General features: G+C 37.9%; 1 protein-coding gene across 2 annotated transcripts; it reads right to left on the bottom strand.

Annotated features, from left to right (window-relative positions):
• Positions 1 to 34,794: 34,794 nt before the first annotated feature.
• Positions 34,795 to 56,949, bottom strand: hectd2 (HECT domain containing 2). Of its 2 annotated transcripts, none has more exons than XM_084134988.1 (21): positions 56,504 to 56,949; positions 55,669 to 55,795; positions 54,733 to 54,871; positions 54,532 to 54,634; positions 53,496 to 53,585; positions 53,291 to 53,355; positions 53,134 to 53,179; positions 51,257 to 51,366; positions 50,708 to 50,856; positions 50,460 to 50,583; positions 47,241 to 47,337; positions 46,761 to 46,868; positions 46,341 to 46,473; positions 45,821 to 45,909; positions 43,091 to 43,249; positions 40,852 to 40,926; positions 40,605 to 40,692; positions 40,382 to 40,488; positions 36,785 to 36,900; positions 36,553 to 36,696; positions 34,795 to 36,469 (listed from the first exon to the last, which is right to left on the bottom strand). In XM_084134988.1, exons 1-21 carry the CDS (start codon positions 56,579 to 56,581, stop codon positions 36,349 to 36,351), a joined length of 2,268 nt encoding a protein of 755 aa, XP_083991114.1. In that variant the 5' UTR covers positions 56,582 to 56,949; the 3' UTR covers positions 34,795 to 36,348. The 2 variants fall into 2 exon arrangements, with proteins under 2 accessions (XP_083991114.1, XP_083991113.1); XM_084134987.1 differs by having other exon boundaries at positions 55,669 to 55,798; positions 56,504 to 56,943.
• Positions 56,950 to 72,089: the final 15,140 nt, after the last annotated feature.

Below are 72,089 nucleotides of genomic sequence, written 5' to 3'. Positions count from 1 at the left end.
AGTGAGCTCATAACCCTATGGGCTTACTATTCTACAACATGTTTGAACCAAATTACAAACGAGCAGCAAAGCATTATTTCACAATCATGGTATTGTGTTCAGTGTAGGTGATGCAGTAATTTAAATCGTGTGGTACAAGAAAAAGAACACTATGGGGAGGCATTCTGTGTAAAAGGGCCCTTTCAGTAAAGAGCTGGCACTGTGCTCTATTACAGGCTTCTTCCATTAGAAGCATCACAGCAAACCAGACTACAGCCATTAAACCAGAGTTGCTGAATCTCATGATCCAGAATCATTAAACTTCTGCCACAAGATGGAACAATAGTTACTTTATATTGTATACAAATAAGTGGTATAGAATATTAGCATTTTTATAGGGTATTGCGGTGTAGAGGTTAAAGCTCAGGGCTAAAAGCCAGAAGGTTGCTGGTTTGATTAACATAAGGATTGACCTATGAGTTGTTGCCATGTGCCCTTAAAACAATTACTTCACACAGGCTGATAAGGGGAGATCATCCTCATAATAAGTTTGCTGTAAGATTATCCTCGTAATAAGTCTGTTGTAAGTCGCTTTGGATAAAAGCAGCTGCTAACTAAATTAACTTTACTATAGGGATCACAATTGTGTAAAGTCACAAATTGTTTCTTCAACACAATAGAGTCCTAATTCAACATAATTCACTGCAGCCTTCATATTGTTTGCAATGACTTTTCAATGAAAAGTATTAATCAGATGATTGACAGTGCTTTAAGCTAATTATATGGGTTGATTACCGAAGTACAGACCTGATTAATGACAACAAGCCCTCCACATTACATCAACTAGTCCTGTCATTCTCATCCTATCATTCTGATATGTTGCTACCCTGATATATTCTCGTGGGTACCTGACAATTTTGCAAAAGACTACAGATCAGTCTGTTGATTTAACAGTAAAACACCACCATTAGCACCTATTTATCTAAGCCTCTTTATTAACACACATATTTGATCTATACTGTATGTAGAATAATGATTCAAATAATGAATGCTAAGGTATTAGCATGTGCTAATAATAGGTGCCTGGAGTTCAACCAACTAAATGTCAACCTCTCTCACAGTCTCTTATCTGTAACAGGTCTTAGAACTTAATGTAGAGATTTTTCGGAAGTAGGCTATGCCTGTTAAACCGACAGCATTGTGGCTCTCTGATTAAACATGACACACTGGCAAACAAGTGGCTGATTAAAATTCCAGCTTTCATTTTACTGCTTGTCTACCACAAGTAATTTCAAGTAAACAAGTATATTTCTTCACTGAGAGATTGCATAAAAATGATAATAAATTCAAGTCAATAGTAATACATAATGTGTGGCCGTTTGGCTACTTTGTCACCTTAATTTCTTTAGCGTTTTTTATAATACAGATTGTTTCAAAGCAGCTTTACAGTGATAATAGGAAATTAATGCAACAAAGATTGTTTTGGCTGTACAGCAGCTCTAGAATAAAGTCAATGTCCAGCTTAACGAAAAAGAAGTTTATTCAAGTGTTCTATTAGTATACTTCTTTTAAACTAAAAATAAAAAAAAGTATATTTTCAGTCTACATTTTATATACTTAATCTTAAAAATATACTTTATGTACTTCTCAGAAATATACTTAAAATTACACTTGACTTATACTGAGAGAAAAGTCTAAGTATATTTGGCCTGTACTTGTACTCAATATTTTGATCAAGATATATAAGATTATAAAATTATAATCAAGTATTCAAAGTATAGCTTGGCTTGTAGTTGTGTTAACCCTTATGATTACATAGTTTTTCATATACAGTCTTATGAAACGTACGTTGTTTGAAAATATTGATTAGAATATTGATATAAAACAGATATGTTTCTAATTATGCGTATCTGAATAGGCTAGTCCACTGGTAGGAATTTACTCCAATTCTACTTTTCCCCACCATTGACTGAATATTCCAGCTATCCATGTTTTCACTGTTATACAGTAACAGTATACAGTTATCATCTCCATGTAAACTTCAAAAATGTGAATCTAGTCAAGTCTAGTTGACACGGTCTCTGCTGACACTTCAGGGCTGCGTTGTGGTCATGTCTAGGCACAGGTCCTTCATCTGATCTGGATACGGCCTGGGTCCGGCTGACTATGGTAAACCTCTAGATAAACAGAGAGACTAATATTAGCGTAGATGCCATTCTTCTTATTCATTTACTTAAAGAGTAAATCAGGTGTTATGGGAAGTGTTCCCGGTTCCGGCTGACCTAATTTATGCAGTCTAACAATCATTTTACATGATTTGAATTATAGAAATTGATGATGTGTTATGTGTATGCCAGGTTAAAGAGATGTGTTTTAGACGCGAAGGACTATAGCTAAATCGCATTTAATGCTTTGTAAGTAATTAGTAAGATTTTAAAATGTATACAATGTTTAATAGGGAGCCAATGCAGTGTTGATCATCCATCAAGTGTTACACAGTATTCTAGGTTATTATGTGCAGTGGTTTTTGGTCCAATAATTAGAATCTCTGTTTTTTCAGAATTAAGTAGTAGAAAATTATTAGTCATCCAATATTTTATATCAGCTACTGTATGCATCACGTCAATTTTGTGAATTGGTAAGTTTCGTTGAGGCACGAAGAAATATAGAGCTGAGTATCATCAGCATAACAGTGAAAGCTAATGCAATGCTTCCTAATGATATCTCCCAAGGGGAGCATGTACAGAGTGAAAAGCAACATTACCCTAGTACTGAGCCTTGAGGTACCCCATACTGAACTTGATTGATATGACTAAAATACTTTATAAATATAATATGATAAATTAAATATAATTTAAAAATACTGCTGTTATTGTGTCACGAAATAGTTTTAAGAATTTTTCAGTCGAGAATGTAATTGATTAAAGCTCAAATATGTGGTTTATTTATAAAGATAGCGCCTATTTTAAAATTGTATCCAACATTTTCGGAGTTGTGAGATCCAGGTGATCACCGGGCGCTCAGTGCTCATATACCCCGCCTGGAACAGCCCTTCCGTCCTTCTGAACAGTCCTTCTGACGTTTGCCGCTGGCTCTGATGTCTCTAGTCTATAGTCTATAACTTGTAGCCTATATAGTCTAGTCTCGAGATATAATTCGTTCTTGTGTTTATCTAACAGGTGATCTTTGGTCTCTTTAATCTATAATTTGTTCCCTTGCAAATCTTTTGTCTGAGGGCAAAGTGAAGTTTCATAACTTTATATATTTAGGCTATTTAACTTTAACGTTGTAGCCTACTAGAGAGGTGACTTATGTTTTACTGAATCGTTTGCTTTATTTCTTATTGTATAGCTTCTTATACCTTTTAGGCTACTTATTTTTTTATAATGGCTATTATTGATCATTAAAACTGACATTTAACAAAAAGGGTTTTGTCATTTTATTTTATATATTTAAAATATTTATGTACATTCTCTTCACTCTGTGTAGGCTACATGTATAATAAAATGAAATTGCACAACCCTGTCTCTTTTTGTTAAATGTCAGTTTTAATGATCAATATTATAATGTTTCATATTTTTTTAAATGAAAACAAAAAAAGGCAGGGTTGTGTTTTATAGTTCGTGTGAAGATAATCATTGTAGCTACTCGTTGCCTGAACTGAACCACATTTGTTTGGCTATTAATATGTTTAAGATTTTTTAAATGAAAATGAAAAGAGGCAGTGGTGTTCTATAACATATTTTGTTTTATTGTTGCCTAAATATACATAACCAGCCAGAGCAAGCTGAGTGACACTATCAAGAACACTGCTGTTCCATTTGCAGAATTACCAGACTTGAGTCCTTCCGTCCTCGGGAGTTCGTTCTCCTGAGTCGAACTTGGCAAGTCCAAACTACCAAGAATGCAAGTCTTTGCCCACTGCGTACTTGGTATTGAGAAACGGCCTATGAGCATAGACAGTAAAAGAAATGGACACAGCGACCCCATTGGATTCAACAGAGAAAAGTGAAGTCAATTAGAAGCACTCACTTCCTGATGGCTGACCGTACTGCGCAGACTCAAACTGAGCTTGTGACGCCAAATGAATGGGAGTCAATGGAATGCTAACAGCAGGTGATGGTCTGCTAATCAATGGCGGCCCCCGGGGAAGCTTCAGTTTTTTCTGAAAGATTACCCCCTTGCCTATGCGTCTGATACTGCTCCATTGGGCTGTGATTATGGGGCGTGTTTCAACCGAACCAGGAAAGAATATGCCTCTGCACTCAATTGGATAGACCTACAACCAATCAGAGCAACGGAGTCAGTGACGTATGTTTTTCATTCATGTTTCCGATCGACAAATGCCTTGATCACGGTTCTCTGTTCCTCTTTTAAAATTAATGCGCTGTCGATATCTTCTATAACAGACGCGATGGCGGAATCAATCTACACATGATGTTTTATAAACAAAGTTCGGGAGGAGCACGTTCAAATAATCAATCCAATCAACTTGTCATCAAACAATTACCGTCTACCCCAGGGTTCCTCAAACTCGGTCCTGGAAGGCCACTGTCCTACACAGTTTAGCTCCAACCCTGATCAAACACACCTAGCTGTGAGTTTCTAGTGATCCTGAAGACATTGATTAGCTTGCTCAGGTGTGTTTGATCAGTGTTGGAGCTAAACTCTGCAGGACAGCGGCCCTCCAGGACCGAGTTTGAGGAACCCTGGTCTACCCTATGAGCATGAGAGGAAGCATATATTTATTCACTCTGTCAACTCACCTAACATTCCTTGACAGTTTTCAGCATCCTTCCACTCACTCTCAGCTTGTTCTTCCACACAGCCTGGAATACGGGGGGAGTAGCCTACTTTGGTTTCGGGCCGAATACCAAGCCCGGAGCCCTCTCCTCGGACAGCATGCCAAATATGCATTTATTCTATCTGACTTATTTGTAAGTGTGAACTTGTGAAATCTCAATTCTCCAGCGGCAGTCATCTTTGTTGTAAACGAATTCAACCCAAGCGCTCTTTGGTGACATGGATGATTACGTTACCGTTGATCATCTGTCCATCATCGTATAAAGCCCGCCCTGACAATTTGATTGGTCCGAACAGCTTTTGTTCAGGCATAATAGCTCCTCAACGGATCAAGTCCAGACCGAACTTCCCGACCTAAAAATTTTGTGGGCGGGGCTAAGTTCGGCTGGCATCCAGGCTAGCCTTTTATAGTATCTTTGACAGAAAAGGTAGATTCAAGATCAGCCTGTAATTGACTAATTCTGTAGGATCAAGTTGTATTTTTTAATAAGCGGTTTAATAATAGCCAGATTAAAAGTTTTCGGTACATATCCTAATGACAAAGATGAATTAAGAAGAGGATCTATGACCTCTGGAAGCATCTCTTTCAGTAGCTTAGTCGTAGTCAACACACATGTTGTTGATTTAGATGATTTAACAAGTTTAGACAATTCTTTCTCTCCTATAGTAATGAAATGAATGAATGGATGTTTTTTCCTCAGGGACAATACAATGCACGGTCTGATGCGATACTGTAGTAGACGGTTGCATGGTTATAATTTTCTCTCTATATAATATGATCAATCTTGCAAGTAAAGAAGATCATAAAGTCATTACTCCTGTGCTGTTTGGAAATGTCTGGGGTTGAAGCTTTATTTCTTGTTAATTTTAGCCACTTTATCAAATAAATACCTAGGGTTGTATTTTTCTTCTTCTAAGAGGGTCGAAAAATAAGCAGATCTAGCAGTTTTTAAAGGGGATGTCTAATGCTATTTCATGCATTCTGACTTATTTACACTGTTAAAGAGTTGGATTCTCGTGCTTAACATGACCAAAGTTAAAATAATAATAATAATAATGAGTTGGACATATGACGGAGTATTTCTGTGCCAAATACACAACAATGTCACCAAAGAAGTGTGTTTTTGGTTATGAGGGAAATATAACCTTGTTCAGTTTCCCAAAGAACCCAGCGTTAGGGGAACAGTGGATGCAGTTTAGTTCCCTTTCGAGGGAACTCGTGATGCGTCAATGACGCTTTGGGAACACCCCCAGCGTGATTGCATCTGAAGCATCTATATCAACTAGTCCAATGGAAAGAATGAACGTCACGGGCGGGTGACGTCATGACCAGGAAGAGATAAAAGCGCATCCGGTGCAACCGGCATTAGCTTCTGTTGCCTCAGCAAGCGATCTGTGTCTATACTATCTGTTATATTTACTGTTGTCTGTCACGTTACAAACACTATGGCGAAACAATTATACAAGCCGTGTGCTTCTCCCTTCCCGCGCTATTTAACGGGTAGGGATACACACAAGCTTTGTGTGATGTGTTTGGGAGTGGAGCATGCGGTATCAGCCTTCGAGGGGGCTGATTGCCAGCATTGTGAGAAGCTTCCGCTTCGCATGCTCCGCTCCCACCTGCCACTTTTTGAGGAAAGTGTATTCAATGAAACTGCAATTAATTTATTATCTCCGCTGTTTACAATGTTATCTCAGATTTCACTCTTAATAGTCTATTTATAAACACATTGTCAGGCTTTGTCACAGCAGTCTTATGGAGAAAGAGGACTCAGATGCAGAATGACCAAGATACTGAATTTTATTGACAAGACAAGGCACAATAGTGATGGTTAGGAGTGAGGATGATCCAAACAGTAGGACAGGGCAGTCAACAGGAGAAAGGGAAGACAGATGAGATCCGACCCGGGCAAAGGTAGGCAGGAGAACTGAGGAGATGGAGTAGCACCAGATAATGACAACACTGGAAATCAGGCAGTAGTTTGAGGAACCAGAGGCTGGAAACTTTGAGCTGCAACTGAAGCTGTATCAGTCTTACTGCCTGGTCTAGGGAGCAGCAGCCAGGGTGGATCAGGATGGAGGACATGAACAAACAACAAGACAAGACAACAACAGCAGCACAGCAACTAGAGAAAGGAAAAGAAATAAGCTAATTTAATAGTAGATATAGAATTTAACTGCAGATATAAAATAATAAAACAATGATTAACAAAAAGGAAAATACTAGGAAGAAATAACTGGAACTACAAACAGAGAAAAAAACAAAGCAAAATAGAAAGCAAAAATAAGGCTTGAGAAAACAAGAATAAAAGACTGGAACTAGACTACAGCAAACTCAGAAAAATAAAAATGTAAAATTATAGAACTGGCAGGGAACACTGTCTAAAAAAAGATCACACCAGATCACACTAACAAACCAGCAAAGACATAAGTGAAAGGAGCACAATATAAAGGGATCAGAGCACATGAGGATCAGGTGAGCACAATTAGTGAAACAAGGACCAGACAAGGACTAAACAAGGGGGTGTGGTAAAGGGAAACAAGGAGGCAGTACAAGAGGAGCAAATGGTCAACACAAACAAAGACAAAGCCATGTGCTCAGGCACAAGACAAACAAAGAAACATTGAACAGACAAGACTGTCAGGGCAGAACCCTGACACACATATTAACCACAATTCCACACATTCTTGTCATTGGTGAAATAGAGCAAAATTAGACAAATTTCCAAGTCCAATTTGCAATTAAAATGTTGTAAAAAAATAAAATAATAATAATTATATCACATTTGAAATAATTCTGACATTCGGGAAAACAGCATTCTTGCTCGTGTGGTATTGCCTAACTATTTTGTCCCATATCTTGAATTTTGGGGACATTTTTATTAATTTTGGTGACATTTTTACTCCAGTAATTTGCGACCCTGGTGTGTGTGTGGCATGATGGCAGAGGGAGGGGCTCTTTTTTGAGAGCAAGCTGAAGCCCCTTCTGTTGCAAGACCCGTTTCAAGTGAAACGGGTGGAACATAGAAAAGGCTGCTATAAACCTTATCCAGAGCAGCACCATGACAGGTATGAAAGCGAGGCTGTGAGGGATAGACTTACCATATTTTCAGTGGTATCCACTGTAAGAAGCTGTATAATTTTCCACAGCTCATGTTGTCTAGAGTTTTTTGTCTACTGAGATTTCTTGGAAAGATATTTTTGCAGTGTTTTGTAAGCAGAACAATCCAAAAACACAATAAATAACAGTACAACCCACTGAAGAGATGTACTCTAGCCCTCACAGCCTCGCTTTCATTCCCGTTAAAAATCAAAGATGGCGCATCTGTGAAGGTCTATTGTGTGGTTCATAACAGTTACTACTAAAATCCAGAGGAAATGATACATTTAACAAAAAAAAGGGCACATTAAGTACAGCAATTGGTTGAATCTTGAGCTTTTCCTAATCCGTAAACTTGAACATTCTTATCTTCAGTATGACACTGAACATATTATCAACACTGGGTAGAATATGACCTTTTGGAAGAACTCCAGAATTTTCCACTCCCCTTATGACTTCAAGGGTCAAGCTCAGGCTTAAAAGCCCAGTTGAGGACACTGAGCCCAATTTTACTCAGCACTTGAAATCCCATGCATACGTGTATCTCTGATTGGCTTGCTGGGTAAGTATTTGCACAGGGAGAGCTGGGAACCGTTCCTCTCTGTAGATCATATCTATTCTTAGTTCCTAAGCTCATACCTCTTCTGCTTCACATGCCAGCAACTGAACTAAATGTCAGGCATCTTTCATGATATACTACAAAAGTTAAACAGCTTTCAATGAATGCAGGTATAATGACCAAAACAACCAGAGGCTGGGAGGTGACATGCATGTCCTAGATTTGGTTGTGTTTATAAGCTTGTGTGGCAACTGCACTAAATGTCAAGTATCTTCTATGATATTCTTAAGTGTTAAAATAATTTCAATGAATCGAGGGCCCTGTGTTTAACCAACAGAATAACTGAGATGTGACACAAATAATAATAATAACAATAAAATAAAATAGAATTTTGATTTGGGTCTGAAAAAAATATTATTTTAAGTTATCTGATAAAAAGCTTTGCACAAGTTCAGATTAAAATGAACTCAATAGAAGAGAAAAAACGGTCCAGTTATCAACTGGTTTCGTTGTATACCTTGATTGCAGTTGCGTTAGATAAAAGTATCTGCCAAATGCATAAATGTAATTGTTTGAAAATTAACAGCATTTTTTTTTTTTTTTTTATTATTATTATAGTCAGACTGAGACCTGAAAATTGGTATATTTAACCATGAATCAGATAAGCAAAACTTGAATTAAACTATGTAACTGAATACATTTTGAAGTATGTACCAGACTTGAGCGATGATTACAGTGAACAAAGGGAGGTGCTGATCACAGTGGTAAATGCCATAACTATTATTGCATTTGAGTTTAACAGAGATGACAGGCATGAACAGACACACCTGTCATGTTAGCTTGAATTCAGTGAGTCAGACATTTTTGTACACAAATAATCTCACACATTTAGCACAACAGCCAAAAAGAAAATGCATTAATAAACAAATAAATTGTTTATATCTTGAAACTAGTTTTTAATGCAAACATGCAAATAAGATAAACAATTATAATAAATGTAATTCCAAAATGTAATATTTTAGCACATGCAGTGAAGCACTTGTCAGTATTGAGAGAAATGGGGAATAACTGTGCTGTCATATGATGATTTGTAATCATGAAAGGTTACTGTGGAGTAAAGTACATAAATCAAATGCCTGCAATGGTTTTTGTTTAAACAGTGATGATCCAGGGTTCAGAAAAGTCTAAATCAATTAAATCAACATACCTCTCACCTGTCAGGCAACTTTTCCTGTATTTACCTAAAATATACAAGTTTTTGTTTCTTGCATTTCATTAATGCAAAAAATGATGTACTTGTGTAATCAAGAGATCATCAGCTGTGCTGAATAGGAAGATATTAATTTAACTGCCACCGTCCCGTATACGGGACGCCTAAGTTTACTTCACTATATTACAATTAAATCCTAATTTAATCATGACAAACTATATATCGTTGGAAAGGTCTAAGACTCCTTAATAGATAGTTCAGCATTGTTTTTTGTTACAATTTATGCAGGAACAGTAATAGATGAATTTATGACAAGAGCGCACCTCAAAAAATCGACATCATAACAGGCGTTTCTGACGTTTGTCACAAAAAGTCGACGCACACACTTTTAATAACTGAAACTTTGGTTTTCATGCTAAAAGTTCATAATAAAACATTTAATCTAGTATTTGTCAATAAAAATTTTTTTAAAATAATATTATCCTCTAAAATATAATATTATCTTTTTTATTGCCTTTTTTATTACATCACATATTTTAGTAGTTATCATTTAGGTATCATTTGAAAGCTTACGATCTCAGAATTCATCCTGTGAAAACTGTTTTGAAATTGGACATTGTGTTACCATAGAAACGGTACTCTAAATTATTTTATCAGGCTCCTCCCCTTTTGGGCGTCGTCATGTTTCATAATTATGATCAAAATATTTTCTAATCTTGACAAAACACATATTGTCAGAAAGGTCTGAGTCTCAGGGTTCCATATTTTGTGACAGAAGTGATATTTGGACAGAAATGTATTAATTTATTATGGTAGAATGCATACAGTTAAATTCAATGGAATTCAATGACACCCGGTGGCTATTTTTGGTAATACGCCTAAACAAAATCTCATGGGAACTTCAATTTTTGTGATATCGACTTCAAATTTGGAACACAACTTGGTTAGATATATGGCTTTGATTTTATAGTAATTTATTTTTTTGTAAAACATATTTTGTAAAATATATATTTTATATAAAAGAAAAATATTAAATAAATTATATTTGATTTAATGTAAATTTAAACTTCCATAACTTTTTCATACTTTAATTTTTTTAAGAGCTTTCACCTCAGTTTCCCTTTAAAACAAGACCAAACTTGGGTCTATACTCCAAAGCATTCGTGAATTACAACCATTTAAGCATGAATAGTGCATTTTAATGTCCATTCTCAAAAAGGGGGGTGACAGCTAAGGGGTTAAATATAACACATGACAGTGGGCAAGGCCTCTAAAGTAGGACACATCCAGGGATTATTATAGCCAGTGTTTATCTCACTAGTATGAATCCTATATACCCTAACCACTGTAACAGACATGTGTGCGAATCACTGCACAATTCAAAGATATACAAGCATAAATAATCGTGAGATTAAGCAACCATTGTGTGCTGCACATAAGCATATATTCACCACAAAATATACTGATTTTCTTAATCAGTATTTTTGTCACGGTTTTCAGTATAAATAACTAAACATCCATAAAACAATATTTACTGTCTGATTAGCTATTAAGAGTTGTTTCCCGAGAATATACCTTGAATTAAATTTATTTTTCCTCACCCAACTGGAAAAGAAAGAAAGAAAGAAAGAAAGAAAGAAAGAAAGTATTTGCTTGCATTGTTTCTCTGCCTTCTCTGCTATCTAAACACAGACACTGGTTATGTGCACTGCACATAATTAAATTTGTGGCTACATAACATTAAAAATGAAATGAACATTTTCCTAACTTAACAGGTAAACAAACAAACAAATATTCTTACAGTTTTTTTTTTTTTTTTTTAATTGCTTTGGTACTATTTTCACATGTAAGGTGTACATTTTCAAAACTCTTAGTACAAATCTTTAAACTGATCAGACTTGTAACACCACTAGTCATTCTTTAAAAGCCTGATCTCATGCTTTCATTCACAAGATCATTGTGATATGTAATGAGAACATTTGGTTTAATCAGCAAAACACAACAGTTAGATCTTTCAACTTAGTACTTTTAAAAGGTAACAGTTACTTTTAAAAACTTAATACTTTTAACACTATTGGCACTATTTGTAAAACACAATTGGCGCTATTTTTAAAACACTAAGAAGGTTCGACACAACATGAAACTTTGCTCGAAGTATCACCTGGGGCTCTACACATGAACTCGAGCATTAAGAACATTGTTTGTGTACAAAGAGTTTACTAAAAAGAAAGATTTTGAACAACTCACTGTGTTTCCGTCCACCGGCATTTTGTCAGTCAAAAATAGTCGATCTCCGTAACAGGGAGGAGAGTAAAGATGGAAAGCTCCTAAAGCTTAGTTCAATATAAATTCACAGATAATTTGTTGTTTTCTCGTTAGTGAAAATCAATATTGACCTTGTATTTGAAAAAGAATCCTCATATAAGAAACAATACTAAAATTCAGAGTCAGTTCATTCGCATTCGGAAATCGACTATTTTTGACTGTCAAAATACCGGCGGACACAGCTACAGTGAGTTGTTCAAAATCTTTCTTTTTAGTAAACTCTGTGTACACAAACAATGTTCTCAATGCTGTGTAGAGCCCCTGGTGATACTTTGAGCAAAGTTTCATGTTGTATCGAGCCTCCTTAGTGTTTTAAAAATAGTGATTTTTGATGCTATCATAAAAGTGCCCCATAGGCCTATTTCACAAAAATGGCCGCCGAGACCGGAAGTAGGGTAAACTCTTTTCCGGTAAAAGCGGCCAGTCCTGTTGCGTACCTTTTTATGTTTGCACTCATAGAAGAAACAACCGTATTTATTATTGCACAGCTTTCCTTTTGACGAAATGTTGAAAAAGCGCTGGATTTGGGCTATACCGAGAGAAGAGGGGCAATTTTTTTGTGTGTTAAGCACTTCACGGAGGATGAAGTCCGTGTAACTTACGAACTTACGAATCTACGAGAGTCCGGTCGTAGATATCTTACACCGCAGGCCGTGCTTTGCAGGTTTTCATGGAACAACTGGGGGAGAAGTTAAATCAGGCCAGACACAGACGACAAAAAGACGTGTCTGTGGTGTGAAGGAGCAAGCAGATGTTGAAAATGGAGTGTTGATGCCGGTGCGGGAGTGATGCCCTGACAAAACATGTTTATATTGCACTTGATTGTTATCTGATTTCCACGTCATGCACTTTTATTTATTATTATTAACTGTTGGCAAATTAAAATTGTTTGTAGAAGTTGTTTTCTGTAACTTTCTTAAAAATGAGTGAACACGGAGCAGTTTTTCCGTGAGCGGGACTGGAAAACCCGGACTGGATCAGGAGCGGAGTGATAACACAACGCTTAGAGTGGAGAGAGGAACATGCTTTTGCTCCACTCCAGGCTTTGATCACATCCCCCTAAGCAGGGTGAATCACCTCGTCTTTCCCATTCAAACTAAAATTAAGACATTTATTACACTATTTGAGAAATGTAAGCATATTTACAGCATTAAAATTATGAACAGTGAATTTAAGATATAAGGACAGGGGGGAACGCTGATATTGACGGAAATCCGTCGTATACTCTCGTAGCGACTGAGAACTTTAATCCCTGTATATTATGAAGCGTATTACTGAATATAAAATTACATACATTATGATATATTAGTAAATATATGTCTCACATTTTTAAATATATGAAAATTCTTTATGTATTATTCACTATTGTAATATTAATACAATATATTATTCTGTATATTTTCAAATATACTGTTAAACCATTCAATGTATTGATCATTCATATATAGGGAAATTTTCTTTTCATAAGGGGACCCGACAGTAAAATGTGATTTTGTAACATCATGATTTTTTAAAACATGTAATATCACTCACTTCATTCATGTTTTTAGTCTAACCATTTTTTTAATTATTTGCCTTAATTTCACTATTAGACCCACTAGCAACGTTAGGTCAAATTCACTGTAAAGATGTACAATTCTTAGTTTCATTCATGGTGGTAACATGAAAAATGAGCCATAATCTAGTCACTAGTGGAAGATTGCTGCAATCTCCGGGACAAACTAACACTAATAACATGAAATTTTAACAAAAGCCACTAGATTTCAAACATAGCCTACAATCAGACATCATTTCTATTTATTTATTTATTTTGTTTAGCTATAGTAAGTGTGAGCTTAGTCATCAAGTGCCATGCCATTTAAATGAATGGAACTTTTTTTTTTTATGTAAGCAAACGTCAAGAATAATTTGTAACCTTTGTCCAATTTCGATCTTGTCACAGCTCCATGAAAACTATCAACAAAACGGACAACATCTGCTATTCTTACTTTTGTCAGATATATTAATGACAGAGAAAACAAGCTGTTCACAGTCCATTTTGAGAATGAATGGCGATCGTAGCGGGCGGCGGCGCGACCGGAAGTATCGTTACCCTACTTCCGGTCTTCCACCTCTTTGTTGAGGAGCACCACCATCTCTTTGTCAAGGAGAACCACCACCTCTTTGTTGAGGATCACCACCACCTCTTTGTCGAGGAGCACCACCACCTCTTTGCTGAGGAGCACCACCACCTCTTTGTCGAGGATCACCAACACCTCTTTGTCAAGGAGCACCACCACCTCTTTGTCAAGGAGCACCACCACCTCTTTGTCGAGGAGCACCACCACCTCCTTGTCGAGGAGCACCACCACCTCTTTTGTCAAGGAGCACCACCACCTCTTTGTCGAGGAACACCACCACTTCTTTGTCGAGGAGCACCACCACCTCTTTGTCGAGGAGCACCACCGCCTCTTTGTCGAGGAGCACCACCACCACCACCACCTCTTTGTTGAGGAGCACCACCACCTCTTTGCTGAGGCGCACCACCACCTCTTTGTCGAGGAGCACCACCACCTCTTTGTGGAGGAGCACCACCACCTCTTTGTCGAGGAGCACCACCACCTCTTTGTTGAGGAGCACCGCCACCACCACCTCTTTGTTGAGGAGCACCACCACCTCTTTGTTGAGGAGCACCACCTCTCTCTACAAGTCTATCCTGCTCCATGTTTGAACATTGCAAAATCTCACACACAGTTCTACTTATATGGTATCTAAATGTGATCATCAGGTGAAAGTAATTAGTATTTGGTCTTTCTTGACTGAAAGCTCTTACAGCAGTTTGTAACTTACAAATGATCAAGCAACCATCAGACTAGTTGAAAATCTATGGACATAATAAATGATTCATTGATTAAAAATTAAGATCAGTTGAATTAAATGATAGACAAATGTATTAAACTGAATGATAAGAGATGCAAATCAAAAGTTTGATATTATGAAAGGCAGTTACTGTGAATGAATAGTTGAAACAGATGCAACACATTATGTGTATTGAAAAGGATACTTTGTAATTGTGTGTTTTGTACTAACACAATTGAAAATATGCTGACATGTTTGAAAAAAGTTCACTTTTGATGATCTGTTGTGATATTAGTAAAGATTAGAAAATTTACCAATTGCTTGTGAAAATTGTGCCAAAAAAAAAAAAAAAAAAAAAAAAACTGTAATATTCATATATTTTGTCTTAAGGAAAAATGCAAATGAAGTAAGAATACATTTCTAATAAACTAATATATGATCTGATATATAAAGATTTGCACACACTGACCTTTTTGACCACATGCACTCTTTGATCCCATATTGAGATTCAATTCAATTCGATATCTATCTGAATTTGCAGTCAAGACCCCCTCAGGGTTGATTTTATACCACAAATATTGTGCAATCAAACTATGGCGGTAAAATCACAGAGCAACGAGAAGAACAAATCCTAGAAACTTAACCTGCATTACTTGCTTTTGAAATATCTGTATGAGACCTGTATGAAATTGGACTTAGAGAATCCAACAGAATGAAATGCTCTGGGCAGTTTTTTTTTATATTCCTGCTAGAAACTTTCTTTTTTCCAGCAAGCAACCATAGTTCTTAACAATAACAGCATGGCCTTAATAGAAAACACACAATTCCTTCACAAACACAAACATTTGAAGGCCTTGAAAATGGCGAGCCACTGTAATCTTTAGAAGATGAGACGGAAATTGAAAAGTTGGGCAGTAAAGGTCTTTCCTGAATTCTTATCTTAGTCGCACGCTCCACAGAGGCTTCCCAAATCCTTACTTTAAGGAAAAAAAATCTCTCTCCATCACCCTAGTATTTTACACAAAGAGTAACAACCTGTAAAGCCATGCCAAGGAAAAGCACCTGATGGCAGGGCACACAGAGGTCAAAATTTTCCACACCTGCCCCAAACTTTGTTGTGTTTGAAAACTGACCAAACCTAAAACCTGTCTCAACTTATTCTACAATATCCTTTTGTTTCTTCCAGCAAATCAAGGGCACTGTGACCTAGCCAGGGGATATCATGAGATAAGAGAAAGAACTTGACCAAAACAAAATAAGGGGTTGTTTATTGTGAACTGGGGCATAAGGGAAAAGAAACCACTCTTCTCATACCTCCTGCATATAGCACAGGGATAGTGTTGACATGCATACCCATATCATATGTGACACATACCATGTTTTGACATCTAGATGATTTGATTGATCACAATTGTGTTCCGAGCTGTCAAGCCCACCAGAAAGGTCAAGGACAACATATTCCAGCCCATCAACTAGCGCTGACCTTACTTGACCTTCTGAAATACAAACAAATGAGGAATGTTACATTGCAGTCATCCGTATCCTTTTGCTATCTGTATGAATGAAGATTAGGAACAGCTCTGCAGGATTTTGCTAATTAAATAATGGCCTGTTGTTGCACACAATAACTTTATTTTTCCTGGCATCGCTTCTCTGCCTGGCTAGCTAAACACTTTGGTAATGTGTGCATAATTAAACTTGTGGCAGCACAACATTAAAAACCTATATATATACATTATAAAAACTAACATGATTGTTTTAAAAAACATTTTTTTATTTTTATTTTTTCATAACAAAAGGACTGTAAATTATTGGTAATACGAATAGAGAATTAACAACATTCTAATTTGTCCAAACAATATTACTGCCATTGCTTATGTTGCTGTTTTGGGCAGTTTTAACAGTACACAAAGAGCGGTCATTTCAGAATTACCATAATTATGAGATTCTGACTTGTTAAATGCATTCATGTCCACGTAGAAATCATAATTGCAACTTGTAAACTGAGTTTTCTGAGAACTGAGACTTGTACCTGTACTTGTACTGATCGCTGCAACATCATGCAGAAGCGCTTGAAATGGCAACGGTTTCAGCAGTAAAATGTAGTTAAGTAATAAGCAGTTAGTTTGTAATATTTCTGTTGATTAATTCCTGTATTTAGGGGCCAAGCACCGAAGGTGAGTAAATTAGTATTAGTGTTATTCTTCTTCCGCTCGAGTCTATGGCAGTCCATAGTCTCAACATTAACCACAGCAATTTTGGTATCTCTATTGCAATCACTTTAAAGCCATCAACTGTCCAAAGCTGCACTTAATGCTACTAATTTTTATGCTAAAGCTACTCTGCAATGCTTTGGCATATTGACACCAAACTTTGTACTGTGTGTGTCATTGTCATCTCACTTTCTTCTTTCTTCTGTAGGACTTAATTCTTTTTCATTTCAAAAGCAATTTAATCATATGATTATATTTATGATTTTTCAGCCCTTTTGACTAAAATCTTCTCAAAATTGATTTAATTTGTTATTGCTGCAGTTGATCTGATGCTTCCAGCCATGCTTGCATAACTCATCATGCCTTTTTTGTGCTTGGCTCCTTAATTGCTGCATGCAGATATTGGAATATTGTTAATGTCTAAGAAATAACCTGCAAATAAACGAAAAACATACAATACAGTTTAATGTAGTTAGCACAGAGTTGAATAAATATATAATGTCCAGCTAAATAAACTATAACTTCCTTTATGCATTTGTATAATGACTGTTGCAGTATTTGTTGCATTTTGGTTTTGTCTTGATTACTCAAAATACACAGATTCATTCATTATAGTGTTGCACAGAAACTCATAATTTCAAGTCCTAGGACATGAATAGTTTTGAGCAGAACATCCAGGATTGTTTATAAGGAGCCACAGAGTAGCCTATTTTTGGGAGGGTTCGGTTTGTAGACAGTGCCACCTCAGTGCCTGCGGCACTGGCATGGCCAAAATGTGCTGCTTCATTAAACACCAGTACATGATTGAGTCTGACTGTAGCACTGAGCTCAAAAGAGCTGATGAATGAGGGATGACAACAGCACCATCAACACAGATTCCTCCTGACAAAGGTATTTGTTTACAGGACTCGGTACATAAGAATAAAATAATGTTTTATAAAACTAGAGAAATTTGAATAATCACACAGCGTGGATCATTCTGAAAGAATAGATTGTAGCAATATCCATCTGCATTAGCAAGATCATAGTTTACTTGCAGCATTAACGTAGTTATCAAACCATGAGAAATATTCACGAGAAGTTAAATAAGGATGCAAAGTGATTAAATGGCTCTATAGTCCAGTGTTTAATAAAGAGTCTTAAAGAGAGCTCTGTATGAGCTTTAATTTGACACTAACCTCTCAAAACCTAGACATAAAGTTCAATGCTAATCTGTTGATAGACTGATGAAAATGTTGTAATCACGATCAAAAAGCTAGAATGACATCAGTAACCTTAACGCATTTACAACCTTTCAGCTGTTTGCATCTTTCAGTCTTGCTATGTTGATTTTACCAATATGAAGCTTTTGGACGAATTTCATATGATCTCACAGGAAATGTGTTCAAAATCCCCACCTTGCCAGAGGCAAATGACAAAGATGATTTGTGAGGACATTGCTTTGAAGGAATGCATTTCACAATTCAAGCATACATTTCTTTTGAAATGCATCTATTGTGGTGTGAAACCATGTCTGATGCCATGAGCATCAGCATTCAAAGCATGTGCTCATTTAACACTACCCTTGTAAAAAATAAGTGCACTTAATTGTAATGAATGTGCACATGAGGTATACTTCAAGTCTTAAAAGTATATTTAATGAAAACTGTACTTGTGATAAAATGAACTAAAAGGCCACGCAACACACTGAAGTACACTTTTAAAAAGTACACTTTGTAATACTGTCAAATTAAAAGTTTTACTTTAAAGTACATTTTAAATCATTGCGTTTTATCATTTTTGTTGTGCTTTAAAGTACAAGTATTTCGCTGTGTTGACTATATGTGTTGTAATATATTTTAAATGTACTACATTGCAACGTCATTACAAATGTGTTATGAATTTAAATATATGACACACAAATTTGAATATAAATGATATTAAAGGATGTTTTAGTTTACCATAAATTCTAAAATTAAATTTTAACCATATTTAAAAGACTATAGAAATAAATATGAAATTACACAAAGATGTACTTAAGACCTAATTAAGTGGCTAAAAAAAACGATCTTAATTGCATTTAGTATACATTTTAGCTATAAAACTTTTTTTTATTTTTTATTGCAAATAACGTACTCGGTTACTAACGTAACCTCGGTTCTCTCTAGAAGAGGGAACGAGTACTGCGTAATATCTTACGCTATGGGGAAATCTCTTTTCCGCAAGATATTGAAGCCAAAAATTATCCTTAATTTTGAAATAATGTAAAACGCGTTACGGCAGCATGCAGGCATAGGCAAGACGGCTCGCGTGCCTATTGGCTGCCCTGCGGCAACTGCAGCAGCCTATCGAGAGAGGCCCCCTCTGTTTCGACACGGCTAGTCCCTTAGAACGTCCGTTGAACGAGACAAAGAGCTGCTCTGTCTGTCTGAAGACAGTCGAGCGAGACACATAAGCCCTTAATGCCCTGACCGGGCAAAGGAAGCTCTTCTCCTCGTTAGAGACCGGCAGGGCCGACAGGGAAATCACCTGAGCCCTAAACGGTGTGTTGAGGGATTTAGGAACGTACCCGTGCCTCGGTTTGAGTATGACTTTCGAGTCATTTGGCCCAAACTCCATAAATGTCGCGCTCACTGAGAGCGCTTGTAAGTCCCCTATATGCTTTACTGTCTTGAAAGACAAGTGTTTGATATCTATTGATTGGATTGGCTCGAATGGGGCACCTTTCATGGCCTCCAAGACCGTAGAAAGGTCCCACATGGGAACTGAGGGAGGTCTGGGAGGATTTAACCTCTTAGCTCCTCTAAGGAAGCGAATAACCAGATCGTTCCTTCCAAGTGACTGGCCAAGCGTCGGTTTAGTAAACGCTGCTATGGCCGCCACGTAAACCTTGAGCGTGGATGGGGTTCTGCCCTTATCCAGTAGCTCGTGCAGGAAGGAGAGAACCTTCGTCACCCCACAATTTGGGGGTGATATGCCACGGGCTGTGCACCAGCTAGAGAACACAGACCATTTTGAGGAATAGAGCCGTATCGTAGAGGGGGCCCTAGCCTGCGTGATCGTGTTCAACACTCCCACCGGGAGGTTAGCGGGTACCCATTGATGGCCCACGCATGTAGGGACCACAGCTCTGGGCGAGGATGCCAGATCGAGCCCTTGGCCTGAAAGAGGAGGTCCTTCCTCATTGGTATTGGCCATGGGGCAGTGCTTGTCAGCTGCATCAGAACTGGGAACCAAGCCTGGTTCTTCCAGAATGGAGCCACCAGTAGCACTGAGCTTCCGTTTTCCCTGATTCGCTCTAACACCTGAGGCAGGAGCGCAACTGGAGGAAAAGCATAGAGCGGACAGCGGGGCCAGACGTGGACCAGCGCATCCCTACTCTTGGAGAAAAACTCCGGACAGTGAGCGTTTTCTTGAGACGCAAACAGGTCTATCTTTGCTCTGCCGAAAGTTTTCCACAGCAGTTAGACTGTCTGTGGGTGTAGGGACCATTCTTCTGCCGGAATATTGTTTCTGGACAGTCTGTCTGGTCCCAAATTCAGATGGCCTGGCACGTGCGCTGCTCTGAGCGAGCGCAGATTGTGCTGAGCCCAAACCAGGAGGCGTTCCGTCAGCCTGTAAAGGTTTCGGGATCTGATACCTCCTTGGTGATTTATATAGGACACCACCGACATGTTGGACCAAGACGTGGACCAAGACGTGGTGTCCTTTTATTTGGGGACAAAAACGCCTCAGCGCATTGTCGACTGCCATCATTTCCAGGCAGTTTATGTGAAGGAGCTTTTCCTGTTCTGACCACTGGCCGAAGAACGGTCTGCCCTCGAGCAGCGCTCCCCATCCCGAGGTGGAGGCGTCCGTAGACACCACCTTCACACTCGAGGAAGACCCCAGGCTTACACCTGACCGGTACCAGTCGGTCACTTTCCAAGATTTCAGGGCTGAGACGCATTCCTGAGTGATCTTGAGGCGAAAAAGAGCAGAGGTCCATGCTTGCCGTGGTACTCGCGCTTTTAGCCAGAACTGCAGCGGGCGCATGCGAAGCAGACCCAGCTGGAGCACTGATGATGCTGAGGCCATGAGACCCAGCATTTTTTGAAACCTTCTGAGCGGGACTATAGTGCCGCGATGAAAGGATTTCGTCATGCGCTGAACATCCAGTCTGCACTGTGGCGATAGTCGTGCTGTCATAGACAGCGAGTCCAGTTCCAAGCCCAGGTTGTGGGCATTTTTACTACACTCATAACACCATCGGCCGTGGCCGGAATACCAGAAAATACACTCTTTATGGGATTTATCTGGGCCGCCGTAAAAACGGCGTTTGTGTACAGGCAAGCGGGCTGTGTTACCGACTTGTTTACTGCAGAATACACTGGAACAGTCGCATTTACTGGAACTGAACGAGTGAGAAGTTTCGGTGGAAGTCTGGCCGCAGTGGGACTTGAACACCGTCGTTTTCCTAAGCTGGCTAGGAAGACTTTGAGGCCTCGGGCTCTATCTCAATCTTAGGCCGGGGCCCACGCGGCGGGGGGGCAGCGGCCGGCAGAGCGAGAGCGTGGTCTTGGGGCCCTGGGCCTGTCGACGCTGCGAAGCGGCGGCGGGCTGCGGCTGCGGCTGAGAGCTGCGAGCAGACGGCTGTCTAGAGCGGCCTGCTGCGGAGCTGGAGCGCTTGGGCAAAAAGTGCTTCATGGCCTGTGACGTTTTCTGCACCTCAGCGAATCTATCCGCGAAATCCTTGACGGATGATCCGAAGAGGCCAGCAGAATAGATGGGGGCGTCGAGGAACGCGGAGCGCTCAGAGTCCGGCATCTCAGAAAACGTCAACCATAAGTGTCTCTCCGCAACGGTGAGAGAAGCCATGATCCGCCCTATGGCCTGTGCAGCAGACTTAGTGGTGCGAAGAGCCAGGTCCGTGGCGCTCCTTAAGTCCGGCAAAGATACCCTCTGTGTTTAGCACCGTCCACCACGGAGAATGCAGCTGACACAGAGGTGCGGACCCTGGCTGAGAAGGGGGCGTTCCAGGACTTCGCGACTTCTTCATGAAGCTCAGGAAGAAAAGGCGCGGGTCTAGAAGACTGTGAAACGCAGTTCTTTTGCAGGAAATAACCATCCAGCCGGTTGGGCGCAGGTTCCGCGGGCAGTGACCACTGGAGGCCGAGGCTCGCTACGGCCTGCGTGAGCAGACGCATCAGCTCTGCTTCAGTGTTAGCCCTCTTTCCGGGAGGCTCGCGAGCAGAAGGGGCGAGATCCGCAGAGCTCGACCAATCCTCATTGCCCGACGCCAGGATAGAGCAGCTGTCATCCTCCACAGACGCGGCTTCTTCATCGTCATCCATGACGGAAACGGCGGCAGACGGCGGCCGTTGTCTGGCGGGGAGAGACTCAGGCGAAGCAGGCGGAGAAGCTGGCGGGCGAACCGGCGAGCTTTTCTCAGTAGGAGGAGGTTCCGGGACCCGCTGAGAACGGCGCTTTTTACGGCGCGGTGCCTCAGCGGGCGGAGGTGCAGACTCAGAGAAGGATGCCAGGCGAGTCCTCAGAGTCACCATAGGCATTAGCTCGCAGTGAGGGCAGCTGTCGTCAGCGAGCGCGAGAGCTGCATGATCCTCACCCAGGCAGGAAACGCAGATGACATGGCGGTCCCCGTCGCTGAGTGGGGCTCGGCACGAGCCACAGGATGAACGAGACATCTTGATAAAGACGCTCGGCTCTTTTAGGAAGGAGTGTGTGTTGCAGCGGCGAACACACACTAGCAGAGAAAAGGATATGTATACGCCGGATAGCATAGCAGGAACGGCGACTGAAGGCGGTGAGTTGCCGACCAGCGGCTTCAGGTGCAAAGGCTCGTCCCGCAGAAGGCTTTCTCAACGGCGCGGCTTCTTCCTCTCTGGATCCAGCGATGCGAGAGCTTCGCTGAAGAGATGAAAAATCAGTGAAATCAGCCTATCGAGCTATATTTATTGGCCCAGGCCACGTGAGTTTCGGCGGGACGTGATGCAGTGGGCGCGAAGCGCCCCCATTGGATCTAACATCACGGGGGCCTCTCTCGATAGGCTGCTGCAATTGTCGCAGGGCAGCCAATAGGCACTCGAGCCGTCTTGCCTATGCCTGCATGCTGCCGCAACGCGTTTTACATTATTTCAAAATTAAGGATAATTTTTGGCTTCAATATCTCGCGGAAAAGAGATTTCCCCATAGCGTAAGATATTACGCAGTACGAGAGAACCTCTCGTAAGATAACATGCAATTAAGAGTCCCGGAATCCTTACATCAAGTTCGCACCTTTTTATTTATTTACTTTCATTAATAAAAGTATGCTAAAGTGTACTCTTTAACAATAATATGGAAGACCGTTTTAGTAGACATGGAGATTCTATAATATACAGAAATTAATAAAGTATCTGTTTTAACAGTTGGTATCCACACAATTGTATCAATCAATCATATACAGTATAAGCACATACAAAATGCATCAAATGGATATCTATACTGAGGTGAAGGTGGGATTGGCCCTAAATAGAATGACCACCATGTCACAGGTTTCCAACAGGAGACTCTGCACGTGTTGACATATAGCCATCGCACCATTTCAGACTGGAATTCATGGGGACTGGCATGTACCAGAGAGAGGTTATATAAGTTCGCTCTAAACTTAGACTCGGACAGAGCTGTTTGGTCTGCCAAAGAGTAACATGTTTGACATAATCTACAGGTCTATAATTTAAATACATGTATAGGTCAATACTTTAAGGATACTTTAGGACCAAGGAAAAGAATGTCCTTGTATCTATATTTGTAGGCTGTATTTGTTCCTGACCAAGTAGGCTACTCTTCTCATTGTATACATTTTGAAAAGAAAGGCTACTTTAATTTTCTATACTCTGATACAGTATCTTCATCAAAAAATATTTATATATTTTCTAAAAAGTATCATGCATGAACACAGGAACAGCTTCTTATGGTTGTACAATCTCACAGAAGAACCATGTGATGATTAGAAGCATGTGCTTATTTAGCACAGAATATCATGGCCTCTGTAGGTCATGTTTCTGTTATAAACATATTTTGCACTCTAATCTGATGTAATGATAATGTTAATATATTTAACTCTAATATATCTTACAGTAGTGGACTTTAGGGTCAGAAGTCCAAACCAGACTTAAAGCAGACTATTTTGATTGAGCTAGAATGGCTAATATTTCAGAATAACCTTCATATTTGCAGGAGAAATTACCTTTAAAGCCACCCTTGAGCAAAGATCTACACTAAAGCTACAGTAAACCGCTTAACCAGGAAAGACGATTCTATGTAAATAAATGACGGCTTTGGTATAAAGCCATATCAGCTACTTTAAAAGCTGCATTAAAAAAAAAAAAAAAATGCAATGGCACCCTTTTCACTTAATGTGGTGAACATAATCTCTGTTCTACCAGAAAGACTCGGGAGAATTAATACTGTGACAATGAACATTTATTTAGAGCTCAGCAAACAATCAAAAACTTTGGCGTAGGCCCCGTCCGTAACTCGCATTCCGAGGGTACGGAATCTGCATATCCTGCCTGAAGACGAAGGCAGGGGCGCAGCCCACCCCCTGCGAAGTAGGGAAGGGGGCCATCTGGTGGTGGTGGGGTGGAAGGAGGAAAGGACATCCTGGCATCTTCAGGATGTAGGGGAGAGACCGTCTGGAGGTGTAGGAGAGGATGGAGGGGAGGACCCAACATGGTGGTGTTGTGGGTTGAGGAAGGGTCCCGTCTTAGTGGTGGTTGGGGAGGATGGAGGTGGTTGAAGCGACAGCATCTGCGAACTCAGACATGAGTAAGTACCACCCTTTTATAATGGGCTATTAAGATATGATTGGATAGATAAGAAGGTAATAAGTGACGAGAACGATTAAGTCTTCCTGGCAGAACTTGCGCTAGGCTTCATATCTTAAAGAGATAGTTCAGCCTAAAATTAAACTTCTGTCGTCCTTTACTCCTTTTCTTCGTCCTTTTCTTCCAAACATGTAGGACTTTCTTTTTTTTTTAAAGTGGAATATAGAGTTTGTCTGAATGTCCAGACTGCTCTTTTCCATGCTATTAAATGGCAAAGATATGTTTAGCCCCCTATTTACTCACTGCATGGAAAAGGGCAGCTTGGACATTCTTTAAAATATTTTCTTTTATCATACGGAAAAACATGAGTAAACGATGACAGAATTGTAATTTTTGGATGAACTATCCCTTTAAGGCTTATATCTCTCAGTGCTGCAAATCAAACCGGACACTCTTTTTGTAGAAGGCTGTGTGTCACAGACAGAACCAGGCCACATAGCACTGCATTTTGGTATGTCTAACAAGCCCTCTAGTACTGCAGCCATAGTTTTTATTGCACCACAGCAGTGCTGGATATTTAAAGCAGGGATGTTAACAATACTTAACAGCATCGAGCCATGAATAAACCACTAGCAGGAGTATTTTGTATTGAATATTAAAATTGGTGATAGTAATGGTGATGATCATACCTTAATATAAGACGGCAGTTAAGCTTAAAGGGATACTCCACCTATTTTTCATATTAAACTATGTTATTCCCTTAACTAAGACGAGCTGATACATACCTCTTTCATCTCAGTGCGTGCACTTAATCGCTCTGGCGCGCGGTGACACTTTGAAAGCACTTCGCTTAGCCCAGTATATTCAATGGTATCTAACAGCAATGAATTTAGAAGTGACCAAACACATCAACGTTTTCCCTATTTAAAAACATTTACACGAGTAGTTATACAACCAAGTATGGTGACACAAAATAAAACGTGCCACTTTTCTAAGCGGGTTAAAAAGGATAACTATAATGCAGTGTTGTGCCAGTTCACAGCTTTTCTGAACTAGTTCAAGTTCAGTTCATACATGCTCAAAGTGAACAGTTCACGTTCAAAGTTCACAATTTTAATTCTGAACTAGTTCAAAGTTCAGTTCATTTTACTTTTTTCGTGAGATATTCAAATAAATACTTTTTTTCACACTACGAGCTAGAAATCACTATACGTTCTTTGAAGCTGCTCATTGTAGACATTTGCTCATGACACTGCAATTGTGGGTTTCTTACCAGGTGATGAAACTTGCAGCAGTACAGACAAGGTAGACCAGTTCTATACTTAGTGCAATGAAATCTACCAGCATTTAATTAAAAAAAGAATATATAATATGAAATATGTATATATTATTTGATATATATGATATTATATATACATATGTGTGTGTATGAAATGAGCAAAACTCTTGAATGAAGGTAATGAAGGCAAAACTCAAAGGCACAAAAAACTTTATTTTTAAGGAAACTGCGTATCTTTATGGTTGATACAGTGATTTTTAAGATGTAACTTTGTGTAAGATGGAACTTTATGCAACTTTAGGTAGGTAACTTCAACTTTCATACAGTAGTTGGTGACCTTTTCAATTCAGTGCTGGGGACATGATCTACAGGAACATGGTTACACTAGTGCGAACTGAAAACTGAACCCCACCCCCTGGATACTTCTTTCTCCCCTCAGGTCAGTCCAAAGAGTTTTTTGTTTGCATTCAACACCAACTGTTTTTCGAAGTTGGCATCTCCCAATCGGTTTCTCCTGGGCCTAAATATCTGGCCACCAGTGCTGAACAGCCTCTCCACTGGAGCACTTGACGGGATTGCTGTGTTGTACTTCACAAACAGCTTTTTCAGCTTGGGTAGGACTGTGTACTCATTGAAGTTGTCAGCAGTTGGGGCATCCAGGTACATGTCCACCTCGGACTTGGTGACTGTTACTGGGCTTCGACTGAATTTAAAAAAGGAGGAAGCACTGCTTTTTCTCTCTGTTGCAGAGGTTTGCGCTTGTTCAGACTCCACCACAGAGATAGATTGCACTTCTTGCTTCAGCATCACTCTGTACTGCAAGCGCTGAATGTCATCCGACACCCAGTCCAACTTGAACATTGGGAGTAGTACAGCTGCCAGGATGTTCTCTTTTTCTTCAAGCCTGTCATCCAATCTTTTGCAGATTGCCTGAATCATGGTTTGGATGAGAGGACGACATGCAGCCAGACCTTCTGTAGCTGTAGGCTTTGAGCTCTCATCCAGCAGCCCTCTCAAGTCATTTTTCAGCTGCACAATTGTAGGCACCAGGTACCCAAGGAATGTGTTTTTCTCCCCTTGAAGAATGTTTAGTGCAGCGGCTAAGGGATGCATCACACTCACAAAGTTATGGATGAAATCAATCTCCTGTGGGGAAAACCGCCGAAGGCCGAACTCATCACAGACGTTGTGCAGAAGCAGCCTGTCATATTCAGGAGCTGGATCACCTGGCGCTATCAGGTCGCTGGCCTGTGGAGTCAATGTGGCTATGTGACTCAGGCGCTGCATGGAGAGGAACATTGAGTTCCATCGTGTGTTATTTGGAGTGACAAAGCCAATCTTTAGCTTTTCCTCAACCAAATCTGAGGCTTTTGAGCTCCGTTTAACTCTGTTCCACAGAGCGCATGCTTTGGAAAACACAGGCCTCGCCAGTGTGTTGTACTGCCTGTCAGTTACATTCTTTGTGTCGGCAGCAACAAGATTTAAGGTGTGGGCCATGCACCTTCTGTGAGGGGGGAGGCAGGGATCCTCTAACGCTGAGAGGGGTGCTGGCTCAAGCCCATCATCATCATCATCATCACCATCACCATCATCCAAACTGTCAATTGCCTGGACAGAAGCCTCTTCCACTGTTTCATCAGCAGCTGCAGCCGCAGCTGTAATAGCAACACCCTCTCCAAAACAGTTAAATGCCTTAACAAAATTTGAGGCATTGTCTGTCACTGTGCACACAATTTTGTTCTGGATTTTAAATTCCTTGTACACCTCTGCCAGTACTTTTGCCAGTACATCATATGTGTGTGACCCCCTGACACGACGGCATGCAAGTGCAGCTGATTTCCTGAGTGATGGATCATGTTTGTCAAGCCAATGAACTGTAATGCCCATGAATCCCTTGTTGACAGCTGACCAGCAATCAGCTGTTGTGCAAACAAAATCAAGCTCGGCAAGTTCACTTTTTAATTTATTGATAACCTCCTTAAATTCTCTATTCAGTAGTCCCTGCACTTGCTTTCTTGAAGGCACATGTCTGGTTGGTTGCAAACCTGTCACTAGTCTGATGAACGAGGGTTTCTCAACTTTGCTTAGAGGTTGTAAATCTTCCACAATGTAGTCGATAGTCAGTTTATCTACCTGCTCCTGTGAGACCACCACGGACCTCTTGAAGGCTGCTGGCAGTGTCATTTGCGTTTGGGGTTGGCAGGGGGTCTTTTTTCCCTTTCCTCCCTTATGACCCTCGAGGGCGTGCATATATGCATTTACACTGGATGGATGTTTTAACTCAATGTGCCGTTTCAAATTCGAGAAGGACGTTGTTGATGTCCTAACTTGTTTTTGCTGCGCAGGTGGACATATCTTACACAGAAAGGTAAGATTTTTGCCGTCGGGGTCTTGGTTTGCAAGAGTGTAAAATTGTTTTAAATGTTCATAAGGAGAATCGGTGTCCGTCTCCGTGCCATCACTTTCACTAGCCATTTTTTTTTAAATTGCAGCGCTTTCTCTCACTCTCGTCTTTGGTCTGTCTCTCTCTCTCTCGCTCCTCTAGCCCTCCGCGCTCTCGTCGTTGCCTGCTACGCGGCGTTGCTATGCCTAGCCCGCTCTGCTGCAATTCATCACGGGTAACGTTGTGCGGAAGCCAGTATGCTATTCAACTATTCTCAGCCGGACACTACGTTGCCCGCAATGCATTGCGCACACAATGTCAAAACCATTTCTGTCTGGTGATACATGATTTAAGCGGCACCAGCGAGAATACAGGAGGGAGGAACTTTCTCTCGTTGCGTTTCAAAAGAGAAAACAGATGTCACTCAGTTTTCAATGGAAAACAAATTCCAACGTTCATTTACAGTGATGTCTGCCGTTCATGACACATAATGTGAACTAATTCACGTTCAAGTTCTTTATTAAAAAATGTGTTGCGTTCAGTTCAACGTTCACAAAAAAATGAGCGTGTTCAATGAACGCGTTCTTTTGAACTCATTCACGCACAACACTGCTATAATGTATGGCGGAATAGCACTTTTGGGAGTACTTCGACTGGCGCAGTAAAAAGTCACGCCTGATCCTCTTCCCACTATTGACAGACTTTATTTTGTGTCACCATACTTGGTCGTATAACTACTCGTGTAAATGTTTTTAAATAGGGAAAACGTTGATGTGTTTGGTCACTTCTAAATTCATTGCTGTTAGATACCATTGAATATACTGGGCTAAGCTAAGTGCTTTCAAAGTGTCACCGCGCGCTAGAGCGATTAAGTGCACGCACTGAGATGAGAGAGGTATGTATCAACTCGTCTTAGTTAAGGGAATAACATAGTTTAATATGAAAAAACGGTGGAGTATCCCTTTAATGAAAACGTTTGATTACAGACACAAGATAGTGTCGTCTCGTCAGATGATCATGGGTTTGATCGATGCCCTGCTGTCATGGAAAATCAATTTATGCGTTTAAGTTGTGCCATAAAAGACAGATTACGATTTCCATTTAATGTTAAATAAATGCATTCTTTAATGATCTGACCCTGTTACTGTACATTGCACATACAGTTGCCCCAAACTTACTTAAATTTTTATTTTATTTTTTTTAATTATTATGTGTATGTATGTCTGTATGTCTGTATGTTTATATATGTATATATATGTTTATATGTTTGTGTGTGTAACAATATATCAAGCATAACATTAATTGAATTGGCTTCATACAGAACATTCACCAACAATATATTGCTCCTGGAATAAAATCTATTTGTGAAAAAAATGCTTTCTTCTCATGTCTTATTTTAATCTCCGACTTCAAAGTGTGATGAGCTTGCAGCCTTGGGAACACTGGGAAACAGTGGTGATTTCCTTCATGTTTTCTATTTATGTTTTCCATAGTCTGTTGTAACTAAAGGCTAAATAACTTTACTGTATGTTCCTTTGTACTCTCCTACCAAGCAAAGATCATGCCTGCATATAATGACAATCCCATGAGGAAAAAACAGAAACAACTTTTAAATGATGACCCATCAGATCCCTCTATGCATTAAAGGGGTAGTTCACCCAAAAATGACAATTATGTTTACTCACCCTCAGGTTGTTCCAAACCTGTACATTTCTTTCTTCTGCTGAAAACATTCTTCAAAATATCTTCTTCTATGTTTTGTAAACAGTAAACCTAGATAGAACAGATTAATTGATCCCACTATTGTGTGCATGGTACCTTTAAAAGTTTATCATTGCTTGATACCTGTCAGTGTACCTTTTTAAATATCAAGACACACAGTCAAAGCACACAGAAAATGTCTCAGGTTACACATGTAACCATGGTTCCCTGAGACGGGAACAAGACACTGCGTCCTCTAGAGGACACTTTGGGGAACGCCTTCAGTGTAACCAGTGTCTGAAGCATGTGTAAAAACGCGACAATGTCATTGGCCGATGACAGTCCGTGACATCACTACTGGTGTGACCTGAATTAGACGTCATCAACTTGTTTGTCTGAAGGAGACATAAATAGGCAGGCCCAGTGCATGGCAGAGAGATGCATAACCTGAGACATTACATGCGTAACCTGATATGTTCCCTTTCTAATGGCCACTTGCACTGCATCCTCTAGAGGACACTTAGGGGAACAAATGGCCAACACCACCATGCTAAGGTAATGACTGCCTAAATGGCTGTAACAAGCACAAAACAAACCTCAATGGACTTAGATGCCAGAGTCAAATTCCCTCACTCAGATCCATGGAACTGTCAGTGACAGTTTTTCAGGGCTTTTCACACTGCGCTTAACCCCAGGTTATCATTGTTCTAAACATCGCTTTTAACCCCAGGTAAAGGAACATTTCACACTTGTAATTTAGAAGTGGGGTTATCACCACTTTTTACTTTTAAACAGGTCACGTGCTGCATTCATCCATTCAATGACACTGAACCCGCAAATATGCAAATAAGAAAGTTAACCCAGGGTTTGGGAATGAACAATGTGAAACGTCAGTTTATGAATACCTAGGATTAATTGTTAACCCCGGGTAAATTATGAGCAGTGTGAAACGTGAAGCAAGATAACTCAGGATTCAGTTTACCCAGGATTCAGAATGACTCAGGGTTAACTATTTCAAGTGTGAAAAGCCCTATTACTCCCTATGGCCACCACCCAAGCTCCATGCCTTCTTAATTTAGACAGACGGAGCTCAAAGATCTGGTAATGCTAGCCTCTATGCTAGACATTATCTTCAAGGGAATACTCACACAGGAAAACAATAGTTTCCTCGCCTGTCACTCATAACCTAACGGAGCTGTTTACTTAAGGGACCCGCAATCAGAGGGAGACGGCTTCGACCTTGTTATAAACTTATGAAGGGACCGTCTGCTTGTAAAACCCAGCCTGTGGAGAGACAGCCGCAGCTTCATGAATACATAAGGAAGCTAGCCTACTTAGAAACCCACTATAGGGGGAGGCATGAACCTTATAAACGCCACAGGGGAGCATTTTCTAATGAAATGCTCCACCCTGCCTGACCTAAGGTCAGCATCTTGCACAGCCAGCATTCCTGAATTAAGAGTGTTCAACCAGTGAGAAGGAAAGCAACACTCAGGCAAAAAGCCGCTTCTCACCAGGACCAGATATGGGGTTTCTGGGGAGCCAATGACTCAGCAGAAAGACCCTCTTATCGAGAGGAGTCCAATGCTCACCCAAGACTGTGATCCCCAGATTAGACCAGGCTAGGACCAGGGATGATTGACCCTTGAGGAAGGGTAACTATTCCCACTAGAGGAAACTAGAAACGGCTACATTAAAAAGCTGTCCACAAGGAAGCTGCCTACTTATAAGACTCAGATAGGGAGAGGCAGCTACAACCTTTGAACTTTAGCATTCTAGAAAAAGGGAGCCCCCTGCTAAAAACTTGAGGGAGGCGGCTGCCCATGACAATCATAAGGGGGCTACTTGCTCATACATGAGCTCCCCTTACCTTGGAGATCGTGAGTGCTCGAAAGCTGTGACAAGGACCTTGCTTAGAACCCATTATGTTAAAGGTAGGCTACAGTCATTCTACAAGCCTCAAGGTGGCCTTCCTGAAGCTTACGCAAATTTGGCGAGGCCTACACCTTGGCAATACCCAAGGGAGCCTCCTACTCACTAAACCCAACACAAGGGGGAGGAGGCTACCAATTGTTGGTATTAAGGAGTTTCCTACTTAAAAGGAACCCCTTTAGGGGTGAGGATACTCCATTAAATACCCATGAAGGAACATCCTATTTAATAGATAGAGAAGGAAGCTACACCTCATGAGCCATAGAATATATTGCAATGACTTTGTGAAGGGACCACCTGCTTAGGGGAGGCAGCTTCAACCTGAAAGCACTGCAGTGGCTCATGGATGGGCTGCCTGTTTAAGGCCCAAACTCTGGGGAAGGCAGCCACAGCTTCGAAAGGCATAAGGGACCCATATTAGGTGAGGCAGCTTCCAACTTAAATATATATGAAGTGGCTCATGAAGGAGCCACCTGCTTAAGGACCCCAACTTTCGGGAAGGCAGCTACCACTTCAAGACCTAAGGGGGCTGCCTGCACAATGGTTCATATGTTCATTGTCTCCAAATTATGACCAGAAATGGATACATTTTAAGTCTGCTGTTTAAAACAAATAAAGAACCAATGTAGGAGAATGGTTTTCATGCACAAACAGCAAGTAAATCTGTATATCTGTGCAGTGTGCGCATGTCAAAAAATCAATTCCGATTTGAAACTTGTAACATATAAACGCGCACATCAAACCGATCACTTGTTTGGCGTTCATGTAAACACTACATTCAGATTCATCAATCGGAATGAATTCAGTCCGATTGAAACAAAAGTTGTGCATGTAAACATAGCCATTGTGATTACCCGTTTCCACTGCTCAGAGTATGAAAATCAAATTCCCTGCTCTTAGCAAAGCCATCCATCAATTATTCAATGATCGTGCTCGTCATGGTGCGGCACCCTCTAGTGTCTGGCACCCTGGGCAATTGCCCAGTTTGCCCAGCACTTTCGCCGGCCCTGACCACGACTATGGGGGCCCATTTCCCCCTTGAGTGTCAGCTCATCCATCCATTTTTATAGAAACGGGTCATTGTCTTGAGTAGCAGTGTGTTCCAAAGCATGGGCCGGAGCACCATTAGACCGCAGCAGTTGCAGATTATTTTCTTCTTAAATATTAGCCTGCTTGGTCATGCTTTAAACCAATATGTATACATTATCTATATCTGAAAATGTGTGCTTCCCTACTATGATACAGTACACAAACAAAACCCAAATGACCTGTCTGCATCTAGTAATATTCAGAAGAGTGCAACCAGAATCAAAAAGCTGAAAATTATGTGTAAAATGAAATACTCTGCTGTATCTTTAATGATGTGGGCCTAATTTTCTGCCAGAGGTCCTGGACATCTTGTTCAGATACATGGCATCATGGATTCGATCAAATACCAACAGATAAAAAATCAAAACCTGACAACCTCTGCTAGAAATCTTAGCAAAACCAAGCATCTGCAATGGCCATCCCAGTCCCTGACCTGAACCCTATAGAAAATGAGTGGGCTGAACTGAAGAGAAGCAGCGCCAACATGGATCTGGGAATCTGAAGGATCTGGAGAGATTCTGTATGGAGGAATGCTCTCTGATCTCTTGTCAGGTGTTCTCCAAACACATCAGGCATTTTAGGAGAAGACTCAGAGCTGTTATCTTGGAAAAAGGTTGCAAAAAGTATTTAATAAAAGGGGGCAAATAATTATTCCCAACACATTTTGGAGAAAAACATTTATTTCATAATGTGATTTTCCCCCCACTTTCAGTTATTTTACTTCAATGAAAGGTTAGATTTTTGCATTTAAAAAAAAAATAAAATATCAAAAGGATAAACAATGCAGATTTATTTTTTACAGCCATCTTTGATCATATTTACCAAGGGGGCAAATAATTCTGACCAGCACTGTAAATGCTGTTTTAGGATCCACCAAAGAATCCTAAAAAAATTATATTGGTTTCCACAAAATAATTAAGAAGCACAACTGTTTTCAACATTGAAAATAATAATTGTTTCTTGAGCATCACATCAGCATTTTAGAATGATTTCTGAAGGATCATGTGACACTGAAGACAGAAGTAATGGCTGCAGAAAACTCTTTGCCATCGCAAGAATTAACGTTATTAAAAATATTAAAACTATTATTTTAAATTGTAATAATAGTTCAAAATAGTACTGTTTTTACTGTATTTTGATCTAATAAATGCAGCGCTGGTGAGCATAAAGGACTTTCAAAAACATTAAAAAAATCTTACTGACACCAAACTTTTGAATGTTAGTGTATATAGTGATTTCCACCAAATAAACATATTTTGCATAGTGAAGATAATCATTCATTACCTGTGTTCTACTTTTGTACAAATTTTTTAATAAAAAGACTATGCATAAAAACATCACTCATAACAGCAGAAATTATAACAGTAAAAATATAGCAAATAATAATTTGTTCTTTTAAAGAGCCTAAGGTGAAATGTATGCGGCTCTTGTTGTGCTCTCTGTAGTTCATCATTTGACCTTCAGATTCTTCATATGACTTTTAAGAAATGCTCTAGGCTCACATTCTAGACAGGAGGTGGCAATAACTCCAAGCTAACTAAAATACAGGTTAAGGGATCTCTCTTTCATCACAGAATAAAACAAAACAAAATCTTTGCAGTAACTTTATTCATTAAAAATGAATGAGCAAAGTTGAAATAAATACATGGTAAATACATTTGTATTCAGTCATTGGAGAAGATAAAACCATAGCATGAACACTGGAGTGATTCAGACTGACAGACGATATAAATACATATAAAGCCACTTCACAAGTCCAAAGAAAATCACATCACATGATGAGCCACAAATATGCAAAAATACACCACTTACAAGTGTCCAATTACGCAAGCCAAACCAGGATAAGTAGGGTGACTGATATACACCCCACTAGTTAGAGGCCATCTACTAGCATACTGCAGTATCACTAGACCTCTGATTGTGTCCTAAATGAATCATGAAACTGATGGCACAAAGCAGAGAATTAATTGTAAAATAAATAATGTTTTTGTTGTTGCGACCAATACTGCTGTCAACCACTCTATTTAAAGAATAATAAAAAATAAAATAAAAAAAAGTTCATCCATGTTATGGCTAGTCAACAAACATGAAACATTCACTGACACACACAAAAATCACATTACCTAACTTCCTTTCATGCCCAAGAGAGGATGAGAAAGGGTTGTCGATAATTACTAAACTACACTCAAAAAAAAAAAAAAAAAAAAAAAAAAAAGACGTTTGAGCTCAGACACAAACCTTTACTAAGTTTAAAATTTATTAACAGCTACAATTTAAAAGCCCATCAGAAACGGAGAAAATGCTTGAGTTAAGGAATTTTAATAAAATAAGCTTTTATTAACTGTGGGCTTCTGTAACCCTGGAGACAAAGCGCTGTCTCTTTAAGAATGCTGGGTTAGTTTGACAGCCTGTTTGCCAGGCTATTTTAGCTGAGACCAAGCCCCTTACTGACCTACTTTCAACAAGAGCATGGGACATTAGACCAGGCCCATGTTGAAGAGAAAATCCTAAAACATTTTACTTTTTATTTCATATTGCAGCACAATTGAGCTTCTTGAACAAATATACACTGTATTATCCATAAAATCCCCATATTCTAATACCACATAAAATGGTATTAGAGGAGTCCAAATTACATAACGACTAAAGACAAACAGCTTAACTGGGTTCATCATAGAACCCTGGTTCACAACAAATAATACTACACTGTACACACAATCCACAATATGTCATATTGCTGAAACTTTACATCTAGAGCTTACATTATCACTGCTGTGCGTTATCCTCCAATGAATTGTTTCATGAGTGTGAATGTGAACTGAATTGACCACAATCGCAGGTAGTCGATTTGGAATTGGAATTGGCATGACAGGAAGTGGAATTGACTGATATTTAACACAGGCAATGCATTCTGGGAAATGAAGTCTATAAACCTATAATTTCAAAATCTTTCAAAAAAGGTTTTAATGAACCAACAATGCTACAATTACAAATACATCTTCACCACCATTCAAAAATCTAAATTCAGTTGATGCACAACCCTGTTGGCTGTTAATCATCATATCAATATCAATATCATTGCCCATCATCTTTCAGTGAATGCAGGCTGAATACAGTTATAAGTTGTATTATCAGATCTACAACTGTAATCTACTCCAATCCGAAGCCCTCTGCATTTGAAATGGCAATAGTTAACTTTTGCCGTAATTCTTTCTTGCTCTTGTATGGAGGTAGACAAATCTGGTTGAAGCATGTATGCGACACTGGAAGCCTGCGAAGAAGATGAATAAATAAACTGTAGAGAATGAACATGCATGCAGTCGTTTCACTGCAATCAGCCATTGTGATGATTACCAGTCAGTGGAGACATCAATCTTGGAGATCTTGAAGTTGAGGTCGGCCATTCCCCCCACAGGAACGCGGTCACTTCCTGTGGTAAAGTGGAGCAGTTTCTTCTGCAGCTCCAAAGGAAAGGCCAGAACCACGTCCCAGAAGGCCCTGCAACACCAGAGAGAACAGTCACTTTTCTACTAATAGACATGCATTTGAAAGCATGACTATAACAAATTGTATACAAGACATGTACCGGATGGTGGGGTCAGTCTTGCTGTAGCCCTCATACTGCACCACTCGCTGCAGAGAGCCCATGTCCAGATTAGGACTTCCACAAACCAGGATCTCAACCTCTTCTGGCCTCAAGAGCTACATAAATGACAAATTTAATGAGTCCTTATATTACTTCTATAGTTATAATTAGATGCATATTTGTGGAGAAAAAATGTTAATTTAAATAACGTATAAAAATGATGCATTTAATTACACACAATCACCTGCACATAAACACTGCAACAAAAAAGTTTGGGTAACACTTGATAGTAAAGTTCCATACATGAACATTAGCAATAATTAACATTAATTACAGTTATTTAGCACTAGCAATAGCAAACATGAACTGACAATGTATAAATGTACACTGCCATTCAAAAGTTTGGGGATTGTAGTTTAAAAAAAAAAAAATGTTTTTAAAAGAGGCTGCATTCATTTAATCAAAATACATTAACATCAGTAATATTGTATTTTTTTTAAATTACAAATTAAAATTAAAAACTTTAAACTTTTCTATTTTAATATATCTTAAAATGTAATTTATTCCTGTGATGGTAAAGCTGAATTTTCAGAAGCTATTACTCCAATCTTTAGTGTTACTGTAAATAATCCTTCAGAAATCATTCTAATATGCTGATTTCGCGCTCAAGAAACATTTCTTATTAGTATCAATGTTGAAAATAGTTTCCACAAAAACATTAAGCAGCACAACTGTGATACTTTTTTCAGGATACTTTGATGAATAGAAAGTTCAAAAGAACAGTATTTAAAATGTATTTAAAATCTTTTGTAAATGTCTTTGTCACTTTTGATCAATTTAATGTCTTACTGAATATTAATCTCTTTCAAAAAACAATTTGAACGGTACACTGTAAAACAATAAATTATATGATCAGTAAGTCATGACAACATTTTATACATTACTTTAACAAAATATTTTTTTTTAACTATTTTAAGTTATATAACATTCAACTCATTTTTCTCAAAGTCAGTTTAATATAATTTAAGTTGAAATTACTTATACAGCCAAGTTGATTAATTAATGTCAATCCAGGTTTAAATAAATACTTGTTATTGTTCATTGTTAGTTTATGATACCTAATATATTAACTAATGTTACAAAAATTTTACCACATTGAAAAGGGTTAATAGATTATCAATTTAAATAAACAATTATGCATTTCAGCATTTGCATTCTTTATAGTTACACTTTTAATTTGGCACAGCATCTTAAAAAGTCAGATGCCGAAAAATAGCAAGACATGACAAAATAAACCAAATTAAAATGTTCAACAAAATAAATGTTAATTTATTAACATTTAATAAAAAATATGGCTTTAATTAAAATTTCAATTAAAATAAAGGGTTGATTGACAGCCCTAGAGAAAATAAACATTAATTAAAGAATCAGTCAAATCTGCATATTAAACAATGTTTTGCATTTGTGTTTGCATCACACATTTCATACACACCAAAAAGAAAAAAGAAAAAGTAAAGTAAAATTAAAGTAAAGTAAAATTACTCTGTGTTGGTATTAACATGAAACCCTTTCTAATGCCACACCCTGCACGTACATAGACTGTGCTGTGCAGTGTGTTGAGAAACAGACAGACAGTGTGAAAAACAGAGAGGACGAAAGATAAAGATAGGTCTTTAAGCCACAAAATAGGTAGCAATGGTCCAAACCAATCTGCCACGTCCTTCCCCTCCCCTAACCCTCCACCTCACCCCTCCCCGCCTCACACCACACCAGGACCAGCAAGTCAGATATTACCGTTACAGAGCCTCTTACATAAGCAGCCAGGGACACAGTCAACTGTTGCGTAATCACTAAAGACAGGGAGGGTCTAAAGTTGATCATGGTTAGTGGAATCAGGCCAGAGGAGGTCTGAAATCATGTTTATTTCTTCTCATTGTTACACTATTTTACCACTGTAACACTGTTAACCAACTAGACACATGTATAGCTGATCCTACAACATACAGAGAGAGAGAAAAAACTGAGCAAAGCATCCTGTGATTGTGCAGTTCAGTGAACCCTGAGAGAAACAAATGATTCACAGGCTGAACATTCCTTAAAATGGTCTGATGAATTTACTACCCCTCTGCTTTTCTTTTTTTCTGTGTGCATCTCTCGATTAAGAGAGCAGTCTGGGGTATCACCATATTGGGAAGTCTAAATTGAGGCTGGATCATCACCAAGATAGAGCATAGAGAAAAATATCCAACAAATACACTTCATCCTGAACACTGAACACATCATCAGTAGTTTTAGGTTCAAGGAAGTGTTGTTTTTATAAAAGAAAGTTTTGCAATAAGAAAGAAAATGTGTATAGGTAGATGTGGTTTCTTATGCAAACTATTCCAGGGCACAGTTTGAATCACACTCCTTTAACATGCATTAAGACACAAGAAATTTAATTAAGAACTATTAACTCAGCGAACTGCACGGAATGTCAAATAGTGCCAACATGCAAAACAAGCAACAACAAAACAACTTCAACTTCTGCTGATACAAAACACTGTTATCCATGTATCACAATAACGACATTTTCCCACCGTACAACAGCTTGGAATGAAAAAAGAATCTAAAGAGTCAGGAAGTCTATAATGTATATCAGTTTTGGTCTCTTTAAATTGTACTGGATATTCTTTCAGGCAAAATATAAATTGAAACTGATATTCCAATTTGAATAGAAATTATACTAGTACTTATTTCCATTATTTATTGTGTTTTGTTCAAAAGGAATTTATATGTAACATTAATAATTAGTAAATAATAATAATAACTATTTATTATTATTAATAATATATTAATTGTTATATTTTATTATAAAATATTTTTTATTATGTTCATATTTTATTAAATAGTCTTTTCTTACAGACTACTTTGGAGTAACTTATTAGTAATTACAATAATAATATTTATTTCAATAAATAAAAATCTCATAAACTAGCCATTCATTTAGTCAGGATTGGCTGTTTTTAAACAAATGGAAGAGAGCATGTTAAATGACATACTCATGAGCTGTGAAAATTCTGCAAGAAACTGCGCCTTTGTTCAGATTCCAATTGACATGCTAAGCAGAGCTAGAGACTTGCATTTTTCTGGGGGTCTCTATGTATTCATTCTATTTGACCTTGAATTCTGAGGTCTCTCCCAGCCAGTAGCAGAAGAGCCTGGATATGGTATGGAGATTGAACAAACAAAGCAGGCCCAGTTACAGGGCACCCTTCCAACAGAGGGGGAAGGGATGGACCATACACAGATGTAGCCTTCACACACACACACACACACACACACACACACACACACACACACACACACACACACACACACACACACACACACAACAGCCCACAGACCCTGCCCTCTCTCCTGCCTCTGAAACTCACTCTGTCTGAGAGCCACTAGTAGAATATTGCAGAGCTTGCTTTGCTAAAAATGATTAGTTGAAGTGAAATGTCAAGCTGTTTCTTGGCTTCTACTCACTTGCTTCCAGAGTATTCCCCTCAGAATTCCTTATTAATTTACCATGCAATGAGGATTTTGACGAAAACTATACAGCAAACTTACCATCAGGGCATTTGAGGCACAAACACTGTGAAAACCATGATAGAAAGCAGCAAACTGCCTGTAGATGGACTTATTCAGCAGGAAATCAATGTAGAGCTGGATGTATTCTGTGCAGGGACAAACAGATCAATCCTTCAGTAGCGGGAATAAGACAATGAGGCAATTCATGTTGAAAAGTGAAAACACAGTCATGCACATAACTAGAGAGTGGATACTCTCTCACCTTTTCTGTTTAGGTTGGTAACAGGGATCTTGTCCCCTCCTGGTTTCAGATTATATGACTTGACCACTCCAAGTTCTTCCTGAAAAACCTAGAGGGAAATGTACAGAAATGACCTCTGCTTCCATTATCTGTAGAATTCATCGTCTAGTTCAATCAGACAAACATGCTTATCTATTAGATACCATGGAATGAGAGAAAAGTCTCAGAGCAAACATCCTGATTGTACAGGTCAAGTTTAGAGACTCGCCTGAAATGTGGTGTAAAAGTCCTCTTCAACGTTTCCTTCATAGCTAAGGAGTTCCCCAAGCCCATGAGCAAGATCCTGAAATGTACACACAAGCACTTACATTAGACAAATATTCTGAATTTGCAACTTTTTATATGTGTATTTCTCCTTTGCAGAGGAAGGAACACTTTTCAATACAAATCATAAAAAACTGCATTGAAAATAAAATAAAGTAGAGATGATAATGTCTCAACATATGTGACATTATGTGAAGTATCTGTGACTGTGTGATCATTAAATTTTATGTTAAAGGGCTGCACTTCATTTTAGTTTGAAGTCTGTGTGGCTAATAAAATAATACCGGTAATACCAGATGAGATTTGTTTGTACTGTTTGAGGCAAATGGCGGAAATCTTGCTCTTTTTTTTTCATTTTAAGAAAGTAACTTTAAAGGTTCCAAGTCCACATTACCTTTGGAAAAAGTTTGAAACAAGGAAGCAAACAACGCCCGCAGGCAGTTATGTAAGTTTGGAGGAAGCCAGAGACCGTTAAAACAGAACATCTGGCTCAATTAAATCTAACTTTGCAGTAACAGGAGAGTGAAGGGAAATCAATATGAAAGCGGAGCTTAACTAGTTTTTCAAAATACAATCAACCTCTTGTACATTATATTTCAGCATACATACTAGTCTGTATTATGACACAGAGTGTTGCTTCAGAAGAAATAGCTAATATTGGGCGCCCTCTGCTGGACACAGGAGAGGAAACGGCTGAATCTGAACAGGCATATCATTATGTCTAAAAAAAACCCATAAATTAGCTTTGTAGTACACTGGAACCATTCAGTCATGATTACCCAATGTGGTTCTAATTAAAGGTATTTAAAACTTAATAAGTTTAATAATATACCATTTAAAACAACAACTGTAATGATGTAGGGGAGAGCAGGGCTAGTTGTCAAACAGTGAAGTGGCTTGCTACAATGTTTATATCTCATTAACTAGAGGGTTTTGAGTCAAAAGTCCAATTGCACAAATGTGTGTTTTCTTCAGTGGTGGCAGAAGCATTTATTATTAATATAAATGTTAAAAACAGTCGTGCTGCTTAATTAGGGTGACCATACGTCCTGTTTAACCAGGACATGTTTGGCCAGGATTTCGAGATCGCCCAAAATGCCCGGGATTCGGCTTTTGCTTTCTACAGTCACCATTCATTATGTTTACATTATTACATTATTTGACACTGACACGTACGTGCCAGCTTTGCAGGTCATGCATTCTGCTTCACACGGATCCCGATCGAGACGAAAGCACAGGAATTTTTGTTAGCAATGCTAAAACGCACATCAACCGATCACTTGTTTAGCCTTCATGTAAACACTACATTCAGATTCACCAATCGGAATTAATTTAGTCCTACTGAATCAAAAGGTGTGCATGTAAACAAAATGAATGGCGACGATAAAGCAAAAGCCGTATCCTGGATATTTTGGGCGATCTCGAAACCCCGGCCGGACATGTCCTGGAATATGGTCACCCTAGCTTAATATTTTTGTCGAAACCATGATACATTTCTTTTTCAGGACTTACTAACCCCAAACTTTCGTAAGTAAAATCAGACTTGTATACATTCAGACAATTTTGTTTGCTACCTTGTTTGTTTCAAAATTAACAGTAATAAGTAACTGTAATTGAAAATGTTGTACTTGATATTTTGCTATATTAGAAACAAAACATGAGAAACTAACCTGAAGGATTAAGGAGTTCAAAAGAAAAAAACAAAACATGATACTTCAAAGGGTGTTGTGAGAATCACAAGACAGGCATGACTTAATCAGCAAAGCTGTAAGCCAACAGAGTGCTATTACCAAACAATGCATCATCTGAGGCTTATTAATCACATCCAGGAAACTAGACAACAGGAGTGTGTGAGCCTGTGATGGCTGGGTGACACCCTGGAAGTGCAAACGATAACGCAAAAGCTATTTCTGGTTCCAGTGACTATTCTGTCAGCCATCTACACTGTTTATACATGGCTGAGTGAGCTCAATGTAACCATATAATGAGAAACACATCCTAAATAGTACATATAAGCTATATGGGCTGCAGGATATAATTACTTTATACTGGAATAATAATGTGTTACACTGCACAATGACAGCTGGTGGTTCACTCATCAGTGACTTACAAACTTTGTGTTCATCAGGATTGGACTGGATTGAATATTATGCCATGAGGGGTGTCACAGCTTGTGTACATACAGGCATAATCTGCTGGAGGTCCTCCAGGGTGAGGGTCGCCATGCCAACGGGGGTGTCGAGGTCACACGGCACAATGGGCGGGGTCAGCAGCTTCTTGTAGACACAGGGGGGGAAGCGGATGTCCAGTGTGATGCTGTTATACACAGCCAAGCCCATAAGCTGACAGATGGAGTTAAGTGCACACAGCTGGAGAGATTCACAGACCTGACACACACCTATAGCCTTCTGTTACACAATGGCTGCGTCCGAAACCAAAGTCACCGCTGTCTGTTAATACGAAGGCACCTTTAACAGTTTGCTTTCCATAATTTTCATGTCTAATGATCTAAATAAAGATCAAGTGAGATTGCAAGCAAATATTTGGTTGCATAGCTTTTTTTAAGAGCAGAAATTAAATAAATGTAAAAAAAAAAAAAAATGGATACAAAAATGCACATCTTTAAATTAGCCTACCAAACTACACAACCATTCAAAAGTTTGGGGTCAGTAATACTTTTTTAAAGAAATTAATACTTTTTTTGCACAAGGATTACATTAAATTGATTAAAAGTGACAGTGAATACATTTATAAGGTTACAAAAGATTTCTATTTCTGTTCTTTCAAACTTTATATTTTATAGAGAATAATGAAAAAAAGATCATGGTTTTGACAAAAATTTAAGCAGCACAATTGTTTTCAACATAGATGATAATAATGAGAAAAGTTTTTCAGCACCAAATCAGCATATTGATTTAATCCATATATTGATATACTGATTTTTGAAGGATCATGTCTCTGAAGACTGAAGTAATCGATGCTGAAAATTCAGCTTTACCATCACAAGAATGAATTACATTTTTAATATTAAAAAAAGTTATCTTAAAACATAATATTTCACAATATTGCTGTTTTTTATCAAATAAATGCAGCCTTGATGAGCATTAGAGACTTTGAGTAAAAGACAATTCTTACCAATCCCAAACTTTTGAACAGTAGTGTATATGCACAGGATTGTGGGATATCAAAGGCCGATTGATTAGGAGTGTTTGATTAGGGTTGTAACTTAAGTCTGCAGGAAAGTGGACCTTGAAGGCCAGAGCTGCTCTATATGCTAAAGTACTAGTGCTTATTTGAATAAGAACGCCCCTCTCCTAAACCCATATGTATTTGGATAGCAATAGCAAGTAGCAAATTATGATTTATGGCTGTAATGGAAACTAAAGCCTACTGGCTTTAAAATAAAAAAGAAGTTTGAGCCCTTTGATATGTCTCACCCCAACTTCCTGTTTCAATATGTCAACACAAGAAAAAAAGAAAAGAAAAAAAATTCATCTTCCTTTAAATTTGACAGCCATAAAATAAAATAAAAATTCATTTTCTAAATGCACATTTTTGATATTATTGTGAACAATTCATGCATGTTTAATATATCATAAATCAATCTCACATGTCAGACTTCTCTTTGGTGACGTATTCCGTGCCTTACACTTTTTTCCTTTAAAATTTTTGATAAAGTAAAATACAGATTCCCAGATAATGCATTTAATTAGCCGAAAAAAGTACAGTTGGACTCTTCATGCACTCAACTGTCACCACTTTCCTTATGTAGCTGAGGGGGAGGGACTATCAGAATGACTATCCGATGTTGGATGACATAATAACCTTATAAAAACTATACACTAGATGGTTCAGTACATAGTGCATAGTATAACTGCATAATGTTTAGTACGTCATTTGGGGCACAACTTATCATTTCTGTGCAACTAGTGGCAGCAAATGGAATTGTAATCTGTCTGAGTGTCCCAACTGAATACCAATTGAAGATGAAGAAAGCTGTTGAAACGCTTTGGTGCCACTAGTGGTGCACAAGTTCTTTCATATTTCCTAATATCACAACATTCCCTAAAGTATCACAGTAAGATGCATGGAAGAACACCCAACAGGTGTATAATACATTTAGAGGAAAAAGTGAAAAGCCCTGTGAGTAAGTGCTTTCAGCTGTAGTTGACAACTCAACCCCATGTGCTCTCCACATGTGTAGTGAGGGCGATGGAAAAAAAGTCCTCAGCTCAGGAGAGAGAGAGAGAGGGGAGAGAGCAGACAGGCGGGACAGTTTCCATGAGGACTGCAGCGATGAGACAACACAAACCGAGCTCTGGCTGTTCCTAACGGGACAAAACAAAAGAATCTTTATTTCATAATTTTTCACTGATGTGACACAGCAGTTCTGTGCTGCAGGAGAGAGAACTCAGGCGCAGGCTAGGTCGTGCGCTGGACCGGCAGCCAGATGTATCAAGAAGCCTGAGCCAGGGGGACAATTAGAGGGGTAAAAGCAGGACATGGCAGGCTTTGGCTGCCACCGTGTCTCTCCTTACACATTCCCAAGAGCACCGTGTGGACCGGGTCTCAACACTGACACGTGCCCGCCCCGCACCACATCATTTACAAAACCATTTCATAACTATAACTATATCTGTGCATCTTTCATTAGTGTCATATTGCATTATAACCGTGTAATTAACATTTAGAAATCACGTGGCATAAAAATAGCATATGCTCCATTTTCACATCATCATAGCACAGATTGGTGGCAGAAAATACATTTCCCACCAGAAAACAGAAGGACGAGAATGAACCTCAGAAGTGTGTGCCAAGTGGGAGCTGACTCTATATTTATGCACTATTTTAAGTTTGTCACACCCACACGTGACCACCTATACTGTATAAACTGCAGGAAAATGAAAGGATACGGCTCCAACCAATCGGAACTCAGAGTAGTTGTCACATTTCCAGCTGCTGAACCAATGACACTGGGACTCCTTCACATATGTGAACATGCCTGAAACATGACACACAGACACAGAATAGAACAATAAACATTAACGAGCAGAATGAGCATGATTGTGTTATTTATTTACACACACTGTCAATATAAAATAGGCAAATTAAGTAACAACTGACTTCAAAATATTAATAGAGTTAAAATAATAAAAATTGCCATACCATTAGAAAAGCACTCCATTTTAGGGTATAAATTCTCAACTATTGGGATTTTTTTTTCAACATATACCTTTCTGAAGTTTGTTAGTGAGGAGACATATTTGTTAAGATAAGAGTAAACATTTGATATTTTTTGCCATTTTGTCTCTCAAGGAACTGAATTTATAGAAATAGCTTAGATGTTTTTATGGGAAAACAAGACTGCTTTTTTGCAGCATATACAAGCTGTAAATCATCCAAGACTGGCACTATTTGTCCTGACCATCTTACCGTAGTCTGGGTGAAAAATCTGTCGAATCAGGAGAAGAAACCACTCTTTTGTGAGTCCACCCATGTCCAACCCTGCTTCCCCAACAAACGTCACTTTCAGTTTTTTCTTCAGGTCTGCTCGCTTTCTCGAAAGCTATTAAAAAAGGGAACACATTTATGGAGGGGCCATTTTTCCAAATTAAGTCTTAGCCAGACTCAAAACTTTCCAGAATATAATGTAAATGCTTTTGGCTGAAAGTCCTTTCAGCCTAGGAAAACAAAATGTAGATTTGTGCTACTTTATCCAGAGTAATGCAGCCCATACAAAAGTCTTTCCTCCTATAGAGCTAAATAGTTTTCAGTGGTTCAAAGGAACTCATGGTAACATCTCCAGGAACAGACGCAATTCTACGTTTACAGATCTGGACCGAGCAGTATTACCTCATCCAGTGAGTCACTGACCAGCTGCAGACGCCTAACTTTAATGTTGAGAAACAGCAGACTCATATCCACCCTTTGCCTGCGAGAGACCTTGTCCACCAGGGTTTGCTGCATTAGACATACAGAGCATTTATCAGTAAACATCCCCCTGAAAGAAACAAGTTTGCAGAACATGGCTTCATCTAGGTTTTATTTCATGCCTCTAGATGTCTTGTTTCTGAGTAACATTTCTTATATGAATGATGCTTGTCCTTTTGCGGTGTATGATGATATTATTCTCTAGCCACATGTCTGTTTATCCTACAGTCTGGACACATATGTTTGGGAGGGAGCCATAGGAATGGCGATTACGCTGCCCCACCCATGCTAGGATTGTTATCAGAAAATCCTCTCAGACTAGAAGACATGTTCTCTTAAACAGAGACTATCTTTTTCATCTTAAGGCTGTAGTGAGAGCTCTTTAGGCATGTGAATTCTCACCCTGGCCATGCTGATCATCTGCTGCTCAGAGTCTCTCTGGATAATGGCCTTCTTCACCACTGTGGACAGGATGAAAGGGAACTGACAGAAGGTGAACCTGAGAAAATATAGATCAGAAATGACTTTGTCTGGGGGAGGAGTTTAAAGGGTAACTTTAAAGTGTACACTAGTGATAGACCAATACATCGGCGAGGTTGATTAATCGAGTGATACTGGCTGACCACTAGTGTATACTGCAAAATAAAAAATAAATATATTTGTACTTTGTTTTTCAGTAAATTTATCTTAGCATCCTTACAACAAGGTCAATTTACTTATGAGACAAAATTGCATGATTTTATTCAAATAAAGACTTTAGATTCACCTAATTTATTTTGGATTCACATAATTTATTTTGAAGTAAGTTTCTTTTAATAATCCCATTAAAAATAGTTATTTCTTTTTTTTAAGCATACACTACCATTCAATATTTGGGGTGGGTAAGTCTCTTATGCTTACTAAGGCTGTATTTATTTGTAAAATAAAGTAAAAACAGTAATATTGTAAAATATTATTACAATTTAAAATAACTTAAAATGTCTATTTGAATATATTTTCAAACGTAATTGTCATGGAATACAGACTCATGGAGAACGGTGAGTACAATGATGAAACAGCTTATTAACCGACAGGGTGAAATGAGATGGCAAATGTAGCAAATCACAACAACCAGAGAAAATGAGGAATGAAACAGACCAAACTGGTGAGTTGCACCACACCAGAGCCATTATGGTCGGTGCTGCACTCTCTGGGCTTAGCTCTGGAATTTCATTCACTGGAATGGACTGGAGAATTTCACTCACTGGAACAGACTTGAGAATTTCTCTCATTGGAACAGACTGGGGAACTCCTCTCACTGGAACGGACTCGGGAATGGACTGGGGAACTTCTCTCACTAGAATAGACTCGGAAACCTCTCTCTCGGGAATGGACTGGGGAACTACTCTCACTGGAACTGACTTGGAAACTTCTCTCTCGGGAACGGACTGGGGAACTCCTCTCACTGGAACGGACTCGGAAAATTCCCTTTCGGGAACGGACTGGGGAACTCCTCTCACACTAGAACGGACTCGAGAATGGACTCAGGAACTTCTCTCTTGGGAACGGACTGGGGAACTCCTCTCACTGAAACGGACTCGGGAACTTCTCCCTTGGGAATGGACTGGGGAACTCCTCTCACTGGAATGGACTGGGGAAATCCTCTCACTGGAATGGTCTCGGGAATGGACTGGAGAACTTCTCTCTCGGGAATGGACTGGGGAACTTCTCTTTCGGGAACGGACTGGGGAAGTCCTCTCACTGGAACGGACTCGGGAACTGACTCGGGAACAGACTCAGGAACGGACTCGGGAACTTCTCTCTCTGGAACGGACTCAGGAACGGACTGGGAAACTCCTCTCACTGGAACAGTCTCCGGAACGGACTGGGGAACTCCTCTCACTGGAACGGACTGGGGAACGGACTCGGGAACTTCTCTCTCGGGAACATTACTCACTGGAGCAGACTCGGGAACATCACTCACTGGAGCAGACTCGGGAAGATCACTCACTGGAAGCATTGTGACCATTGGAATTGGCAATGCTATGATCCTTGGAGCGGGTTCTTGGTCTCGGGAAAACTCTCGTACAGAAACAAGGACCGAAGGGGAGTTTAGAGTAGACTCACAAGTAGGTACGGACTCTGAAGCAGACTTGGTAGTTAAATCAGGTTCTGATGCAAGCTTAGGGGTTAGAGTGAGCTCCAATGCAGACTCAGGAGCCAGGACAGGCTTGATACTGAACTCTGGGGTTGGAACAGGCTTGTAACGGAATTCCGGCTGGAGTGGGTTGGTGGGTTTTATAAGTAGTGATGTGACATTTGAACCGAGGTGTCGGAGCTCGTGTCAAGCATAAATGGGCGTGCCAGATGAAGCTGCAATTCGAGGCTTGTGTTGTTAACGTAGAAATCACGTGACCAATTACAAACGAAGCCTTACTTTCTGTCCAATCACGTGCGCGATTCATTTTGCGTGTCGGAATGTTCGAACCCCCAGATCTTACTTTACGAGTAAGTTTTCATTCAGACTTATTCAATTACATTTTTAAATACCAAGTCATACAATTAATATGAAGAATGCAAATTATTTCAGGAAAATAAAATATTTGCCATATGCAATTCACATATGTGTGTACATTATTCTTCTATTACATCATATTGATATTCATACTGGCATTAAATGCCAGAGCTTAATGGCTAAATTAATTTATCACAGAGAGAAATTTAACACACACACACACACGAACTGTTAGGCTTTTATTTGTGTATGTAACATGAAACTATCTAGGAAATGCGTGGTGACTGCTTCGTCCGACGAAGATTCTTTCACAGGGTTTTGGCTGCTTTATTTTTTGCTAAACACCAGATGGCGCTGTTTTCGACACTCTCGAAGCTTTGAATCTATTCCCGGAACAATCAGGGGAAAACCTCAGTGCTTCATGAGGCTTCATTTGCCCATCCCTACAGGTAAGTAGATGCAAGCAAGTAGCGTTTAGCAATAAAAACAGTCCAGGTTAGCAAGGACAAGACCAGACAACCACTGTGTGTGTGGTGCTGGCTTTTATGGAGAGTTGTTGAGCATGATTACAGACAGGTGTGGTGATTAGGAAGGGTTTGCAGGTGATGACCAGCGAGGACTATGGGAAATGTAGTGTGTAAAGGAAACAGGCATGGTGACTGGTGATCCTGACAGTAATCTACTCCTGTTGAAAAAGCTAAATTTTCAGCAGCCATTACTCTTCAGTGTCACATCATCCTTCAAAAGCCAATTTAAAATGCTAATTTGGTGCTGAAGAAACATTTCGTCTCATTTTTATTATCAATGCTGGAAACAGTACTAATATTTCTATAGAAACCATGATAAAAAAAATTCAGGATGAAAGATTGATTTATATCAAATTTATTTTAAAAAAATTACATTATAAATGTCTTTACGGTCTTTTTTAATAAATGTAATGCATTCATACTGAATAAAATTGATTTCTTTAAAAACCTAACCTAATTGTAGTTTATTGTAGTTTCACACATGAATCTTACTTTTGCATCATTGTTTGGTAAAACATCCTTTAAAAAAAAGGCAAAATTGCATAAACAATAAGGTTTCAATAAATATTTTATTTAGAAAATATATTTTTGCTGTCACACCTGTTTGAATTTCCGTGAGCCTGCCACGTGTGATAATCCTCCATAAAGTCTATATGGTCCAGGGTTAGGTTGTAGAAATCAGTGAAAGGGACGATAGGGAGACAGGAAATGCTGTTTGCCGCATCTGTTAAAACAAGATCAATGTTAGAATTTTTTTTATTGTTCGGAATTATTACAGGTAAATTATTACGGGAAAGCATCTTGACTTTCGCCAAGCCCTCTCTAGTGGCTAGCACAATGGTACTCACTAAGAAGGGAGAGGACTTTAGTGGCTGAGGGAATCCACCAAGAGCATTTGGCCATGGATGGCAGGTCTTCTGGCTTGGCAGGAAATAGGCGGGTGGTGATGAAGAGCTGCAAGCGCTCCACCAGCTGTTTGAAACGCTTCTGAGGCAGCCTATAAGATGAAACATCGTAAACAGAGAGATATAATCCATACACACTTCTTGTTTTACTGTCAGTTTGTGTAATGCCTTGACACCAGCTGCCTTGACTGTTATATAGTGCACAATTCAACTTTATTTGTTGACTTGATATATTTCACAATTAAATTCACAACTACTTAAGATAAAAAAGGCAAATAGCTTAAATGAAATGAAGTCAAGCATTAATTTCTTTTAAAAAAATCATACTGACCACAAACTTTTGAATGGCAGTGTATTATAATGACGTTTCACACATAAATTGTACAAACTGCACAAATTGTATTTAAAAGAAATAAATTATTTAAAACAAAAAGATATAGACTTTTCCATTGTTAATTGCTCTCTTGTATAGACTGGCTGCGTCGGACTCACTTTTTAAACCAGTGCATCAGGAAATGGTGGTCCGCTTCAGCAAGGGCTGCTATTTGCCTCAGTAAGTGTGCATAGATGACATATGTGGCAGGGCTGGTGTACTGAGGGTTCTGCGACACAGAGAAGCATTTCAGCAAACTTCAAAAAGGAAATATAACTTTTCGTTTAGGAGCAGAGAAAGAAGTCTGGCTTTTAATAAGAAGTGGCATTGCAGCGGAAACCAGCTCTTTTCCTCTCCAGCATGATCTCATCCCTTACTTCGGCACAGTGAACGCAATATACAGAGGCTGCCTGACATTGGTGGCAGACAGATCAGCCCAATAATTGCCTCGGCTTTTCAATTTCACTGTGTCCTCCATGGAAATGTAGGTCAGGGAGCCCATCAACAGTCTGGAGATGAATAATGCTATATGCGAAGGACGACATCTGTACATGCTTCTGTTTATGAAAACGTCTAAACTCCCACCACAACTGATCCCCATCAAATGGAGAGAAAAAAGCTGAACCCCAGAACAAACCGAATCCTTGCTAACCAAGCCATCGTCTCTCTCTCTGCCCACGGTTTCCCAGGCTCAAATCCAGTTGCTGTGTCCTTATTTGGACAGTCCCAGGCCAGCCTGCGCTGGTCATGTGTGAAGTAAACACTTAGCTCACGATCTGTCTGCACTAGAGCAGAGCTATGTCTAGAGTCAATGGGCCATGTGGTGAGAGAGGAGATCAAGAGTTTCCTGCAACTCCGGTTCGCCTCTTACTCAGCCTGGGGTGTTTAACATGGCTGACAACACAAAGGGCAACTCAAAGACAGATTAGAGCAATTTTGCTGTATAAGTGCACATCTATAGGATCGCACACAGATAACTGCTTTGGTTCACAAATGGAAATTACAGGTATTACAGAAAGGTATCACATGTCTGTGGGTTCTGTGTAATGAAGGCAATTTTGAATTAATGAATAATTGAATAATTGAATTCACTAGTAAGAGGAGTAAAGAAACCAGCAGTGTATGGGTATCTAAAAGACTAAAAAGTAACTAAAAGACACTAACATAACAAAATTTTCGCTAGCGTGACATCAAAACTCAACACTATATTTGTTAATCACATTTTATTGCGCAAGAAGCTTTTTAAGCAAGTTGAGGCAGTATTCAGATACACTCTCCTCAACTATCTTTTCTCTCTCTCGTATTTTAGTTAGTGTTAGGAGAATGATTCATTATGATAAATCAGTTTGTTTATTCGGTTCACGTAATTAACCAAATAAATACATAAATCGACTACATTTTGCAGATTAAATAAACGAATCACTTAAAAGTGCAATCCCCACATCTTTTTTGTTGCACATTATTTAATTACATGTAGTGTTGTCAAAAGTACCGACTTCGGTACCAAGTCAGTACATTTGACAACACTAGTTACATGCTGATATCAATGTTTTAAAATTTATATAAATTCTGGTGCTGAAATATAATTAGTTGTATTTTTCTGCCAGTGTAATATGACAAAAAATATTAGAGAATAAATACTGCTCTTATCATAACAAGAAACAATATTATCTTATTGTTATACATTTAGAATTGTGTCCTAATAAATAGCTTCAATGTAGTTAGCTCAAAGTAGTTAGCTACTTTATGTTAGTAGCTACTGTAGTTTTGAAGTTTTTTTTTACAGTACTGTATCTTGACTCTATTCTAACTTAAATTGTGATAACTTTAAAGTAGTTTCAAAGTACCTTCACTAAAACTGAAGATCAACTCATCGAGCCAGGATGTTATAGTAAAAGAAAGCATTGCTTTCTTGAGAGATGAACAGAACAAAAAATATCATGAATTTCTTTATGAACAAAAAGAAAACCCAAATGTGTAAAAACAATGGCATTACCTGCACAAGAACAAAATACGCTCTAAGGTCATCCTTTGTGCGGGGCCTAAAAATACAGAAAGAAAGCTGACAGTGATTCTTTTTTAATCGCAATTTTCTGCAAAGACTTCATGTCCTCTTTTAGTGCTCCAGTGAGAGAACACAATGCACTACTCACCCCTTCCATTCTCTTAATAAGCTATTAATAATTCCCTTCAGGACTGATTTCTGTGTGTCCGCGGGCTGAAAATTAGCCAGATTAAACCAATTTAGTTAACATCAAATTTAAAACAACAGAAAGAGCCTTGTGCACTGGCTTACTGTGTAATTCAATTATAAGAGAAGTTCAGTCAGTTTGTGTTTTGGAAAGTTTCTTTACGTACCGTGTGGAGCAAGGCATCATAAACAATATTGACAAATTTGATGTTTATTCCTGAGTCTTCAATAGTGTTGAAGGGAGCATTTGCTTCTTTCTAAGGAGAACATTACAACATAAAAACATTAAGCACACTTTTTATCCACTTACATTTTATATATACTTCCCATATAAAATGGTTGGTAAAACATTCACCTCATATAAAAATAACATTTTCTGATGAAACCATATGCAGATGTTCTTTTTTACTCCCTCAATGAGCTCATTGATTCATTTGGAGATCAAAATGTTTTCCTTCTTTCCTGACTTTCACGGTTATGTTTTCCACAGATTTCCAAGAGTTCTTATTAAAAACATTGGCAATACTTAAAAGGATGTTCATTCATAAAATGACCATTATTCAAAAGTCTAAATAAAAACACATTTAGATAGGTCAGTTATATCCTATTAGTAATTGTGCAACGGGTGAAATATTTTTAAAAAAAAGTTTTATATATTAAATGATTGTTGTTAAATTTTACACATACTAAATTAACAGATGATTTACAGTGGGCTGTGATTAATTTGGGCCCTTTGGCAAATTAAACTTATGCTCAATAGATATTTCAAGCAATATGAAAACAATCAACAGCAACCTAGTTAAAAAGGTCTTTAACTACTATGTACTAACATTTAAATTAATAATTTGACACAATGCACTTATTGTATAAATATATGTTTTTAAATTGTACTTGTTTAAAAAATACCATGTAATTACAACTAACAGCTGTAATTAATTTCTGTAATTACTTCTATAATTACTGTGACACTTTCCTTACATCTTAGCCTAGCCTTAAACCTAACCATACCATGAAACCTGTCCATAACCTTACCCGTATCCCACAGTATAGCAGCAAATGTGTTTTGCAATGCAACATAAACACAATAATTACATTGTACAGTTATTTTTATGCAAGTACATTGTAGTTAAAGACACCTAGTATGTGACCAAAAAAACAACAACACTTGAAACCAGAACAACACACTTGGGAGCTTCAACACACCTTAAAGGCACCATTGAGTTCCAAAAAGGAGTCAAATGTGGTCAAGTAGAAATCATGGACTTGCTTCCAATCCCCTGAGATAGTTGCCCTTTCAACATCGTCCCTACAGCCAGACAAAGACATGGTTAAACATACTTCACTGTATCAGTATATAACTGATCTGTGAATCTACGGGTTACTGAGGGAAGGAGAAGTACGTACTGAAACTCTTTGACGGTTTTGGTTCGAATGGGAATAATGGGTTCTGAAACAAAACGAGCTTTCACCTCTGGAGGGAGAACATCAATAGAGATACGATGCTTATGTCTCACATCTGGAAATATTGGGGGAAGCTCTCTCACTGAAAACAAACACACACAAAATGAATTACATGGCAGCTCACAATATCAGCAAGGTGGTCCGTTCATCATGGGGATTTTTGCAATCACTCTCTAGCTAACAATTATTTGTCATTATCTTATCAGAAACAACTATCAAAACAATGACTCTCAGCATCCCAATAACTACCCGGTGACATGCAATTACCATCAGCACAAATTGTTATTCTATTTAAAGGCACCCTAGTCCTTTCATTCTCAACATATGCACTGAATAAGGCTGATCGATGAGTTAAAATTCACAAATCTATTTGTACTTGTGGACTAGAGTAGGAACAACTGATGTTTTCATGGGTTTGGCCAGTGAATTTACAAGGTAAAGTGAGATATTTAACGAGCTTTAGCACTGCGTCAAGCCTCCAGCCCATGAAGTGTCTTCATAGCGAGTTCCCAGCTCATCTGTGCTAAAGACATGTTAGACGTGAACACACTTGTGCCTTGTCAGAGACTTGAAGATGAATGCATCACATAGACAACATCTTTGATCTCCAAGACAAAGAAAGGAAAACATCTGCTTAAAACAGTGAAGTGGTTATTAATTCAGAGCAGCCGAATCAACAGCTTTGAAATGCAATGAGTTTTTTGCCATGTTGTAAAAGGGAACTACCTTTAAATCACTCATGCATATCATTTTTAAGCCATAGTAACCTTTGCTTGTGTTACCAGCTTGTAGACCTGAAGCACAGACTGTGGATGTATTTGATAATTAAGATATCTAACAAGAATTAACCAAAAGTGGCATCACTGGAAGGAGTCTGACCTTGTTTAACTGCAGGTAGCAGGAACGGAGAAGAAAAACTATGGCTGCCTGACTCTCTTTTGTGATTCAGGGTGGAGATGAAACTTCCGTAAGATGGGAAAGGGAGCTTCGGTCCACGATCCAAGCTCTGCTGATGAAACAATCCACGTTATATTCCGATATTTCTAGAAAATAAACGGTGCTGCAGTACACCTGTATATGTGCACATTTGGCACTGAAAAACAGATACTACAATAAACTATATGTATACTACACAAAACTGACAGATTAACATAAAAAGAAAAAGAAATAGTACTAGTAATATGCCCCTCCCTCTTATTCAAATATTTGAATAAAAAAAGTATCAGTTTAAAAAAATACAAAATACATATTAAAACAGATTTAAACAGTAGTGGAGGTAAACAAAAACTTGTTAATTGAGATTGTGTCACTCATTGCGTAACCAGAAGCATCAGTGTTGTTTTGCAGAAACGAAACATTAATGTCTGATGTATTCTGTGTGCTTTCAACACTAAGATACACACTCACTAAGATAAAATACACTGCACATGCAGTATGTTTAGCTAAATATTCCATCAATATTTAGTTTTGCTGACTTTTTACACTGCAAAAAGTGTGTTGACTCAGCTGTAGGCTAATTTCACGTAGGATCCAGTCTAAATAATTAGTCCAATTCAAAAGCAGTGATGCATTAAAAAAGGAAAAAACTTATAAGATAAAGATAAGATTAAAAAAAAAATGCTGCATTCATGATAACGTATATATATTTATATTGTATATCTGTAAATTACAACCAGTCTGCAATAGCCTATTTGAAATGCAGAAAAATACTTACATGGTTTAGTATAGGAGGAAGTCTGTCTCTATCCCTTTCTTCAAGTGGACAGTTATTTTCGCTCATGTTTAGATGCATGTCCTCTGAAGAAAAGCCTTTCGAGCAAAGTTACATGGCTTATTTTTCTGGAAAAAAGTACTTTTCCCGTCTTTGTAATCTCAGTGCTCACTTTCCTTTCACTTTGAGAAATACAGTAGTGAGTCCAGTAGGCTACTGTCTGTTCTTTTTGCTAAGCAGGTGAGTTTTTGAGACCACGATGACCAAAAGGGCTAATCTTTGCTTGTCAAATAGAACAAATGAATTGGATAATAAGAAAAGTAAAAAGAAAAGCAACAAAAATCTTCGCGACGCTGCGTTTAGTGAGTGAAGTAACTTGTTGAAGAAGTGCCGTGGCGTCTGTGTGCAGTCCAGCTGTACGCTGGCGCCATGTTGTTGAGGATGATGATGATGATGATGAGGTTTGTAGTTACGGACTTGGATACGGCCTCTGCCTCGACGTAACACTGGGGACGTGCTGCTGAGTCAGATTTATTGCACACCTCTAATTAAAATATTTTCTAGAAGTAAACATACACCCAGCGAAAATCTATATTTGTATGTAACACCACAATCACAATTTGGTGGTCGAAGAATAAAAATTAGGGAACTAAGGATTATGTATAGCCCACAGAAAAGTGAACACATAGCCTACTGTCCACTATAGTGGATATGTTTATACATTTTTTGTTAATATATCTGAGACCATGCATATTACTGTGCTACTGAATGTTACATTTTAAGATTTTTTCTCATAGGCTACCATATTTTTGAGGGTGTGGCCAAATGTGCTAAATATGACCTAAAGATGAAACGTGATTAATATAATATAATATAACATAACATAACATAACATAACATAATATAATATAATATAATATAATATAATAAATAAGCTAACGAATAATGTAGCCTATTGTAATTATGCTATTACTGTATCAGCATAAGTCATGTATTATTTAGAACATTTCACCACACCACCAAAAATATGGTATGAGAGAAACATATTGATAGAGGTACATTTTCTGAGTCTGTGTGAATTGAGGGAAAGAGCTTCAAGTCTCAAGTGGGTAATCTGAGCATTGTAAGGTTCTTGTGCATCAGCTTTCTCTTATTGTGACCTTGACGAGAGGTGTCATAATGAACAAACCACATATTTTGCTTCAGTACTGCTTTGTTTTTCAATCTTTTATAACCAGTGAATAGGAGTGTTACATAGACATAGATTCAAGTTATAATCTAAGTAATATAGATTAAAGTTATAATCTAAGTAATTTTTACATATGCTTTATATAGGCTGTATTTAATTTGACAATCTATAATTCAAAGTAATGATGGATAAAACAGCTAGTCGTATTGACCATCAATAATTAGCTCTGCATCTAAGCTCATAACAACATTGCATTGCTGACACACTCGGCCAGTAGATGGAGGAAGAGAGCTGTCTTTGTAAAACGTGAAGCATATGTTTACATCAATTGCAATGAAATGGATCTTAGTATAATTCTAACGCAGCATAACGCTGACAGGTTAAGGGATTTAATTTGTTTCAATGAATCTCAACAGGATATTATGATTCAGTTAAAGACAGAAAAAAAAAAACATTGTTGGAGAACCACAGAGAACACAAATAGCCTATAAAACTAAATAGAACTAAAATAAAACATCTCAGAATTGCATTTAAACATGGCAACATTTATTTCCTCAATGGAACAGTTAAAATGATGTATTTTGAAGTACAAACAAGTTCCTTCTTTTACTCAGACCACACAAGAGCATACGTATTCCTTTTGAAATAATCTCTGGCTTTCAACTTACACTAAACCGTCACTAGATTTCTAAATGTGATATATGTCCAGCACTTGTGACTGTGTCTCCCGCCAGTCAGACGAACATTCATGTACAGTAACATGAGTATTTGATTTTGAGTACACGACTTGGATTCTGCAGTTGGTATTGACAAATATGGCTCAGCTCTTAGAACTGGACACTGTGTCGTACAACTGATCCTGACAGCATGACATTAAGCCATAGACTAACACCATGCTTTACTGTTTGATTTGTTTATGTCTTAAGATTACCATGTTTGAAAAGGCTCTTCTTTATTGATGAAACAGACATTGAAACCAGATCATAATGTCTTAATTAACAAGACAGTTTGTACAAGCTTTCCATTAATACATCCAGCATATGGACTGAGGATAGACATGTTGGGTGATTGCCTTTCCTTCAGTGTCCTATTTTAATGTGGTTAATCACTTAGGACACAATTGACTTGGACACCAAAAAGCACATTCAGCCCTTTAGTATTCTTAAGAAACTCAGATGTTAATTCAAAAACATTTGGAAACATGCATGTTTGCATGCATGTCATTCCCTTGACACTGTTTTTGAGGGCCAGGCTGTTTGCCATCAGAGATGTATGCATACACACACACACACACACACACACACACACACACACACACACACACACACACACACACATATTAGTGAACCTATTATTATGAGGACATTCAATAGGCGTAATGGTTTTATACTGTACAAACTGTATTAAATTGAATTGAATGCCTTTATTGTCATTACACTTAGCTGTACAACGAAATTCTACCATACTTAGTTCATTGAATATTATGAGTTTAGTAATTTTATGGCACTTGGATAAAAACAGTTCATAAGTCTAGAGGTGCAGGCCAAAAATGGACCTGTAGCGCTTCCCAGAAGACAGCAGTGTGAACAGACTGTTTCCTGGGTGAGAACAGTCCTGGATTATGCGTGCTGCACGGCACAGACATCTGGCTCTTCAGTGAGGGAAGCTGTGTCCTTATAATGATCTGTGCTGAATTTCTGACTCTCTCCAGAGCCTTTTTATATATCCCCTACACTAACCCTATTCCCTGTACCTACCCATCACAAAAAAAACTGTGAAAAAAACTGTGTTTTTACTGAAACATTATTTAGTGTGTTTTTAAGCCATTTTAATTATGAGGACTCGGGAAATGACCTCATAAACCATTGTTACTGTGACTTTAATTGTCTAACACCAGTAAACTCTAAGGCCCAGTTTCACAGACAGGGTTTAGACTAAGCCAGGAACAGGCCTTAGTTCAATTAGGGCAGGGGTGCCCAATCCTGCTCCTGCCGAAGTACTGTCCTGCACAGTTCATCTCCAACCCTAATCAAACACACCTGAAGCAACCAATTAAGGTCTTTAGGATCACTTAAAAATAAATTAAAGGCAGGTGTGTTTGATTAGGGTTGGAGATGAACTGTGCAGGACAGTACATCGGCAGGAGCAGGATTGGGCACACCTGAATTAGGGCATTAAACCCTTTCCAATAATGATCTATAAAGCTTAAAGATTAAAAAGGGATGTTCTTTTAATATTTAAAAATAAATCATTTATTTTGGTGGTAAGTACCCTTTCTGCACAATACAAAGGTTGGTCCATTTTTCTGATTAATATATCTGAATTACACAAACTCTTGTATATGTTATTAGAATTGTACAACAATCAATACCAAAAAAGGACAAAAGTACATTTTGAAATGTTCATTCACCATCTGAGATTCTTTCAACTTTTGAGGCAGTATGAAACATTAGTTCTCATTATATGGAATATTTTAATTTCTAATGACCTTATTATAGTTTGTAGACAGTATATGACTCACTGCTGTGACGTAACATAGGCTACATAACTGTTTAGAAGGTGATGATTTACTTGTCCCAGACAGCATCAGTTTCATATATGCCATCTTCAAACACATCTTCTATTACACCACCTCCCATATATGCATTTCAGTAATCAATGTGTCTGTGAGGAAAAGAACATCGAGGTCATATCAGTTTCATTAACCCAAGAACTCACTGTTCTGAGACGCTCATACCCTTTCCTTTAGGATCCATTGTTTAAGTGAACAAATATGTGGATGGAAACAACAAGAGGACTTCAGCTGTGTGTTCTTGACATACTGACACCATGCGTGATGCATCACAGCTGTTTTACATGGTCCCTGTGAACACATCATTAATAGGACACAATGAGCATGTCATGAGGGTCCCGAGAGTGACCGATAGCCTCACTCATTGACTGCATCACATGAGGAATCTCACACCATGGATGACTGTGCTGAACTTTCATCTGTATCCTGCTGGCTGGATGCCATTCCAGAGTCATGCTGGACCCTGGTGGAGCGAGCCAAACCCAGCAGGAGGCTTCTGTCAAGGACACATCCTGACAGCTATCAGTGGCCTGCCTGAAGGTTGCAATGTTATGGCTGAGGGAGAAAAACAAGAAATCACTTTTTGACAAAATCACAATTGACATCTTGGATGATTTAGCATGGCAGGACATAGTTCTGCGTTTGATATTTCTCTTGTTCACTCATATAAACTAAGCTATGATACCGTCTTTAACATATTCTTAGCTGTACTGCATAATTTTTTTGACTTGTTAGTCATTGTTGCAGCACAAAGGCACATTTCACACACTTGGTTTTGGGTGTGATTGTGTGCGTGTGTGAGAGACGTGTATGGTGTCTTGGCTCGTTCTCAGCCCTCACAGTGCAAGCAGCTGAAAGTGCTGCAGAATGGAGGTCTTTGTCCAAAAACCAGTGCCTTCATTTATGTCCTTCTCTTCCTCTCCATTCATCCTTGCTCAAGTGCAAATACAACATATTAAATCATATAGAATTATATCTGATTAAATATTAACATGGGGTACATTCAAGCCAATTCAAACATCTACATTACTTTTCAGTAGTGAAATATCCTACTCTTTTAAGAGAAGAAATGGCTAGAATGGCTAGTTTTTAATGTCAGACACTTTTCTGAAACCGTATCAAGGACCGTGTCAAGTCAAGTCACCTTTATTTATATTGCGCTTTTTACAATTTTTTTGCAGCTTTAAAGAGATAACAGGAAAATAATGCAACAAAGTTTGTTTTAAGAAGAAAATGAGTCACAGTCCAGCTTAAGTAAGTTCAGTGATGGTTCATTTTTGTTGTAAAAAAGTTACTAATTTAGTTCATTTATATAGTCGCTCTGGAGAAAACCGTGATGTCATCGTCCAGCTCAGTTCAGTTCTCATACAATGGTGTCAATGCAGGCAGATCAATGATATTATTATCATATTAAATGTCCCCAACTAAGCAAGCCAAAAGCCAAAGGCAAAAAAGGCAGCAAAGACGAAAAAGGCAACAAAAAACTACATCATGTGTTGTGGTCGTGTCTACGCGCAGGTCCACCATCTGATCTGGATACGGCCCGGATCCGGCTGACTACATCATGCGTTGTGGTCATGTCTAGGCGCAGGTCCACCATCTGATCTGGATACGGCCCGGATCCGGCTGATTACAGCAAACCTCGGAATAAACAGAAAGACTGACATTAACGTAGATGCCATTCTTCTTATGATGTAACGAGTACACCAGATGTTATAGGAAGTGTTCCCGGTTCTGGCTGACCTAATTTATGCAATAATTTGACCGATTTGAATAAAAGGAATGTATAATGTTCTTTGTATATGCCAGGTTAAAGAGATGTGTTTTTAGTCTAGATTTAAACTGACAGAGTGTGTCTGCTTCCTAGACAATGTTAGGAAGACTGTTCCAGATTATTGGTGCTAAATAGGAAAAGGATCTACCGCCAGCAGTCGATTTTGATATTCTAGGTATTATGAACTGGCCAGAATTTTGAGATCACAATAGATGTGAAGGACTATAATGTGTTAAGAGCTTGCTCAAGTACTGGGGAGCTAAACCATTTATTGCATGCAAGTAATCAGCATAATTTAAAAATGTATACGATGTTTAATAGTGAGCCAATGCAGTGTTGACAGAACCGGGCTAATATGTGACCCTGGACCACAAAACCAGTCTTATGGGTAATTTTTTTAAAATTGAGATTTATACATAATCTGAAAACTGAATACATAATCTTTCCATTGATGTATGGTTTGTTAGGATAGGACAATATTTGGCCGAGATACAACTATTGAAAATCTGGAATCTGAGGGTAAAGAAAAATCGAAAAATTGTGAAAATCGCCTTTAAAGTTGTCCATTTCTATTGGCGATAGTGCTGCATCCATTCACAAAAATAAATGTTTTATATATGTAAGGTGGGAAATTTACTAAATATCTTCATGGATCATGATCTTAACTTAATATCCTAATGATTTTTGGCATAAAAGAAAAATCTATAATTTTGACCCATGCAATGTTTTGTTGGCTATTGCCACAAATATACCTGTGCAACTTAAGACGGTTTTGTTGTCCAGGGTCACATATGGTCATACTTCCTGGTTCTAGTAAGAACTCTAACTGCTGTGTTTTGGATCAGCAGTAGTTTGCTTATTATGCGTGCAGACAGCTCAGTCTGTTGTGATTGGTCTACCATGTAAAGCGCACGTGTCGAAAACAAAAACGCCCATTGCCATAACTGAATGTCAGCTCAGGGATTGTACACCCTATCAATAACAGAATTTGTACACCCCATCAGTAACAGTGCATACATTAGCCAAGCTCTAGCGTGAATGACTGATGTAACATAAACAGTGGACAAATCCGTTTCCATGCTTAATCTTTACTCAAAGTAGTAAGAACGACAGACAATCTGCATTAATAGACAGTTTTAAGTAATAGTGGCCCACAACTGATTAGCAGAATTATTTCAGTAAGACAATAATAGACATTAACGTGAGTTAGCCAGTTAGCAGGAGACCTACACAATATAAAACTAAGTATTTTGAACACCGGTAGAAAATATATACATCAATAATTAGTCATACTTACAGGTTGTGATTCTGAGGAGAAAGTTTGTTCTAAACTGGGTACTGACCCGTCTTTCAAGAGCAAGCGTTTTGCGAATCCTGCATTGAACTCTGAGATTTGAGAAGCAGTTGTCAGTAAAATGAAGGGAGCACAGCTAAAGTTTATGATTATACTGCTGTAGTATCGTGGTAAAGATTAGTTTTAACCACTGACTCTTCACATGTTTGTCCTTGGTGTAAAAAAAAACTGTCTTTAGCTTCACATTGTAGAGCAGTCTTCCTGACATGATGCTATCCAATATCCACCATCCGCCTTGATGATTTTAGCAAGTCTGTTTAAAAATGGTTGAACAACATATGGGTCATTCCTGGTATGCGGTGACATTTTGGCTTCATAAGTGTTGGGAAAAAAAGTACATGATTTTCATGTTTTTAGCATTCTACCAAAATAGTGACATGTTTACCTATAAGGAATACATATTGGTCAAGCTCAGGGACTCAAAAAATAATAATTATGGGTAGATTGTTCAAACACTTTCCATGAAAATATTCCACCCTGTTAGGGACATATACATAGTTATCACAACATGTTAATAATGTAAATGTTAAACAATAATGAACTTTTCTTGGGTAGTATATGTCCCTTATGCCATCTTAGAATTTTTTTTCTTCTTGAAACAAGCAAAACAATTTTTGATGAATAGTATATGTCTTGATTATTAAAAACAGGTACTTTTTGTGCCCATTTTTGCAAATAATATGGTAAATAAAAATAAAAAAAGTGGCTCAAAAACATATATATGCTGTTCGTGCCCCTCACCTCACAAAATAAGACAAAAAAGTATACCAAACATTTAACGTTGCTGTCAAATTATTATTTAAAATGACTGGTCTAACAGGGTGGAAAGGAGCATAACAGGGTGGAACGGAATATAACAGGGTGGAACACCAGCGTTAAAAGGTTCAGTGGATGAGCTTTTTGTCATTGTCCTGCATGGTTTGCCATCAGTAATGTGTGTAATTGCACCTATATAATACTGTTTCAAAACAATAAAATAAAAAAAAATAAAAATTTCCTTTGGGGGAGGGACACAAAAAATAGCTATGTGGTTCCTTATCACAATCAATCATGGTGGCTAAACAATTCTCTCTTCAGATGGCTAGAGAAATATTTACAAATTAGAGAAGACAGACATAATAAATAAAAATTTTATTTATTTATATTTGATTAAAAATAAAGATACTATAATTAATTTGAATTAACTAGATTAACAAACATATACAAAATCCCATTAGAATTTCCACCCTGTTAGTTTCACATTCCACCCTGTTAGGTTTATAGACCTAACAGGGTGGAATCTAACAGGGTGGAAAATTCTGAGCTAAGTTAGTCATAGCTCTTTGAGTGTTCAACATTTAGTTAGCTAACCTTCTACAGATGAACAGAACTTTTATAACTATGTCAGATTTGTTTTTACATTTTTTTGATAGGACAAACATTCTCACTAACAGCCTAACAGGGTGGAACTTTAAGGGTGGGACAAGCAGGATAACATTTCAAAAACAACAAAAAAAGTTAGGAGTGAGAGTTGAAGCTTATCTCAGTTTGTACAGTTGAATTCAAGCGGGAAAAAGAAATGATGTCACTTCTTGAAAATGGCTTTAATGAAATTGCAGTCGGATTTGGAAGGCAGAAAAGTGCATTCTAACAGGGTGGAAGATGACTTCAGGGACGCAGTAATTGAAGAAATTTTTAAGAAAAAGACCTATATTTTCACATGAGTTATATGTATGATTAGAGGCAGTTTAGCCTAGTTAATAACATAATTTAAAAATATTTTGAGTTTTTTGTCATTTCATGGTTTATATTTCTTGCAGAAGTTGATTACTGTGCACTGGGACATGATAAAATTGAATGCATACATCAATTAAAATTGTGTAAAATACAAAATAGTATTTTTAATGTCTATTAAAAGGGGGGGGGGGAATCTGCGTGCATACGGTGACGCAAAAGTGTGTGAAATTCAATGTAGTATGCACTCCAGGCGGCTAGGTGGCAATTAATGTGAAGCACTGATCGGTGCCTTCACTGTCTAGCAGACTTTTGCGTTTTTACCGTTTAGACGGAAACGCGACGGTTGAGCGTTTTTAAGATTTCCACTCTGGAGGTGGTTTCACTTTTTTGCGTTTTTAAGCCCCAAAAACGCCGTCGCCGTCTAAACGAAAGGCACATCTGATAAAATATTTTTACGTTTTCACCCGCGAGCGTTCTCGTGTAAACAGGGCCTTACATCATGATTGACTTCTCTAGCAGTTTCAAACAATGGTGCATCTAACGTTACCTTATTTCTCTGTTTTGCGTGCTTATTTGCATTTGATTTGTGCTGTACTGACTGTAATTACATTAAAATGTCATTAAAGTGTTTGAATAAAGCATCTATTTTCTACATTCTTAAAAATGCATCTTTCTTTAATAAAGTTTATTAGGAATTTCCTGAATAAAGTTCTAACGTCATTTAACAGATTTCTTGAAGTGCAGGAGACATGAACATGAGCAAGAATGTTAAACTGCAAACATAGCCCATCCTTGCATCCATCAGTGCTTGCAGAGCACATTGCTCCTTTAGTAGGAGTGAAGGCAGATAAAGATGGACAATAAAAACAAAACAAAAAGAGAAGCACCCTCCGGAGGGTTGTTCCATAAAAGACGCTTAGAAAAGCGGGGATTAAACTCCAAAACCGGACTTGAATGAGCCTAACAAAAAAGTTGGGGCTAAAGTGGTTCCATAAAAGGTAATTGAAGTTCACGCAATCTCACTAATTTGAGCCAGGTTTATCTAGTCTATATAATTGCGTGTGCACGCGTTTCTTAAGCAGCCCTAGAGGTCGATCGTGGATCAAATCGATCCACCATCAAACAGCGTATATTTTGTGCTGTTTTATGCGTTTGTGACATGTTTTTTTTCCCTCAGTGCAGAACTTACATTTTACAGTTATATTCTCCATCTGTAAATGTTAGAAAGTCATGCAAATGTATCCATTTTGCTGCTAATCTTCATATTGAACGAGCGCTGCTGCGCGCATGCGCGCCAAATAGGAGCGCAATAGTTCTGACTAAAATATACATTTTGCTTGGAAAATTAATATGCGATATTTTATAACACTAGAAATATCTTCTAATTATAATAATTTATCTTTAGGATGTTGGATAAGTTGCCGTAAACTTCAAGCGAACAGAAGTACTTCAGTGAACAGAAGTAGCCTAATTTTTTAAGAAACTAAATATATAAAGATACAAAATATAGTTTTGTGTATAGGACCTATGCTACTTAATAAAGATGATGTATACTTATTTAGAATGCTGAGAATTACAGCTTTTAATGCAATAATTTTTTGGAGAAAGCAAGAATCCCCAGTTTTAAATGAGTGGTTAGATTTAGTTTCTAAAGTAGCCTACACTATGGAGAGGATAACATGAAATTAAGAGCAAATGTATACATTTTGAACTCTAAAATCAAAGAATATTCCATAAAATAAAGGAATATATATTAGCCTACATTAACTACATTTTTATATAACCCTCCCTCCCTTTTATTTCTAGTTATTTGTTATTTTATTTATTTACTTATTTAATACTGAATATTTGGTATTCAAATAATATTACTTGAATAACTATTAGGAATTATGTGTCATTATAAGAGTTTGATATAAATATGTGAATGTTACATTTTTATTAATATTTATTTATTGTTTTTTGTCTTTTCCCCCTTAAATCATATGTAAAAGTGTCTAACTATGTACTTTTTGGTTATTGTTCTAATCATGTGTTTCTTAGGCTATGTGTTGGTGGGTATTATCACAAAAGAAAAAAGTAGAAGGAAAAATAAGGAATATTTATTGGGGGAAAATATGATGTCTTTAAAGGAACTGTCAATTTGTATAATTGTGTTAAATGTAATTATTTATTTTTAATTTTGTGATTTTAACTTCTGCTTTAAAAAGCTTTTTTTTAGATTGTGTTCTAATGTTCTTCTAATAATCATAAACATGTACTACAGCTGCCAAACAAAACCAGAGAGAAATGTATTCATAAATCTTTAAAACAATCTAATTAAATCTTGGGCACAAAACATTCAGCCAGTAAAAAAAGAAAACCTGTAGTATATATATTGTATTTATCTATCTATATATCTATATCTATATCTATCTATCTATATATATATATATCTATATATCTATATATCTGTATATCTATATCTATATCTATCTATCTATCTATCTATCTATCTATCTATATATATATATATATATATATATACAGTGAGGAAAATAAGTATTTGAACACCCTGCTATTTTGCAAGTTCTCCCACTTGGAAATCATGGAGGGGTCTGAAATTGTCATTGTAGGTGCATGTCCACTGTGAGAGACATAATCTAAAAAAAAAAATCCAGAAATCACAATATATGATTTTTTAACTATTTATTTGTATGATACAGCTGCAAATAAGTATTTGAACACCTGTCTATCAGCTAGAATTCTGACCCTCAAAGACCTGTTAGTCTGCCTTTAAAATGTCCACCTCCACTCCATTTATTATCCTAAATTAGATGCACCTGTTTGAGGTCGTTAGCTGCATAAAGACACCTGTCCACCCCATACAATCAGTAAGAATCCAACTACTAACATGGCCAATAATCAGTCATGTTCAAATACTTATTTTCCTCACTGTATATTGTCTAATTTATCATTGTAGCCTTATTTAAGTTGATTTTCTGTATACTGTGTATTTATTTTTGGACTAATAGTGGTTAATAAAGTCCAATAATGGTGTGAGAGAGTGTCAGTGGTAATATCGGTCAGTGTTAGAGGATCTGTGTAACAGCTGAGGCTTAGCCTGACAGTTAGCCTGCCCTGGACCAGGCTAGTTTCCCAGCATAAGTTGCCAGAGTAACTGAGTTTGAACTATTTTAAGTTTGCTTTATGAAACAGAATCCACCGACAATAAGTCTGACTAACCAAAATAAGCCTGGCTTGTATTCTAATTTTGTTTTATGGAACAACCCTCTGATAATGCTGACATTGATTATCCAGTTGTTGTCGACAGCATAATCACCTGAGGGTTGTTCCATAAAAGACGCTTAGAACAGCGGGGATTAAACTCCAAAACGGACCTGAATGAGCCTAACAAATAAGTTGGGGCTAAAGTGGTTCCATAAAAGGTAATTGAAGTTCACGCAATCTCACTAATTTGATCCAGGTTTATCAAGTCTAGATAATTGCGTGTGCACGCGTTTTTGAAGCAGCCCTAGAGGTCGATCGTGGATCAAATCGATCCACCATCAAACAGCGTATATTTTGTGCTGTTTTATGCGTTTGTGATATGTGTTTTTTCCCCCTCAGTGCACAACTTACATTTTACAGTTATATCCTCCATCTGTAAATGTTAGAAAGTCATGCAAATGTATCCATTTTGCTGCTAATCTTCATATTGAACGAGCGCTGCTGCGCGCATGCGCGCCAAATAGGAGCGCAATAATTCTGACTGAAATATACATTTTGCTTGGAAAATTAATACGCGATATTTTATAACACTAGAAATATCTTCTAATTATAATAATTTATCTTTAGGATGTTGGATAAGTTGCAGTGAACTTCTAGCGAACAGAAGTAGGCTACTTCAGTGAACAGAAGTAGCCTAATTCAGGGAAGTTTATTTTAAGAAACTAAATATATAAAGATACAAAATATAGTTTTGGGTATATGACCTATGCTACTTAATAAAGATGATGTATACTTATTTAGAATGCTGAGAATTACAGCTTTTAATGCAATACTTTTTTGGAGAAAGCAAGAATCCCCAGTTTTAAATGAGTAATGTAATTTCTAAAGTACACTATGGAGAGGATAACATGAAATTAAGAGCAAATGTATACATTTTGAAAAGATATGTGCAACTCTAAAATCAAAGAATATTCCATAAAATAAAGGAATATATATTAGCCTACATTAACTACATTTTTATATAACCCTCCCTCCCTTTTATTTCTAGTTATTTGTTATTTTATTTATTGACTTATTTAATATTGAATATTTGATATTCAAATAATATTACTTGAATAACTATTAGGAATTATGTGTCATTATAAGAGTTTGATATAAATATGTGAATGTTACATTTTTATTAATATTTATTTATTGTTTTTTTGTCTTTTCCCCCTTAAATCATATGTAAAAGTGTCTAACTATGTACTTTTTGGTTATTGTTCTAATCATGTGTTTTTTAGGCTATGTGTTGGTGGGTATTATCACAAAAGAAAAAATAAATAATAAATGAATATTTATTGGGGGAAAATATGATGTCTTTAAAGGAACTGTCCATTTGTATAATTGTGTTAAATGTGTTTGAAATGAAAGCCACAATAAAGTACATAATATATATATATATATATATATATATATATATATATATATATATATATATATATATGCTAAAATATTTGTTATTTGGACATTAACTGTAATAACTGTAGCAATAACTGTAAAGGGACTATTGTAATGGGGTAAATCAAATGTAGGCTAATATACTGTCAATTACTAAGCTCAGATTCATCTTACCAGTTAAAATTTATACTGTGGTTTTGTAATTATTTATTTTTAATTTTAACTTTTTTTAGATTGTGTAGATATATATATATATATATATATATATATATATATATATATATACTGTGTATATATATATTGTCTAATTTATCATTGTAGCCTTATTTAAGTTTATTTTCTGTATACTGTGTATTTATTTTTGGACTAATAGTGGTTAATAAAGTCCAATAATGGTATGAGAGAGTGTCAGTGGTAATATCATTGTGTTCCTATTGGTCAGTGTTAGAGGATCTGTGTAACAGCTGAGGCTTAGCCTGACAGTTAGCCTGCCCTGGACCAGGCTAGTTTCCCAGCATAAGTTGCCAGGGTAACTGAGTTTGAACTATTTTAAGTTTGCTTTATGAAACAGAATCCACCGACAATAAGTCTGACTTACCAAAATAAGCCTGGCTTGTATTCTAATCTTGTTTTATGGAACAACCCTCTGACCTGGGACTTGATGATATCCTGTGTCTCATCACTGCTTAATCAGGTAAGCATTAATATTCCTGAATCTGTATTAAATTTGAGAAATGTAACTGATTTCCATTCGGTTTAGCTTGTTTCCACTGAAACACAATCACAAAAACATCTTGTGTTTATTGAGAAAGTGACTGACAAGGCCATAGTATTTTTTTTTTACTATGGAAATCAATGGTCACCGTCAACTTTCTGGTTACCAACATTCTTTAAAACATTCTTCTTTTGTGTTCAACAGAAGAAAGAAACTCATATAGGTTTGGAACAACTTGAGGGTGAGTAAATTTTGACAGAATTTTCATTTTGTGGTGAACTATCCCTTTAAAGAATTTTTTATTGAAAAAACCTAAGTTCTTTTATTCTACAAGATAAACTTGTTACTTGAATGCTTATCACTTTGTAATGTTGAATCAATACACTTACCGTTGATTTGTGGTTAAAATCAAAACATTATTTCAACATAACTGAGGGTGCAAAAGTGATGTTGATAAAATATTACTTTGTAATGTTGAATCAATACTATACTACCCATTGATTTGTGGTTGAAATCTAAACATAATTTCAACATTAACTGAGGGTGCAAGAGTGATGTTGATAAAATAACACTTTGTAATGTTGAATCACTACTATGACTGTTGATTTTTGGTTGAAATCTCAACATTACTTCACCATTAACTGAGGGTGTAAGAGTGATACTAAAGCAACATCACTTTGTAACATTAATTCAATGCAATTAGCGTTGACGCATCAACATTGTTTCAATGATTACATGCTATCTGGGTCACGTGTTTGAGTTTCCTGCCACTAATCAGTTTCCATGGACACTAGTCTTCATCACAGCAGTTCGTCATTTAGTTAACCATCATGTGTATTTAAGTTCCTCACTCAGTGTTTAAGTTCACTCAGTGTTTGCCAGGTCTCAGTTGTGCTTGTGCTTGTGCTTGTGCTTGTGCTGCTACCACCATCTTCATCTGTCTGTCTACCTACAACCTTGCTAACAAATACTATCTTCGCTAATATTTTAAACTCGTTGGCTCCCATAAAAGCCAAACAGCGGCAGCATACACCAAATTCTGACCCCTGGCTAAATGATGATACCCACACACTTCGTCAGGTCTGCAGGAGGGCCAAAATAAGGTGGAAAAAGATAAGCTGCAAGTTTAATACTAAGGGTAAGGGAATTTTATACAATTTTATACAATATCAGAAAGTGGTGAAAACAGCAAAGTCTGTATTTTTCAGATATTGAAAAGAACTATCAGAATCCAAGAGCACCTTTTTCCGCTATAAATGCTGCTGTTAACCCCTCCTTTGGAACTCTTCCCCACAGAGTCTCTGGCTATGTGTGAAAAATGTCTTACATTTTTTTTATGGACAAGATAAGGGATATTAGGTTAAATATCTCCCCTTCTCATGTTTCTTCTATCCCTTCATTGTGCACTAACATCATTAGTTAATTCAAACCTGTAATGCTGCCTGGTTTACGAGATATTGTGGGCCAGTTTAAACTTTTTCTGTATCCCTCACATGAGGTTCTTCCCCCACATTTTTTTTAAACCAATTTTTTAGGTGATTGGACCTACAGTTCAAAAGATTATGAACAGCTGCCTCGAAACGGCAATGGTACCAGATGACGAAGCATGCCATTGTCCATCC

The sequence above is a fragment of the Abramis brama genome, assembly GCF_963993115.1.
Source record: "Abramis brama genome assembly, chromosome: 14".
In the NCBI taxonomy this organism is placed as follows: Eukaryota; Metazoa; Chordata; class Actinopteri; order Cypriniformes; family Leuciscidae; genus Abramis; species Abramis brama.
The sequence above is the reverse complement of the archived record's forward strand: the minus strand, read 5'-3'. Positions and strand labels throughout refer to the sequence as shown.

What these genes read in the sequence shown, in the direction of transcription:
- hectd2 (XM_084134987.1), bottom strand. Translation starts at nt 56,581, where the DNA reads ATGCATCTAAACATGAGCGAAAATAACTGTCCACTTGAAGAAAGGGAT. An exon ending in TTATTAAGAGAATGGAAGGG is followed by an intron (nt 53,180 to 53,290) that starts GTGAGTAGTGCA and finishes CTGTATTTTTAG; the next exon opens with GCCCCGCACAAAGGATGACC. An exon ending in GCTCACGGAAATTCAAACAG is followed by an intron (nt 47,338 to 50,459) that starts GTGTGACAGCAA and finishes ATATTTTCTCAG; the next exon opens with GTTCACCTTCTGTCAGTTCC.